At 38.4% G+C, this 72,089-nt stretch overlaps 1 long non-coding RNA gene across 1 annotated transcript; it reads left to right on the top strand.

Annotated features, from left to right (window-relative positions):
* The first annotated feature begins 22,574 nt into the window (after positions 1-22,574).
* LOC140513754 (uncharacterized) lies at positions 22,575-24,193 on the top strand. The gene is made up of 2 exons (XR_011970300.1): positions 22,575-22,721; positions 23,645-24,193. It is a non-coding gene; the product is annotated as an uncharacterized lncRNA (long non-coding RNA).
* Positions 24,194-72,089: the final 47,896 nt, after the last annotated feature.

The raw sequence follows: 72,089 nt of genomic DNA on the forward strand, positions 1-72,089 counted from the left end.
ATTAGAAAACCTATATTTGCATCCTTATGACTTTCTTTCTGTGGGATGCTGAACAAGTTATTTCACTTATGCTGCCTTAGTTTCTTCATTTACAAATAAGGAATCTGTTCTCTGGTGCCCCTTCTATTTCTTAGTCTATAGTACTCTTTAGATAGCTGGATAAGGAACTTGATCAGGGAGTTTGGACCTATTTTATATCACAGACTCCTTTAACAATCTGCAAAATCCTGTGGAATCCTCCTCAAAAAAAAACTTGTTGCCTATGTTAATAATTGAAAGAAATGCTAAATTTCAATAACAGTAAGTGAAAATAAAGATGTACTTTCCCATCTAAAGTTATGGTGCCTTTGAAATCTATCCACAAACTCCACGGAGGTCTGTGGATTCCAAGTTAAGGTTCCAAACTTACAAAAATAGAGTAGATTCTTTCTCATTCCCTCCCTATCCTTCTCTCCCTTCCTTCATCTTTCCTCCCTTCTTATCCCCTCATTTCCTATGGATTTAAGGGCAGAATTTTATAAGAAAAATCCACTGGTTGCAGTTTGGTGAGTGATTAAAACTTTACTTCTGTTCTGGCTTAGATCAGTTTCAAAGACAAGCTTGGAGGCAGGAAGTACCTGGTGTGATTTTAGCTACATTTTTCTTTCCCAACACGTTGCCTCATCATGTAGCTATTTAACGTTTTCAAGATGCGACCTCTGCTGAAACAATACTACAGGGCTAGAAAAAAATGTAGAGCTTCCAGGCTGCAAAGGAGGGTTGGAGGTGCCCTCTTTACAATGACCAAGATGGAAATTACCCCAAGAGCTAAAGAGGGAAGGAGTGAATAGCCACAGATGTAGCCTGGCCACTGCTACTGTAGGGGCTACAAGTCCATCTGCTGAAGGAAAGTTCTTGCCATCTATCTCCACGGCACTGTCAAGTGGTGCAGCAGCAGAAAATGATATGAATTTATCAGCAGAAATGCCAGAAGAAGAGGCATTGACATCCACTTTATGGCTGCCTCTAAGGTCCATAAGACTTTTCCATCTGACTTGCAGTTAAAAACTTTCCTATGTGTCATCTTCTGCATTAGAATGTGAGCTCTGAGCACAGAGACTGTCTTAATGTTCTATTTGTATCACTAGGGCTTAGCCCAGAGCTTTGAATATAGAAAATGCTTAATAGGCTATTCATTCATTCATTCATTCATTCATTCATTCATTCATTCAGCAACATTGCTTCCCCTTATACCTAAAATAATGTCTCTTCTTACCTCTGCCTCTAAGAATGTGGAGTTTCTTTTTAGGTTCAGTTCAGGTGTTACCTCTTACAAGAAACTTTAGACAATTCTTTCTGTTATTTCTGGTTCTTCCCCCCACCCTGAAATTGCTTAGTGAAGCACTGATTTTTAAATGCATTTCATACGGTGTGTATTTAATAGGTTTATGTGTGTACATGTATATTCCTCAGCTACAGGTATTCTTTTTTTTTCTTTGTATTCTGAGTGCTTGTCCCAGTTGGGTGGGGCACTTTGGTTGAGAGTGGGGGTGGGTCAGCATGGTACTACCTGTGATTTTATTGCTGTAGGGAACTTTTGGTAGACTTCTTCTGCCAGTGCAGGTCATCAACTGTTCCATGAGAGATGGCAGCTAGGCAGAGGGATACTGATAAATATTTAATGGCTACCTCTCCCACTCTCTCAGAAAATGTGCGTAGAAAACACCCTGACCCCCATCCTCATTCCAATTTTTATCTTCTCCAGGTAATATCCTACTCAAGAATGTATGGCTTGAATGTAGCTAAAACTAAACAACTGTGAAGTGTATTGGACATAAATAAAAAACTCTTGAGAAATTATTCTTCACAGTGATTTCTTCATTTTGGGGAGAATTTAAATAAGTATTCATCAGGAATAAAATGGTATTTAACGTATAGCATGGCAACATTCAAATAAAAATTTACAAGTAATTTGGTTAAGAGGATATCATTCATTTTCACCTAAGACATATCTGAACTAAGGTCAAATTCTGCCGCCACCATGCATGAATCAGCAAATAATTTAATGTCCCTAGTCCTCAGAGTCCTTCTCAGTAAAAACAGAGTGATTCCATAAAGCAGAGGTACATAAACTGATTTCAAGGGGGCCTATGAACTTGTATGGGGGGAAAAAATCTTTATATTAACTAACCTTTGAATGTTTGTGATTTTGGTTATTTTATAACTTTATTCATTTAAGAACATTATTATATATTTTCCCCATTTTAGAGATGAGGAAACAACAAGGAATGCAACTAAAGATCCAAGGGGTGCAAGGGAAGTAGCAAGAAATGCCCCCAAAACATGAGAGCGATGCAAAAGAAGCAAAAAGGCATGCAACACAGGATGCCATGGAGCTGCCAAGAAAGGTAAAAGAGATTGAGCAAAAAGTGGAAAACCTTCAATGAGACCCATGAGCAAAAAACAAAATGTAAATGGAGACATGATCAGAGACATTAAAGAAATGTATCAGAATTAGCACCAAGAGCTACTAGCAGAGAGAGAACACCTATGTGATTCAACTAAAGCTGATCCTGGGAAAGACAAGCTATGGAATCAGTGTATCAAAAAATGCAACAGGAAATGCAAGGGGTGAAGGAGATACATCGGAAGATTCCACAATATATACAAGAGATGAAAAAGCAACAAATGTAGAGTATTTAAAGAGTAATAGTAGTCACTGGGTTTTACAGTGAGAACCCCTGCTCTGAAGGCTTTGGGTGATACAGAACTAGAATCAAGATCCTTGCTGCTGTGACTAAAGGTTTGTCATTTCCTTTAAACCGCTGGGGCATATATCACTAGAAAGCTCATTTCCTAATTGCCCTCAGATACCAGCTCCACTGTCTTGCCTCTAACTAAAATCTCATCCTATTCAGATAAATGGATTCTTCTTGGCCAGTGTAGCTAAGGATGGAAATGTTCAGCTATCCTTCTCTCTCTCACCTATTCTTGTTCTAATCTATGTTTCTTCACTGAGTTGTGCTTGTTCAATGTAGTATCTAAACCATTCATACTGAGTTTGGAGCAGAAGTTTTCAGCCTGCTCCGAGCCACCTACCAGACACAAAGGGCTAGATAACAATGTTCACATTAGTAAAATGTTTTAGCTGATCGGGAGGGTGAGCTCTTCCCTATTCTCTTAGCCACTAAAGCCTATAGCTTTACACGTCCTCATGTGTTTCTTGTCAATCAGTTTCGTTGACATCACAGAATGTTTTGTAAAGGAAATGCTATATTTTGCCACCTGCCTGGCCCACCCACTGAGATGTCATCATTTTTATAATTTTACATATGACTATGCAATGAGGGGAAAAAAGGTTTATTGAGCATTTTTTTTTAAGTGACAAATATTTCCATTTGTGTGAGGCCTTTCTTCTTTCCTTCCTTACTTTCTTTTCTTCCTTTCTTTCTTTCTCTTCATTGACCTCTGGACTAAAAGTTATGAGCATTTGGGCTATTTGTTTTTGGCTTTTTTGCATGACTCTAAATTGCTTTCCAGAATTGTTGGACCAATTCACAATTCCATCAATGACACATTAGTGTGACTATCTTGTCATAATTCCTCCAACATTTACTATTACCACCTTTTGTGATCTTTGCCAATTTGTTGAGTTGAGGAGAAACCTCAGGGTTATTTAGATTCACAATTATCTTATTAAAGGTGACACAGAGCATTCTCTCATATGGTTGTTAATCCTGCTTCTGAGAACTGTTTTTCATGTTGTTTGAATAATTATTTTTGGGAGAGAGGCTTTTGGATATATATGTATTATGTATATGTATATACACATATATACACATATGTGTGTACATGTATGTGTACACATGTGTGTATGTATGTGTGTGTGCACGTATAAAACAACCTTGTCAGAGATATTCAAGGCAGAAATATTTTTCCTAGCCAGTGTCTTCACTTGTTATCCATGTCACATTAATTTGGTCAGGCAAAAAGCTTTCAAATTTCACATAATCAAAATTATCTCTGTTGTTTTGTCATCCCCCCTGTCCCATGCTTGGTTCAGCACCCACATATAGATGTGAAAGGCATCCAATCTGCCTCTTTTCTAATTTTATATGATATAATCTTTAATATTCAGGTCATGTGTCCAATTAAAATTTATTGTGACATATGGTGTAAACTATTAGTCTAACCTTAATTTCCCCCAGATTTGTTTCCAGTTTTCCCAGCAATTCTTGTCATGGAGGTATATACATAATTACAAATTTCTAGGTAATTTATTGCTCTGAATTTATCAAACACTGGGTTTATTGAGTTCAATTATTTATGCTTTTTCCTTGTCTAGTCTAGGATATGAGAACAACCTGGCCCTTATTCCATTGATTGCCAGGGTTTTCACCTTGTCTAGTCTCTCCCATTAATCTATTATTCTGTTGTTGTTTTTGTTGTTGTTTTACAAACAGGTGTTAATTACCATTTCATATTATAGCTTGGGACCAGAAAGTATAATTTTCCCTTTATTTCTCCCTTTTTCATTATTTTTCTCAATATTCTAGATCTCTTCTTCCTCTAAATGAATTTTGCTATTATTTGACCTAACTCTGTAGGGTAATCTTTTGGTAGTTCTCTTGATATAACAATAAGTCTTCAAATTAATTTCAGTAGCGATGTCATTTTATTATTCTGGCACAGCCTAGCCATGAACACTAAATATTTCTCTGGTTATCTTTATGTCTTTAAAGAATGTTTTCTTATTGTATCTGTATAGCTATTGAATGTGCTTTGTTGGATAAACTTGTAGACTTTTATGTAATTTGCAGTTATTTTAAATGTGGTTTCCTTCCAACTATTGCCTCTTGGATTTTTATTTTATTTTGATACATAGAAAAGCTACTGATTTGGGGGGGTTTATTTTGTAGCCTACAACTTTACTGAAGGTATTCTCTCAGTTAATTTCTTTGCATATCCCATAAGGTTTTCTAAGTAAAAAACCATCATGTCATCAATAAAACAAAAACACAACATAACAAAAAAGGTTCAGTTTTGCTTTCTCTTTGTCTATATGCTTCTTTTACTTGTTTTATTTTCTTGTTGATATTGTAATGCGGGTCTAGTGCTTCTGTTTTTATTTTCAGAATGACAATGTCTTTAAATTGTAATGACTTACAAAAGCCTCCATATGGACATGCTGTCTCAGATGGTCTAGACGTGCACCAATTTTGTCATGTAGTCTCATCATGATCATTGCTTCTTGCAGTTATTAATTCTATGATTTATTTTTTAACTCACTCGTTGTTTTAGGATTTCATTATTATCCTCATTTAGTCAGTGACTTTGTCATGCAGTCTCTATATTGAGTAATACTTTTATTGTTCTGTGACCTATAAAGAATGTTTTTAATATGTCTACTTTTTTTACATTTATTTGCAATTTCTCTATGCCCTAATATGTCATCTGTTTCTGTAAAGGCAATAACAGTGCTGGGAAATACTCATATTTTAATTGTCCCATTCAGAAGATGTCACAAATTCTTTAGTTCCCAGTTTTACAAACACTTGTTCACTTCTGTATGTTTTCCTTTTGTTTGTCTTCTAGTTAGCTTTTATCTCTAAATGAAGAAGTATCAAAGTATTCTATTATTAATATTTCATTACATATATGGTTTTGTAATCATTATTTTTAATAAACTCAGATACCGTGTCACCTTATTTATATGTCTTTAATATATATATATATTTGTTCAATGTTCAATTAAACATAATATAATATCTTTGTCTCAATTGGAAATGTGAATTTTTATTTCTGATTTTTCTGATATTAGATTGTCAACTACTCCCAGATTAAACCCATCATACACATACAATTATATATGTGTGTGTGTGTGTGTGTGTATTTACCTCTACTTCTCCCATCATAGGCCTATACCTATTCCTCTGCCCCACTACAGTGCCTTTAGCAGCATCTCCCACACATTAAGTTGAGGCTCCCTCTTTCAGTCCTTCGAATTCAACCTTTCCCTTCTGCTGCTTTGTCCCTTCTCCAGCAACATCTCCAACCTTTCTTACTGAGAGTCTGGAGGCTTTGACATCCCTTCAATGTTCATTGATGGAATTAAAAAGAGTCTGTCACTCATTACCTTTTATCTTCCACCTTCTCTCCCTCAGTTATGAATCCTCCAACTCCGCAATTCAGTCCCAAGCAATACATTGTCTTCCCTGTATGGAACTGATGTCCACTGTATGTCCGGACTCCTTCCTACCTCCCCTCCTTTCTGTAATCTTTACTTACATGTTTATCCCCTCATATGTCTCTCAATGACTTCTTTCTTTGGTTTGATTTTTACCCTATAAACCAATCTTTCTTCTCTCTTTTTTAAAATACCTCTAACCATTGTCATTTACTGTTATTCATTATTATTATTATTTAATTATTCTTTGCTTAGTAACTATACTTATTGACCTTTCTTACATTTCCATTTTGGGAGATGTTTGTAAGTCAAATAATCTGCTCACATCTGTTTTTAGTTTTTCAGGAGTGCCTGAAGAAAATAGTTCTTTAAAAATTGCAATGGAACAGATGGAGGCTAATGACTTTATAAGAAACCAAGAAATCACAAAACAAAAACAAAAGAATGAAAAAATGGAAGATAATGTGAAATATCTCATTGGAAAAACAACTGACCTGGAAAATAGATTCAGGAGAGACAATTTAAAAATTATGGGACTACCTGAAAGCCATGATCAAAAAAAGAGCCTAGACATCATCTTTCATGAAATTTTCAAGGAAAACTGCCCTGAAATTCTAGAACCAGAGGGCAAAATAAGTATTCAAGGAATCCACCAATCACCTCCTGAAAGAGATCCAAAAAGAGAAACTCCTAGGAACATTGTGGCCAAATTCCAGAGTTCCCTGGTCAAGAAGAAAATATTGCAAGCAGCTAGAAAGAAACAATTCAAGTATTGTGGAAATACAATCAGGATAACACAAGATCTAGCAGCTTCTACATTAAGGGATCGAAGGGCGTGGAATATGATATTCCAGAAGGCAAAGGAACTAGGACTGAAACCAAGAATCACCTACCCAGCAAAACTGAGTATAATACTTCAGGGGAAAAAATGGTCTTTCAATGAAATAGAGGACTTTCAAGCATTCTTGATGAAAAGACCAGATCTGAAAAGAAAATTTGACATTCAAACACAAGAATCAAGAGAAGCATGAAAAGGTAAACAGCAAAGAGAAATCATAAGGGACTTACTAAAGTTGAATTGTTTACATTCCTACATGGAAAGACAATATCTGTAACTCTTGAAACTTTTTTCAGTATCTGGGTAGTTGGTGGGATTACACACACACACACACAGAGAGAGAGAGAGACAGAGACAGAGACAGAGACAGAGACAGAGACAGAGACAGACAGAGACAGAGAGCACAGGGTGAGTTGAATAGCATGTGATCATATCTTTAAAAAATGAAATTAAGGGGTGAGAGAAATATATTGGGGAGAGAAAGGGAGAAAGGGAAAGGGGCAAATTATCTCTCATAAAAGAGGCAAGTAAAAGACTTTTCAGTAGAGGGAATAAAGGGGGAGGTGAGAGAAAAAACATGAAGCTTACTCTCATCACATTTGACTAAAGGAAGGAATAAAATGCACACTTATTTTGGTATGAAAACCTATCTTACAATACAAGAAAGTAGAGGAGAAGGGGAAAAGCAGGGTGGGGGAATGATGGAAGGGAGGGCAATGGGAGGAGGGAGCAATTAGAGTCAACACTCTTGGGGAGGGACAGTGTCAAAAGAGAGAATAGAAGAAAGGGGGGCAGGATAGGATGGAGGGAAATACAGTTAGTCTGACACAACACAACTCTTATTAAAGTGATTTGCAAAACTACACAGATATGGCCTGTATTGAATAGCTTGCTTTCCCAGTGGGGATGGGTGGGGAGGGAGGGAGGAAGAGAAGTTAGAACTCAAAGTTTTAGGAACAGCTGTTGAGTATTGTTCTTGTATACAACTGGGAAATAAGAAATACAGGTAATGGGGTATAGAAATTTATCTTGCCCTACAGGACAAAAGAGAAGATGGGGATAAGGGAAGGGAGGGATGTTAAAAGGGAGGGCAGATTGGTGATAGGGGTAATTAGAATGCTTGGCATTTTGGGGTAGGGGGAGGGGAGAAATGGGGAAAAAATTTGGAACTCAAAATTTTGTGGAAATGAATGTTTAAAACTTAAATAAATAATTTTTTTTAAAAAAAGATTAATTCCTCTGACTCAGAGAGAAATTTTGTGTTCTTTCAACATTACTTCTTTTTTCTTTCTCCTCTGTCAGATTTTCTGTCACTGCACTATTTTTATATTCTGCATTTGATATTCTTTCTTTGTTTTTTAAAAGAATTCTCTATTATTACTCAGTTTTTCTAATTACACTTTTTTTCATTGAGAGCTCTAAATTCTGACCTACATTTATCCCTTATCTTGTCATCACGTTCTCCTTGTTCCTTTCTCTCTTGGAGTTACACAGGATTCTGTATTTCAATAGGCAATGGTTCACTTTCCTCTTTTAATAATATTAGTCAAGAGGGCTTTGTAATCTCTGAAAATTTTAAATTTATTTCCTTCTAGTGTTAGGTTTCTCTCTAACTGTGCATTGGTTTGTTTGTTTTTATGTTTGGTTTTTTGTTTTGTTTTGGTTTAGATTTCTTCCTTCTATGGCTGCCAGAATTTATTATTTTTTTTCCTGTAGTCCTCTGTCTGTCACTTTCTGACACTTACTCCTTTGGGTTGACTCCCCAAGTGTTCAGCTGCAAAGCTACTTCAGCCTCTTCCCTATTGTGAGGCGAGTGTTTAAGATTCATGATGCTTCTTCTCCTGGCATGAACATTCTCTAAGAGAATAAAACTTGGCCCACCTGGGTTTTAGTCATCTTTTTCTTCAGGTCTGACATAGTCACATCCACTGTCCCCATGCCCCTTGTTTCAGGCCTTTGCTTTCCTCTCCTTCTATGGCTTTACCAAGTCAGTTTCTCAGAATAAGGGGGAGGTATGGAATGTGTTTTGGGCAGAGTGTCTACAGCCTGGGGAATCTAACCTAGAAGTGGCCTCAGGAAGAAAACACCATGCATCCCTCCCCCATCCTCATCAAAAGACTAGACAGAATTGGTATGTAATATTTTTTCTGTTGGAGAGGATAAGAAAGAGTGTAGAGTTTACTAGACAAATCTCATCAGAAGGAGGAGATCTCTAAGGACCTGCTTGTGGAATAGTTTTCCTATGGCTGCTAGGAATATCAAGGCTGATGGCAGAGAGAGGAATGAGTAATATTCTCCAATGTTTATTCAAGAGAATCTTACCTGGTCAGGATTTCCTCATTTTTCTCCTGTGGAGATAGAGGGCAACACCATCATCTTCACCTGGAGCATAGTTATTCCTCTTGGGGAAAAGGGAGGAGGTTGTGGAGGGATAGAGGGCAACACCATCATCCCAGTCCCTCAATATCTCTAACCAGGAGTCATCCTGGATTCCTCACTATCACACATCTCTTATATCCAAGCTACTGTCAAAGCCTGCTGATGTCCCTTTTCAACATCTCCTAATACATTTTCTGCTTTTCTCTGACACTACCACCATTATAGTGAAGGCCTTCATCATCTCACTCCTTGATTACTGCAACAGCCTGCAGGTGGGTCTGCCTGCCTCAAGTCTCTCCCCATTCTAATCCATCCTCCATTCAGCCACTAAAGTGATTTTCCTAAAACATACCACTGATCATGTCACCCCTATCCCTACCCTATTCAATAACCTCTAGTGGCACCCTATTGCCTTACAAGCAAATCCAAAATGCTCTGTCTAGCATACAGAACCCTTCAGAACCTTCTCCACTCCAACCTTTTTAGTCTTCTTGCACCTAAGTCCTTGAAGAATACTGTTTGACTCAGTGACACTAACCTCCTGGCTGTTCCATGAAAAAGGCCCTCCATCTCTCAAGACTGGGCATGTTCTCTTGCTATTACCCAGAACTGGAATATTCTCCCTCCTTTGCTCTGACTACTGGCCTTTCTGTCTTCCTTTAAGTTCCAAATAAAAGCCCACATTTTATAGGAAGCTTTCACCAATCCCTCTTGATTCCAGTGACTTCCCTGTGTTAATCATTTCATATTTATTATGTCTAGGTAAGCTAAATTTTGAATTAAGAGACCTGGATTTGGGTTTTTAATCCCATTACTAGTTATATAGACTTGGAACTTTTATGGTCCTCAGTTGTCCCAAATGTAAAAATGGATGAGTTGGATTAGAAGATCTTTAAATTTCTTTCCAGCTCTAATATTCTATGAATTACTTTGAATCCATAGTAGAAATACATGTTTGATTAACATTAGCATAAATTTCTGTATTAAATTCATTCTTGTAACTTAAAAAATAAAAATACTATTGGACTTCAGGTCATGGGACAAGATGGTGGACTAGATACTTTCTCCAGTTCCCACCAATTCAATTCAGTCTAATAAACATTTATTAAGCACTATATTGTCATGTACAGACAGAATATGAAAACATTTAGGCACCATTGCTATGGGCCCACTAAGCATGGATTCACACAGTTTCAGCTCTGAAAGAGAAATAGAGTCAAAGGACCCACCTTGGTTCATCACTTTTGAAAAGGCTCCTGTGTCCACAAATGGGAGTTGACATGGAGGCTGATTTTCCATAGAAGACAAGGTCATGACATCACTCTCAGAGAATTATTTTTTTCTATTTGCCTTTGTGTAATTGGGTGAACACCAGCATAGCCCCAAATCTCCTCTAATCCAGCTTTCGGCTTTGGGGAGTGAAAGGAAGGTTTGTCCGTTTCCAGCGAGGCTGTCAGGCATGGATGCTTAATCCCCACTGCTGAGGTTTTGTTTTTTTGGTTTGTTTTGTTTCCTGCACCTGTTAGGGAAAAATTTGAAAAAACCTCCGGAGAAAGAGGAAAGACCTTGAGATGAAAACAGAGTGAACACTAGATGGGATCAGTGCCCCAGGAGGCGTGTGTGTGTGTGTCTGTACGTGTGTGTGTGTGTGTGTGTGTGCGCGCTCCCACACACACATGTATGTGGGCACATCTTGTTCACAAGGCCTCTATTTTATCAGCAAACCCTAAGAGGCAGTGGTGTGTACTGGGAATGTGCTAGGATTGGAATCAGAGGACCTATATGACTATCGGGAAATCATTTCAACTCTGGGCTAAATCAATGATGCTTTCTGGATGTAAGCACTTCAACCATCATCTTTGGGGCATTTCTCAGGCATAATGCCGCTTATTTCACCAACCAGTCTCCTGCAGGCAGATGCTTTTGTGTACCAACTGGCAAGAATCAAATGTATGTCCATTCATTGTGAAAGAAAGCAGCAAACACCAAATACCAATGAAATAAAATTATCATTTGCATAACTCATTTATATGGTCTGCAAAGCATCATTCCTACATTGTCTCATTGGAAGGAAATAAGCATTTATTAAGTGCCTATTGTGTGTCAGTAACTGAGTGCTTACAAATATTATTCATTTGATCCTCACAACAACCCTGGGAGGAAGGTGCTACTATCATCCTTATTTTACTTCTTAGAAAACTGAGTCAGTCAGAAGTTCAATGACTTGCCCAGGATCACATGGCTGGTAAGTGTTTGAGGCAGGATTTGAATGCAGATCTTCTTGATTTCAGACTCAGTTTTCTATCCACTGTGTCCCCTACCTGTTTTGAGTTTCACAACAACCAGATAGCATTGATTCTACAGATATTGTCAAATTCCTTTTCCAGATAAGCATACTGCAACTCAGAGAAACTAAGGGATATAGACAGAGTCAATGATGTCAGGAATGGGACTCGATCACGGATCTTATTGTAATACAGACAGTGGTAATGTTTCTTGACTGAGAGATTCTGGCACAGCATATCTGCCCTGAACATGTCAATAAAAGGAAGTATTCCAACTCGGGGTCTGCTTATGTTAGTTTTATAGAGCCATGTCAGGTGTTTTGTTGTGGGTATTTACTGGTCATCCTTCTCCATTCTCATGCAAGAGACTTCAAGGAGGTCTTTGTCACACAGATTCTTAAATGGAAGCACAAAAGGATGCTTGATTGATCCAAAAGAGAATGAACAAATGAATGAAGAACTGAACAGCATTTATTAAGTACTTGCCATGTACCAAGGCCATGGGAGGTGTACAGAATCATCACACATCATCAAGTCTGACTCTGTCATTTTACAAATTGAAGGATTGAAGAAACAAACTCATGGACGTGAAGGGATTTGCCAACAGATTCAGAGACAGATTCAAGCCCATTTCCTCTCTGAGATCATCTTTGATTTATACGCTCTATTTTTAAAATGTCCCTAATTATATAGGCAAACCTTAGAGATGTTGCGGGTTTGGTTCCAGACCACCACAATAAAGCAAGTATAGCAATAGAGTCACACAATTTTTTTCAGTTTTCCAGTCCATATAAAAGTTACATTTGTACTGTACTGTAATCTACTAAGTTTATAGTAGAATTATGGCTTAAAATATACATACCTTAATAAAAAGATACTTTATTGCTAAAAAAAAAAAAGGCTAATCATCATCTGAGCCTTTAGCAAGTCATAATTTTTGTGCTACTGGAGGATTTTGCCTTGATGTTGAAGTCTGTTGACTGATCAGGATGGTGGTTGCTGAAGGCTAGGGTGGCTGTGGGAATTTGTTAAACTAAGACAACAGTGAAATTTGCAGGATTGATTGACTCTTCCTTTCACTTGAACACTCAGAGGTCATTGAGGGGTTATTAACTGGCTTAATTTCAATACTCTTGGGTCTCAGGGAACAGGGAGACTCTAGGAGAGGGAGAGAGATGAGGGAATAGCTGATAAGTGGAGCAGTCAAAACACACATGACATTCATCACTTAAGTTCTCTGTCCTATGTGGACATGGTTCATGATACCCCAAAACAATTACAAAAATAACTCAAAGATCACTGATCACAGATCACTGTAACAGATAGAATAACAATGGGGAAAGTTTGAAATATTGTGAGAATTATGAAAATGTGACACAGAGACATGATGTGAGTACATGTTGTTGGAATAAGTGGTGCTGCTAGACTTGTTTGATGCAGAGTTGCCCCAAATCTTCAATTTGTTAAAAAAAGAAAAGAAAAACAATATCTGCAAAGCATAAAAAATGGGATATGCCTGTATGACCATTCTCCACCCTACTAGAATGCAAACTTCTTGAAATTAGTGGCTGTGTTTTGTTAGAATTAAATCACTGGAAAATGAATCCCCTAACAACTCCATCTTTAGGGTAATCTCGCTCATTTTTATCCCTTTAGTAAATTTTGTTGTTGTTTTTCAGTCATTTTTTCAATCCTGTCCAACTCTTCATGACCCCATTTGAGGTTTTTTTGGTGGAGATACTGAGGTGATTTGTCATTTCCTTCTCCAGCTCATTTAGAGATGAGGAACCTGAAGCAAATAGGGTTAAATGACTTGCCAAGAGTCATACAGTTACTAAGTGTCTGAGGCCAGATTTGAACTCAGGTAGACAAGTCTTTCTGCTTCCAGGCCTTGCTATGCCATCTAGCTACCCCACCTTAGTAAATATGTTTCTAAAAAATAATCTTAATTAAGTAATTGATATCAACTAGTAGATAATGGATGACATCCATTGGTGGGAGTTCATGAATGATGAAAACCACTTGAAAACCACACCCAGACATTTAGGAAACACTGGGTGGAGAAGGAACAGAGAGATTCACTTTGCCAGAGTAAGAGTTTGAAATAATGGCTCCAGAACACATGCTGCAATTAGGAAGCTCCTACAGTGTGCGAGGAATTACAAAGACAACTCTTTTGAAGGGAGTGGTTAGTGACTATGGAGAAACAGAAGCAATCATTCCAAAGATCTTTCATCCCAGAAAGTCTTTTATGCTCCCTTCACATCCTGCTCACTCTCAAGTCTGCTCCATACACTTGCCTGCTGCCTAGCCCCACCCAAGCCCAACTCCATCCTAAGGAGTCCTCCATATCTAGTGAACTCCTGCAAGGTACAACCAGACCTTGAAGAGCCTCATACTCACTTCACTTCTTGTACACTCTCTGGTCTGTTTCCCTTCCACATCACCTCCCTGCACAGATACCCTTCACTTACATATATGCTTTCCAATTCCTCTTTATGTTTTGTCATTCCCATTAGAACTTAAGCTCCTTGCGAATAGGAACAATCTTGATTCCCAGATACTGAGCACAGTGCCTGGCTCATAGTAAATAATAAATGCTCAGTCTATCCATCTGTCTATCCATTTATCTATTATCCATCTACTTATCATCAGTCTATCCACGTGTGTGTCTCTCTCTTTCTTTGTCTCCATCTCCATCTCTTTCTGTCTCTGTCTCTGTCTCTCTTTCTGTCTCTCCTTGTCCTAAGAAGAGGAAGGGAACATAGTAAACAAGAAACGATTACGATCTTTAAAAAAACATCAACAACAATAAAACTTTTAAAAACAGGCAAAGGGACAAAATAGTTGTAGAACTTTAGTTGTGTTGTTATCTTAATTTGTCAGGTGTTTTTAGCAATCTGTCTTCCCTGGGGTCAGGTTCTGCCATGTTGTATTCATTAGAGCAGGATGATAAGATTTTATCTCACTACTGCCATGTGCCATGCTAAAAGACAAAAACAGAGCAGAAAAGATAGGTCGGAGGTCCCTTCTATCTCAAATAATTTAAGACTTGAAATGTTCTCCTGGAAACAAGGAAAATACGCAGGCCCGAACATTCTCAAGCAAAGATCTGAAGATAGAATTTATTTCCAAATATTGACTGGCAGGTAACTTTGATACATGCTGTAGGGAGTTACGTTATCTAATACATTAGAGTGAGAAATGATAAATGAACATGAGATCCATAAAGCATTGTCATTTACATTAAAGGTGGTCTGGTAATACACCACAGAATAAACCACAGGTCATGTAAAGTAGGATCAAAACTTTGCCAGATGGGATTAAAACCCATGTTTACCAAAGTGGATGTCACCAAAGAAATCTGTTTTCTTAATTCTCTGTACTCATAGTATATGACATCCAGAAATCTGAATTCTAATCCATAGTATGATGGCAAAGAGTTCAGTGATTCCACCCGTTGTTATGCATGGAAGAGTTATGGAGGGGAAGAGTTGGGGAGTGATTTTCCTTCACCTCGAAAATGTTGCCTTGTTTCACACAAGGACTAGTTCAGGGACAGGAGTGAAACGTTTCTTCACTGAGTCTTCAGTACACAGAACAAGGTAAGTGTATAAGAGTGCGAAAGGACATGATCCAAGAAAGTTAAATTAGGTCATGCTAGGAAGTTTTAAAAACCGCAAGTCTTCCCAGCAGAAATTTCAATCCAGCCAAGACAACACTTTAGCAGCTTGTTTAGCTAGACCCTTCTATGGAATATGTGCCTTGTCCCGCCTTTGGCTGACTCAGTAGGAATGCAAACATTATGAAGTACACCAAGAATTTTCATTTTGACCTTTGCCCACTTAGAAAAATATTCAAAGGTTAATTTTTAACCTTCTTATAAAACTATAAGAAAACACCTGTAGGAAATTGCCTATGCCAACTAGACAAGGTGACTTAACAGGGGCATCCTCAATGCTTAAATAAATATAAATGGAATATATATAAAAAAAATAAAGAACAATGAATGGAAATAGATAAATAAAAGAGTAAACAAAAATAATGGATCAAGCCACACACTGGAATTCCTGCCTTCCTGCGAGACTTTCATAGAAAGGGTGGGGGTGATGGGAAGACAAGAGCTCCTCAGTCTCGTGCCATTCTAGTTGTCTTTTTACACAGGATAGATGTTTTAGAGATTATTTAGTGTTAGACTCTAGCTATTATATATCTATATAGACAGAGAGAGAGATATAGATATATACGAGAGAGAGAGAGAGAGAGAGAGAGAGAGAGAGAGAGAGAGAGAGAGAGAGAGAGAGAGAGAGATGGTAGAAAGGGAGTAGAGAGCAGAGTGAGGAAGACCTGGATTTGAGTGTTGCCTCATGTATTTAGTAGCTCTGTGACCCTGGCTAGGTCACTTTATCTCTCTCAGTCTCAGTTTCCTCATCTGGAAAATGTGGAGACAATAATACCTCAGTATTCATCTCACATGGTTACTATGAGACTCAGATGAGACAATAGGAAGGGAAAGTATTTAGTAATAACAAAATCAGTTATTACTATTATTAACATTTATTAATAATGTTATTATATAATTATCATTGAAATAGTATTTTCCACTAAACTATATGCTTTTCAAGAACATGAATCATATGTTTCACTTTTTCCTCCCCTTTGAAGTATCTTGTACAACCTTGGGTGTTCAGGGAGGATGAGCACTTCTGGAATCAACCTTGCTGAGCCCTTCTCAGGGCTGCTCATCCACCTTTGGTGTCCACCTGTCACCAGCTCTCACCTGTGGCTACAAGAAGCTGTAGGTTGCACAGCAGCCACACCCTGGTAAACTGTCTCAGCAGACAGTCTCAAACCTATTGGTGAGTTAGTGGTGTATCCACACCAAGCGTGCAAACGCTCCCCTGGTGGAATGGATGGATGAGAATAATTTGTGCCAAAGGCCATGAAGATGGTTGAAGCAGGTGCTGTGGAGAGCTTAGAGCTTGGTCAGAAATAAAAGATACCAAGGTCATTCTCTGCATCCCAGACCATCACCAGTCATCATTTTATCTTGCGACTGGACCTCAATAATTCTGGAAGAGAGAGTGAGACAGACAACTTTGTGCAGCTCAACCTCACGCAAAACCAATTCACATGCAAGTCAAGATCCCATGATATCATTATTTCATGATGTCATTAGTCCTCTTCGAAAATGAAGGACGAGGAACAACAACATATTTCGATGAACTCTTTCAAAATAATTGTTTTTCTTGTAATCACACATACTTTTGTATTTAAAGACATCATTCTGAAAAAAACACATTCGTGACACAAAGAAGGTTAAGAACCCCGGATCTATATTAAAATATCAATGTTTCTGTTTGGCAGTTAAAGGCCTTCACCATTTGACTTCAGTCTACCTTTCCCAACTTAATTACACTTAACCCTCCGTTCCATAGAGCAGCAGAACTAGGCTTCTTCCTGCTTCTCATTTACAACATCCCAGTTCTTGTCCTAATACTTTTACAAGACTGGCCTCCACGTCTGTTGTCCTCACCTCCAACCTGAAGCACCTTTAGCCTTCATCAAAGTTCAGATCATCTACTACTTCCTACATGAAGCCTTATCTGATAGCCCCATCAACTGGTGCCTCCCTCTCTTAGCATAGGTTTGCTTTGTGCATAGTTTATATTTACTTATGAGTGTACACACACATATATGTATAGGTATATATGTGTGTGTGTATTTGTGTGTGTGTGTATATATATAATATATATATGTGTGTGTGTGTGTGTGTGTGTGTGTGTGTGCATGTGTGTCTGTTCTTTCCCAGATAGCTTCTTGAGAGTGGGGATAGTTTCATTTCTGTTTTTGTATCCATAATACTCAAGATAGTACCCTTTTCTTGTTCAGTCGTTTCAGTCATGTCTAACTCTTCATGACCCCATCTGAGATTTTCTTGGCAAAGATAAGAATGGTTTGCCATTTCCTTCTCCAGTCCATTTTGTTGATGAGGAAGTGGAGCAAACAGAGTTAAATCCCTATAAGTCTTTAAGAGTTACGTCCTCAGTCCCTAGCACACATAATCAATACTTACTGATTGATCTTATGAATCTATGAACTCATCTTCCTGCTTGAACTGTCCAAGTCTAGTGATAGAGGGAGCAGTAGGGTGCACTTAGAGAAACTGGGGAATGGAGCTAGGCATAAAAGTGAGGTGCACTCAGATTACATTTTAGTGAACACTAGAGTCTCTAAAGCATTGAAAATTGCATCATCCATTAAGCAATGGAGAGATTTGTGCTAGAAGGGTACAGATTGCAACAGATCACAGAAAGATAGTAATGCAAGGTGAGTAGAATAAAAGATATAGTCAGAAAAAAAGTGATATCAAAGAAAATGATGGGTGAGTCATGTGATAACAAGGGGCAAGAGCTGTATCATTGAAGTAAAAATCTAGATTGAGATCACAAATTCTTTGGAGTGCTTGAGACTCTGCAAGGATGGTTGGTTCAAGAGGAAAGGATTCTCTGAGGTTATTTTTGACTAAGGCCCATGAGGACTTGACCCTTCAAAGTTATGATAAAAAAGACAAAGTCCCCCTCACTCATATAGACCGAACTAGCAAGAGATGTTGGCAGAAGTCATGACTGATACTACTACTTTCCTTGAGTTTCAACCCTGGATGTATACCTCTGCTTGAATCCACTGTACCCATATACCACCAGTTCTACAAATGTGGACACATAAACACACACACACACACACACACACAGAGAGAGAGAGAGAGAGAGAGAGAGAGAGAGAGAGAGAGAGAGAGAGAGAGAGAGAGAGAGAGCAAATTTTAGAAATTTTAACCTGATTACAGATATGTATCTAAAGATGTAGTTGTGTGTCTTCAGCTAATCTGTAGTTATTTCATCAAAACTACATAAAAATATCAAAGAAAATTAACTACAAAGGCACCTAGGGTTAAATTTCATCAGTTGTTTTGAAGATTTTTTAAAAAGCTATGCCTGACTTAAAAAAAAGTAAACCAAGCAAAGAAACATTTTTACAACCAGTGCCAGTTAAAAATTAATTTCACTATGCAGTGCATCCATATCAAGTGAATAGTTATATCCTGTATCTGGACCCTCCTCCCCCAGTCTCTCCTCCCCTGCTCTTCTCTGTCTTTATGTGTCTTTCCACTGTTCCTCTTATACTGCTGTCATCATTGATTCTGCTGTTCTGGTTATGTTTACTCACTGAAAATTACTTCCTATAAATACTTTCCTATTTCTTCACATTCTTCTGACTTGTACTATTAATAGAATCCAGCCCTTTGTTCTGTTGTTGCTGTAGAGTTGTTTCAATTGTGTCTAAATTTTTGTGACCTGATTTGAGATTTTCTTGGCAGAGATGCTGAAGTGTTTTGCCATTTCCTTCTCCAGCTCATTTGATAGATTAGGAGATTGTGGCAAATAGGATAAAGTGACTTGCCCAGAGTCACACAACTAACAAATATCTCAAGCTATATTTGAGCTCATAAAGATGAATCTTTCTGATTCCACGTCCAGTTTTCTATCCACTACACCACCTAACTGGCCCTCTTCTTCTTATGATGTCCCCCAAACCAGACTTTCCCTTTTTTTCAACTTGCTACATAGATATTTTTGCACATATGGTTCCTTTTTTCCACTTTGTTTGATCTTGTTGGGCTATAGCCCTAATTGTAATATTATCAGTCTAAGCGAATGTATAGTTTAATAACTTTGGAGGGCATGATTTCAAATTGTTTCTAATCAAATTCCTCTGCCAATAGTAAACCAGTGTGTGCCTGCCTTCAAGCAGACTTCCAACAATTATAATCTTTTTTTGTTGTCTTAGCCAATCTGATAGATGAGGTCAAACCTCAAGGTTGTTTAAATTTGCATTTCTCTAAATCAGCAATTCTCAAACTTTTTTGGTTTGGGAATCCCATTAAACTCTTAAGAATCTTTGAGGACCCCATTGAACTCTTATTGATATGAGTTATATTTATCAATATTTACCTTACTGAAAATTAAAATAATTAATTTTAAAAATATATTTTATTCATTAAAAACAACAATAAATAATACTTCATAAAGTAAATATTAGTGATTTGGAACGTTTCATTTCATGTGGCTGTTGAACACTTTGATTTCTTCCTCTGAGAGCTGTTTATTTTTATCCCATGTTTTTGTTGTTATTTGCTCATGTCCAAATCTTTGTGAGCCCATTTGAAGTTTTCTTGGCAAAGATACTAGGGTGGTTTGCCATTTCTTTCTCCAGCTCTTTTTCCAGGTAAAGAAACTGAGAAAAACAGGGTCAAGCGAGTTGCCCAAGGTCACACATCTAATAAGTGTCTGAGGTCAGATTTGAACTCAGGGAGATGATAGATGATAGATAGATAGATGATAGATAGATACATAGATAGATCAACATGCATGTTATACGTATATGTGTAGCTATATTGTACCTTTATGTATATTTGTGTTAAATATCAGACCTCTATCAGAGACACTTGTTACAAAGATTTCCATTTGCTTGCATAAAAAAATTTAAATTTTATGGAATCAAAATTGTTCATTTTAATTTCTCTGATCTTCTGCATCCCTCGACTGTTCATCTATCCACCACTGTGTAAGGCATTTTTTTAATTGTTCCTCTAGTTTGTTTATGAGGTGATTTTGTATGTCTACCTCACGTGTCTGTTGGAAGTGGCTGTGGTATATGGGCCATATTATGGGCCAGGAGCTGTGCCACGTGGTGAATATACAAATATAAGTACATTAGCACTGACTGGTCTGAGATTCCCTCCAATATCTTTGCAATGAACACCCTATATATGGCATCACAAATGGGACGGAGTTATCACTCACACTGGATGAGAGTCAGGCTTTTACATCTCTCATCTAGGAATGTCAAACATCTCCACTTCTCCCTAAGTTTGCCTTCCTCCTACAACCTGCCCTCACACAGAGGTCTAAGTTCCAAGAGATCACACAGATGGTGCTAACAAGGAGATTTACATCCTCAGACCTGCACCACAAATTACTTTTTCTCCAAAAACTTTCCAAAATCCTGTCTGAAAGCTCCACTTCTTCATAGATATATTGTAGCAGTTGATGCTAAAACAAAGCATTTTCCTATCCATATTGGGTTTCAAAATGTTCACCCATAAAAGAAACAATATCTCACATTTTCGAAAATGGTTAGAAATCTCATCCTTTTCATCCAAGCATTTTTTCTGTCATTTTGATCATTAACTATACTTAGGGGGCCATAAAGTGGCAAGGTGACTCACACTAAAATATACCTTCTATAGTCAAGCAAGACACTCCCTGCGCTCGCATTTTCATGAAGAAAAACCACATATAACAGAGCTGGAAAGGAGTGTATGTGTGGGACAACATGGTTGGGAACTGGTGACGCAGACATGAGATGAAGGCTTGGTACCTAGAAAAATGAGGCAAAAACTCACCCTGGGTGGTCCCTAGGGTGGAATTCAAAGTTATGGTTGAAAAGAAGCGGGAATGAGGTCTGGAGTGAATCCATCTCAATAAGTTCTGAATCAATATAATTGCATTATCAATGAGCTCTATATGAGCTGTTTCTCAAATGCTTTGCATATGAACTGTGTAAAAGGAGCCAGCATAGTGGGGTGATGTAGTGGGCAGAGCACTGGGTCTGAAGTCAGGAAGACCTGAATTCAAATCTACCCTCAGACATTTACTAGCTGTGACCCTGGACAAGTCTGAAGAAGAAAGCATAGCTTTATGGAGAACAGTTTATGTCATACCAATGCCATTTCCTCTTTTGACAGAGTTGTCATTATTAAGGTATTATCCTGGAAGTTTGCGGTTAGAAGACTTAGGTCAAAAGGGTTTGACCTTTCTTTGCATTAGATACTCACCACAGATTAAGAAGTAAAAAAAGGCTTTCAGCTTAGTATAAATTGTTCTGTAATTTTAAGTCATGTCTGACTCTCCATGAGCCCATTTTGGGATTTTCTTGGCAAAGATGCTGTCCTTCTCTAGCTCATTTTACAGATGAGGAAACTGAGTCAAACAGAGTTAAGTGATTTGCCCAGAGTCACACAGCTTGTAATTGTCTTAGGCCACATACAAACTCATGAAAATTAGTCTTCCTTCTCCAAAGCCCAGTGCTCAGCCCACTGTGCCATCTAGCTGCCTCCTTATTATAAGTGCCAGGGGGCAAATCCCTTAATCTTTCCAAGCCTCAGTTTCTTCCTCTCTATAATGAGAATACTTGTAGTAAATATCTCACAGGGTGAAATGAGAAAATATTTACAAAGCACTGAGCAAACCTGAAAGGGTCATGCAAAATGAAAGCTACTATTACTACTATCGCTTCTACTGTCTTTATTAAAATTCCTGCTAGGCACCCATTCTATGAAGCACTTACTTGTTTGCTCACCTGCTACTTTTTCCCTCCAATTAATAAACTAAATTTCTATTTTGTGCAAAGTAATGTTCAAGGAAACATGGACATTACATAGAGAATAGTAGAATATCGAAAACACATGTTATTATAATGCAAAGCATTATATGATAAGTGCAGGAACAGATGGGCCATAGGGTGGAGGGAGGATGGATGAGTGAAGACTTTTTAGAGAGAGGTGGCATTTGAGTTGAGCTTTGATGGATAGAAATTCAGCTGGCTACTACTGAGTGATCAATACATTTCTTTAAAAGTTTAGGCTTCCTCTGTCCATGAGCTCATTGCATTACACATACACACACACGCGCACACACACACGCACACACACACACACACACACACACACACAGAGTCTGTGGCATGGATCCCACTGTCTGCACCACTTGAATATCCTCCTAAACCATCTTGTAGGAACAGTTAGTTCTCAGGATACTTTCAGCCAGCTGTGGCCAGCTGTCTTGAGTCTACAGATAGATGTCCCAGATGATTTGCCTCCATCAAAAATACTGGAAACAATAACTCCCACACTGCACTGGTGAGAAACCAGAGCTGCTAAAAAAAGAAGAAATCAGAACCCTGAAATTTGAGGAAGCTTCCACTGAACCAGGTACCTTATAACCAAGTTAGTCCTCTGAATCCCCAGATTCATGTTTTATTGTCTTGTTTTGTTGTTTTCAGTTTGGTTTCTTTCTGGGAAAAGTAACCCCCAAACTGTCATGCCTTGCCTTCTCATGTCTCCTAGAATGTTGTCACAGTTCTTGAATTTGGATCATACTTTGGATGTATCTGTAATGCTCTAGGGGAAAACATCATATGTTATGTAAGAAGAAAAGCTTTTGTAAACTGCTTAACAATTGAAAGTGAATTTTGTCATCTTGGATATGTCTATACAGAGTCAGGGAAAAACAACATTGGGATCATCTTGAGTTGTAAATTGCAGCATGTAAATTATATACTGTGGCTAATTATTTTTAAGTCAGCTCGTTGTCTGCAAATTTTGGTCTGGCAGAAATTTCTGGGAACTTTAACCCTTTCACTGATTCCCATGGGAATCTGTCAAAGGAAATAAGGATGATTTCCTTTAAAATAGTCATGTGAAAGTCAAAGAGAAACCCAGTTCTCTCACATAAACACTAAAATATATGAAAAGAGATACTGGAAAAACTAACGATATAACCCCCCCAAAAAAAACCCAGAAAAATAAACACATTCTTCCAGTCCAGAAATGCACTAAAAGATGTACAGGAACCTAAGGAATTGGGAAGAGATATGTCACTAGAGACTCCATCAAAGTGCAAGTATATGAGGGAACAGTAGAAAAGAGAAAGGGATTGAGTTGTGGAAAGCCTCCTGAACTTTCCTCAGGGAAAGGAAAAGAGCCAATGCAAACTGATACAGACTCTAAGTCAGACAATGCTCTCTGCATACGGGTGTTACAAAACAGAACCATCTCTAATCTTTGAGGGTCTGGAGCCAGATCCTGGCCCTGGCCTGCCAGGATAAAATTGAAACGTAGTTCTTTCTCCATAGTGCACAGGAAGTCATGGACCAGCTGCGCTCTCAAGGACTAGGAGTCACAGCAAAAGAAGGGGACAACTCAGGACCTGGGTGCCAACAGGAGGAGGATTCTACGCGAGGACTGAGAACAACTTTTATCTCCAACATCCCATTAGAATATGCCAGAGCAACTAAATTCCAATTAGTGATCATATAAATGAAAAGGAGACACCAACGAAGGTTCCAAACCGCAGAAGACCATCAGGAGACAGAAACAGAAGCCAGGAATTGATGCAGAAGGCAGGTTCCAATACCAGTCACTCCCCATACCCTACAATGCAACAACACTGACCTTCTTGCAATCCCGCTAAAACTCTGTCTTCTCTCTGAAAGTATCTCCAGTTGACCCCATAGATATCTTGTGGGAACAGAATTAGTTTTATGTTGTCTCCTTCATGAGAATGGGAGCTCTCTGATGGCAAACATTGTTTTGGTCTTTCTTTATAACCCCAGAACTTAGCACACTGTAAGTACTTACACACATTTAATAATAAGCATTTAATAAATGCATGTTGATTTGAATAGATTTATTAGGTTTCTGATTCACTAAAGCTTCAAACAAGCAAAAATATAATAAGCCCCCTCACCCCAAAAATGCTGAGATGAAGATATCAAGCATGACACATGAAGCATCAGCTTCTATTATATTCTTCGCTATTGCCCACACCTTAGCTCTAGATCCCCCAGATTTCATTATCCTTTGAGTCACAGGGTTGGTGGGAATATTACCTCCACCAGAGCCTTTTCTCCCACTCACCCTCAACCTGGCTATTGCCTAATCTCTTTAGTTTGTGGGAAATCATGCGCTTGTATTCATCATGTTTATACATTGTACATAAAGAGTTTGTATGGTATAAATAAAGAGCACTGAACTGCAAGTCGGAAGACAGCTTCAACCAATGATGACTTTGGGTATGTCACTTCACCTAATTGGGTTGATCTCTTCATCTGTAAAATGTGCGGTTGAATTTAATTATCTTAAAATGAGGCAACATAGAAAGTGGTTACTTATCAGATCAGGATCTAGGGAGGAGAGATGATGACGCCAGGATGATGAGGATATATTGCCTTAGCCTTGGTCCTTATCATACACAGTATTCAAAAGCATCCTGGCTCCAAATCTACTGTCTTACATGGAGACTACTACTCTGCCCTACATCATCAAACCATTGGAGAAAGAAGCGCAATATCACCTTTGGGACTTTACTTCCAATTCGTAGACTCATTCTAGGGTTGGGTAGCTGCTACTTTCAAGCTTTTGGGGTTGTCTAGGGGGTCTGGGCTCTGATAACTTTCATTCATAAGCCTCCTCTAGTGTGTCTCTCATTAATGACTGGCCACTGTACAATTCACTCAATGATATTTACCAAGAGAGCAAAATAAGGATAGTAGCTGTAAAACAGGAGCAGTTGGTGGCACCACAGGCTGGCCCTGGAGTCAGGAAAACCAATCTTCCTGAGTTCAAACCTGGCCACAGACACTTACTAGCTATGTGACCCTGGGGAAGTCACTTAGCCCCATTTACCTCAGTTTCCTCATCTGTAAAAGGAGCTGGAAATGATGAACTACTGCAGCACCTTTGCCAAGAAAACACCAAATGGAGTCAAGAGGAATGAGTACCACTGAAAATGAATGCACAACAAAATCTGTAAAGCAGGTGCATTTCCCCACAATTATACACAGCATGTATGAGAATAGTGGGAGCAAACTTCCAGAGCAATGTTAATGGGGCACATGTGCAGAGGACTTGTGTGACCAAGGTAACTCATGCTTCCCGTTCTGGAGGACCTCAAAGTTCTCTCTCTTTTTGAGTTATCTTGCCTGCCACACAACTCTCAATGTCTAGCGTTAGCTGGAGACTCTCTTGAGTCTGTCAATGACTCTCTTTTGATCTTTCAAAGGTCCTCCTTCTGCTCAAAACTGTTTCTAGACTTGAGTGATCTATTCATGGTGTCCATATCTGTCTGGAGAGTTTGTATCTCTGCTCATCTTCTGGCTGCAGCCTGGACTCTCCTGAACTGATAAACTTTCAAACAGCTGGATTAGAATGTCTCTTTCTGGGAGAGCTGCTCTCTTTCTAGACGCTATGTTATGGCCAGTAATGGGTAAAAAGAGAAGATATTCCTCAACTGCAAGAGATGAGAAGCTAGGCTCATCTACAACTGATTTTTTTCCTAGACTTTGTCATCTGTCATATTCTATGACTTTATCATCTGGAATGGTGAGATGGAGGAACCTCCTCCCATAAAAATATTAAAATCCTAATCAAGTTTACTATAAGTAAAGGGAGCATGTGTCACATGACTTGATCTAGTTAGGCCATCGTTTTTGCATATGAATTCTCCAGGTTAGTATTAACTGCTTTTATTATCATGTGCTGGAGGGTTTTTTATCCATTTAAATTGGTGTTTCTATGGAGAATCTGAGGTCAGTTCAGAAATATTTCATTATTGAGTGACTTATTGCTACATTAAGATAATTGAAGAACCAGAGTAAGCAAACATTTTCTCTTTTTTATTATGCATTTGCAGGAAATTGTAATTCTTACTTCTCTTGACCTGATGATTCACTTGTGTCATCAATAAAATTTGTTATAAAAATAACTTCAGCAATGCAAAGTGTATTTCTTTGTCCTATTTTCTTATGTAGGACTTTCATGACTAGGACTGAGTTGATGATATGTGGCATGGTAAGAAGGCAAATACATTTAGAATATCCTCTTTGCTAATATTCAGAATGGAATAAAAGAGCATAGCCCTTTGCTTCATGGAAAAGTGATGAATCAAAGCCCAAATGCTCAGAATACATACAGGAGCAGCACTCAGAGTCAGAACAACAAGTTCTGAAGGTCTGGGGAAAATAAAGAGAAGTACCATGAGCAAGGACTAAGTTGGCTTAGAAGGTGGGTTATGTTGATGTAGCCAAAGGAAATAATTATGCTTAACAAAACAAAATTTGATACCAAATTGGTCAGGAAAAATGGTTTTGTTGTTCTAAAATCTGGTCTGCTTTAAACTGGACTGACCAAATAAAAGACAGTATGTACTTAGCACACCATTTTCATTGACTGTTGTTACAGTCTGACACATGGAATCAAAGGTGTAAAGAAACTTTCTTTTGTCTTTAAGACTCTTGTCTACAGTCTCTCATTTATTTATAGACATCTAGCCTTTCCACTGAAAGCAAAATGGGACCATAAAATGTATTACTGTATATGTATCACTACTAAATCAAGTTTGATCAATTTATGACAGAATAGAATTACAAAATAATATGTACATGTACATGCATATACACAATATATAATGCACATGTGCATACATGTATGTGTGTATATATACATACATATATGCATGTATGTAGCACCACTTTATTCAGATGACTTAGACAACAAAGGTTGTAAATCTTCACCAAACCTGCCATTGAGGTTTATCCTGGAGTCGCAAGTCTCCAAAATAGCACCCAGCACATCGACCCTATTCTGAGCTCAGATTCTGAGAACTAATTCCATTTTTGGTTCTAGTTGAAAGGGTTCTTCCCAGAAAGGGAGGAAGAAGTAAAATAAGATACTGAAAATAGAGAGATGAATCAGGTATGGAATGGATGGTTTTATTCCCATGCAGAGAAAGGAATGCCAAACAATAAAGAAATAGAAGAAGTCAGGTGCCCTTCAAGATCTCGCAATGACACGTGTCCACAAAGAAGAAACAGACTAGGCATGGTCACAGGCTAACCCTGGTCATGAGTTCACAGCATGTGATTCACCTGACCCTGCCAATCTCATAGTCATGCTTTTACTTCCAAGCTGGAAGGAAAAAAAGTCCTAATGAACAAGAATTAATTCTTTGGTATATCAGCAGAGTTCTTATTCAGAATCTAAATAAGAGTTACTATGGTGAAGAGGAGTAAAAAGATATCTACAATAACTCCAAGGTGAGGTTTTTAGAGAGATATAGATATTACATATATATATATATATATATACATATACATATACTTTTCATATCGTATTGTATGGTACATATATATATATGCATGTACACACACCTATAATTTCATCTGTTTCAAGAACTTCTCTTCTTATGAGATCAGCAAGTTATCTACAATTTAAAATCTTAGATAGTTGCCTCAGGCCCTCAGAGGCTATATGGCTTGCCTATGATCACATGGTTAGAATACTTCAGCGGCAGAACTTAAACTCAGGCCCTCCTGACTCTAAAGTCAGTTGGCCAACCTATGGACCAACACCCTTATGTTCTGGGATTAACTAGACCAGACCCAATCTTGGAGATAAACACCAAAATTCTCATCTCTTTTGACTTTTTATTCCCTTTCCCAGGATTTATTCTGAAAAAAAAAATCTGAGCTCATGCCTTGATTTCTCCATAAGTAAAGTACTCAATGGATATGTTAGACTCAGGACAACCTTTATTACACTCCACAAAAAATGAAAACACTATGTAAGAGAATTCATAATAGAAATCTACAAAACACATGAGGACTTAGATTAGCCCACAATCCATGAAATGTTTTTTCTTCTTTTTCTTCTGTGAGTCCCACTATCCATCTAGTCCCAAAGTCCACCAGTCTCATAGCATTACCCTATGGTTTGTTATCTCTCAGAACAAAGAAGCTAGATAGGCAAGCAATGGCTGAGGATTTTTCTGAGTCTCCTTTCTTCTTAGATATGCACATAGGCTTCTCATGTCAAGGTACTACTCTGGGGAGTTAGGATCCATAGGAACACAGAATCAATGAATTCAGAATTGGAAGGAAATCCACAGCCTTTCAGTTCAATCTATTCCCCACAGAAGAACATACTAGAAAAGTGGTCTACCCACCTCAGCTTGAAGATTTCCAGTGAAAGAGTAATAAACTACCTCTCAAAACAACTCACTCCATTTTGGGACAGCCCTAATACTTAATAAGTTTTGTTTGCATCAAAGACTAATTATTTTTGACTTGTGCTTGGTTTCCCTCACTGGAGTCAGATAAGATAACCTTAATTCCTCTACCAAATGATAATCCTTCAAATATGTGAACAAAGAAGTGGTGTTGCAGCACCACTCTGTGTTTTGGACTCTCACAGATGGGAAATAAATTGGGTTGCTAGCCAGATAGTCCCCCTTCCCATCAGGCCCAAACTAGACAAAAAACATGGGGTAATCACAGAGCACCAAATCCAGATCACTGGTTCCACATATTATGATTTTTAATTCCTTGTTGCCCCTCTGTCTTTGAGGGTCACATGCGCAACTGATCATGAAACTCTTTTCTTGGATCTTGACAATTATCTCTTTATAGCTACTGTCTCTTAAGCTGAAAGGTCATGTCACTGCCTTTCCACAGCTAGAGTCAAGAATAATATCTCAAAAATATTGCCATATACTGCCACTTTTCCAGTTGCTTTTCCCTCTTGGAAGGAGAGGCTGACATCTCCCAAGTCATTGGGCCTTTGATTCCTCTCTCCATGCTCCAAGCATATATGCTTGAGAATGTATGCTTCTCATATGCCATGTACCAAAAAGCAAATATTAATGTCTGTGGATATGGTTGGGGAGGGGTGAATAACTCCATCCTGATACTTCTCACTCCAACCAGCTCCACTCTTATCTGTGCTGCAATCTCAGGGTGTCTCCAGAAGAAAAAGAGTAAGAGACAGTCAGACAAAAAATAGAGAGAACAGGTCTGTCAACACTCTTTCATAGGACAACAAAAGGGATAACTTCTTCCCAAGACTTCTTCCCACAAGAATTTGAGTCAATATCAATAAAACTCAGCCCCCAGGTAGCACTAAGAGGCAAACCCATACACTTTATAGAAAAACAATCCTCAGATAAAAGCTTGCTACCCTATAGCTCATCAGGGATATTAGAGAACTCCTTTGACTAATCCCCCTAAGAAGATGTCTTGAGAATAAATCTATAATTTCTTTCAAAATTGTGTCATCGCCAGCATGAGTCTCCACAATTTATAGGTGATCTAATCTAGGTACTCTTCCTGTCCTTGGCTTTAATTTTGGTTTGGTGTTTGTGTATGTGTCTGTGCATTTCCACTTTCTCATGGAAACTCTCAGTGAGGGTTGTTAACATTCAAATGCATTGTCTCCATTACTATTCATGTAGAGAACACTACTGCTTGTTTCTTTTTATACAGTAATCCTGACAGAACTTTTACATTATGCATCTGTTTGCTGCCCTTATTGCAATTTCATATTTCAATGCTCTTGGGATGATCTTGCTTAATTGGGTCTCATGCCAAGTCAAATGAGTAAACTTGTTTTTTTTCCTCTATTGCTTCCCACTGTTTTATAAGGAAATATTGCTCATAATCTTTCACCATCATCCTCCATAAGATTTTGCAAATGAGTTTACATTATAGAGCAGTGTTGCCCTTGGCCATGATGTCTCTCCACTTGGCAAGAAGATCAAGTGTTGGCTTGCTAAGGATGTTTCTCTTGGTCTCCTAATTGTGGCAACAGATTTACATCAGTTAAACTTCCTGAGGAAATGGTGATAATCTGTTTTTATTTCTCTTCTTTTATCCATTTTTCATTTTTTGGCATCAGCAACTTGTTTAAATAGGTCAGATCAGATCTTTCAAGTGGTTCATCTTATCTTTTCACTTCTATTTTTTCTTCAGATTTAGAATTAATGTTCGTTATATCTCTACTAAGTTCATGGTTTGATTGCACAGTTGTTGAGTTGTTTTCAGTCATTTCCAGCTCTTCTTGACTCCATTTAAGGTTTTCTTCACAAAGATATTAGATTGGTTTGTCATTTCCTTCTCCTGCTCATTTTACAGATTAGGAATTGAGGCAAACAAAGTTAAGTGTCTTGCTCAGGTTCACACAAACAGTAAGTGAACGAGGCCAAATTTGAATTCAGGAAGAGTTTTCCTCACTTCCAGCCCAGCACCCTATCCACTGTGCCACCAAACTGCCCCATCTAATTGCATTTTAAAAAAGGAAAGAAGGGAGGGAGGGAGGGAGAGAGAGAAAGAGAGAGAGAAAGAAAGAAAGAAAGAAAGAAAGAAAGAAAGAAAGAAAGAAAGAAAGAAAGAAAGAAAGAAAGAAAGAAAAAGAAAGAAAGAAATCCGACTTTTGTAAGGAGTCATTTTCTGTCTTTTAAGACAGAATCAAGGAGGCGGAGCCAAGATGGCGGAGTAGAAAGATGCATATACACATAGCTCTGAACCCACAACCCATAGAACATCGGTAAAAAGGAACTCACAGCGAATTCTGGAGTAGTAGAGGCCACAGCACAGGGGAGAAAAGGAGATTTCTGTTCCAGAGGGACCTGCAAACCTCCAGCAAAAGTCCGTCGTGCTGCGGACACGGAGCCCAGCCCAGCCCTGCCACAGCCGCAGCATGGAGAGGAGCAGATCTGAGCGGGCTTCAGGGACGGGATCTCCAGCGGCCGTGCGGGTCCCTCCACCCACAAGTGACGGGGGTCAGTGAGAGGGTCTTCTTGGCAGGTCGAGAGGGGAGTGGGGTGTCCCCATAACTCAGGCCCCCTCGGGAGGCAGTAGCTGACGCAGTGGCAGACCAGGGCTCCCCGAGCAGACAGGAGCCTGGATCCATTGTTGAAGGTCTCTGCATAAACCCCCTGAAGGAACTGAGCCCAAGAGGCAGCCCTGCCCTGACCTGAGCACCTGAACTTAATCTCACACTGAACAGCAGCCCTGCCCCTGCCCAAAGCACTGAGGCTGGGAAGCAGCATTTGAATCTCAGACCCCAAGCTCTGGCTGGGAGGATCAGGAGGGGAGGTGGGTGTGAGGAGAATATTCAGAGGTCAAGTCACTGGCTGGGAAAATGCCCAGAAAAGGGAAAAGAAATAAGACTATAGAAGGTTACCTTCTTGGTGAACAGGCATCTCCTCCCTTCCCTTCTGATGAGGAAGAACAATGCTTACCATCAGGCAAAGACATAGAAGTCAAGGCCTCTGTATCCCAAACATCCAGACTAAATATTCTGTGGGTTCAGGCCATGGAAGAGCTCAAAAAGGATTTTGAAAATCAACTTAGAGAGGTGGAGGAAAAGCTGGGAAGAGAAATGAGAGATATGCAGTCAAAGCATGAACAGCAGGTCAGCACTCTGCTAAAGGAGACCCAAAAAAATGCTGAAGAAAATAACACCTTTAAAAACAGGCTAACTCAATTGGCAAAAGAGGTTCAAAAAGCCAATGAGGAGAAGAATGCTTTCAAAAGCAGAATTAGCCAAATGGAAAAGGAGATTCAAAAGCTCACTGAAGAAAATAGTTCTTTCAAAATTAGAATGGAACAGATGGAGGCTAATGACTTTATGAGAAACCAAGAAATCATAAAACAAAACCAAAAGAATGAAAAAATGGAAGATAATGTGAAATATCTCACTGGAAAAACAACTGACCTGGAAAATAGATCCAGGAGAGACAATTTAAAAATTATGGGACTACCTGAAAGCCATGATCAAAAAAAGAGCCTAGACATCATCTTTCATGAAATTATCAAGGAAAACTGCCCGGAGATTCTAGAACCAGAGGGCAAAATAAATATTCAAGGAATACACAGAACACTGCCTGAAAGAGATCCAAAAAGAGAAACTCCTAGGAACATTGTGGCCAAATTCCAGAGTTCCCAGGTCAAGGAGAAAATATTGCAAGCAGCTAGAAAGAAACAATTCAAGTACTGTGGAAATACAATCAGTATAACACAAGATCTAGCAGCTTCTACATTAAGGGATCAAAGGGCATGGAATAGGATATTCCAGAAGTCAAAGGAACTAGGACTAAAACCAAGAATCACCTACCCAACAAAACTGAGTATAGTACTTCAGGGGAAAAAATGGTCTTTCAATGAAATAGAGGACTTTCAAGCATTCTTGATGAAAAGACCAGAGCTGAAAAGAAAATTTGACTTTCAAACACAAGAATGAAGAGAAGCATGAAAAGGTGAACGGCAAAAAGAAGTCATAAAGGACTTACTAAAGTTGAACTGTTTACATTCCTACATGGAAAGACAATATTTGTAACTCTTGAAACTTTTCGGTATCTTGGTACTGGGTGGGATTACACACGCACACATGCACACACACACACACACACACACACACACACACACACACATAGAGACAGAGTGCACAGAGTGAATTGAAGAGGATGGGATCATATCTTAAAAAAATGAAATCAAGCAGTGAGAGAGAAATATATTGGGAGGAGAAAGGGAGAAATGGAATGGGGCAAATTATCTCTCATAAAAGAGGCAAGCAAAAGACTTATTAGTGGAGGGATAAAGAGGGGAGGGGAGAGAAAAACATGAAGTTTACTCTCATCACATCCCACTAAGGGAAGGAATAAAATGCATGCTCATTTTGGTATGAAAACCTATCTTACAATACAGGAAAGTGGGGGATAAGGGGATAAGCAGGGTGGGGGGGATGATGGAAGGGAGGGCATGGGGAGGAGGGAGCAATTTGAGGTCGACACTCATGGGGAGGGACAGGATCAAAAGAGAATAGAAGTAATGGGGGACAGGATAGGATGGAGGGAAATACAGTCAGTCTTATACAACACAACTATTATGGAAGTCATTTGCAAAACTATACAGATTTGGCCTATATTGAATTGTTTGCCTTCCAAAGGGAAGGGGTGGGGAGGGAGGGAGGTAAAGATGTTGGAACTCAAAGTGTTAGGGACAACTGTCGAGTAATGTTCTTGCCACTAGGAAATAAGAAATACAGGTAAAGGGGTATAGAAAGTTACCTGGCCCTACAGGACAAAAGAGAAGATGGAGACAAGGGCAGAGAAGGATGATAGAAGAGAGAGCAGATTGGTGATAGAGGCAATTAGAATGCTCAGTGTTTGGGGGGGAGGGGACAAAAGGGGAGAAAATTTGGAACCCAAAATTTTGTTAAAATGAATGTCAAATAAATAAATTTTATAAAAAGACAGAATCAAATGCATTTTTGTAATGTAATTCATTGTTTACTCTGTCCATTTCTTATGACTCAATTTTTTAAAGTATGTACGATGTAGTCTAATTTCATATTATATTCATGATATGGTTTCTGTATATTCTATAAGATTTTGGTCCCTTTTAGTATCTTACTCCTGAGTCATATATTCAACATATTTTTTCATTATTCTTTCCTATACCCACTTTTGCATTAAAATCAATTATTAGAGAATATTTTGACATTAAAGAATATGCATATATTCGGAATCACTTGGTATCTTTTTAAAAAGCAGACCACATGTTTAAGCATAGAGAAATTGTAAATGATTGTAAAATTTCAAAATGTTAAATACATCCTTTTTAGCTAATAATGCAATGGAAATAATAATTATTATAGGGAATACATGTAGAGGGTAAGCCCCCCATGATTATTTAGGGTCTAGATACTTAATAATGACAAAATTATTGCACAGTTAGTGTTAGAGAACAAATACTAGAAACAATAATTATACCAAGGAATAACAATGACAAGGTGATATAATTTCTAAGATGCAGCTAAAGCAATACTTAGAGGGAAAATATATCTCTGAAAGCATCAAAAAAGAATTAAAGGAAGGTCAATAAAAACTACACCTTGTAAAAACAAATAAAAATAAAATCAAAATTAGCATAGGAGAAAATTAGAAAATCAGAGGAAAAATAAAATAAAAATTAAAAGACCATAAAAATAACAAACAAAACTCAAAGCTAGATCTTTGCAATTGATGAATCTTTTACCAACTTGATCAAAAAGAAGAGGAAGTAAAGTCAAATAACAAAAATAAATAAGGGGAAATTACAACAGAACAAATAGACATAATTGCTGAATCCTATTTAATACAATCATATGCTAGCAAAACTAAGACTGAAATCTGTAATGTGTCTCAACATGATCTCTTAATTGTCAAATCCAAAGACCCTTTCTCAATTCTTATCTTTCTTGACCTCTCTGCAGCCTGTCATTATCAATTATCTTCTCTTTGGTAGTCTCTTTTCTCTAGGTTTTGGGGACTCTACTCTCTCTTGTTTCTTCTCTTATCTATCTGACCACTCACTCCTTCTCAGTCTCCTTTGCTGGATCTTCAATAGTCATGCTTGCCACTCTGGGTGTCAATAAGCCAATGAACATTTAGAAAGTTCCTACCATGTATCAGGCACAGGGCTAAGCAATGGAGATAAGCGGAAAGGCAAAAGACAATCCCTTCCCTCAGGGAGCTCAGAATCTCATGACTGTGTCTCAGCTTTCCCATCATCTCCAAGATGAGGAATTTCAATCTGCTTATCCTATCTACCTGTCCTCTCTGCTGAATTCCATATTCTTACCATATACTTACCATATAACTTCCTATTAGATACCTCAAACTGGGCATCTTAAACTCAACATATCAAAAGCTGAATTAATTTTCTTCCCTTTTGCCCCCTCCAACTTACCTATGACTGTTGGGGGTAACATCATCCTTTCAATTAGGCAGGCTCACTACATAGATGTCATCTTAAACTCTTCAATCTCATTCCCTCTTATGCAATCAGTGCTAAAATCCTGTTGATTTAACTTTTGCAAAATCTCTTGAGTATGACCTCCTCTTCTCTGACACTACCATCACTCTGGGGTAGGCCCTTATCACCTCACACTTGGATCACTCCAAAAACTTGCTGGTTGGTCAACCTGCCATGAGTCTCTCCCTACTCCATTCAGTCTGTCCTCTATCCAGCTGCAAAATTATTCTTCCTAAAGTGCAAGTCTGATGATGTCATCCCTCTGTTCAATAAATTTCAGTACATACCTATCACCTCCAAGAGGAAATATAAAATCCTCTACTTGGTATTCAAAGCTATTCATAATCTATGCTACTCCCCACATTTCCAATTTTTTCTTCCACTTTCTTCCCTACCATGCACTATTCTTCAATCCAGTGATACCAGCCTCTTGGCTGTTCCAGGAAAAAGATACTTCATCTCTCAGCTCTGGGCATTTTCACACCCCATACCTGCTGTACTATCTCTTCTCTCCGCCTCCTGGATTCCCTGAAATCCTTCAAGTTCCAGGTGAAATCTCACCCTGTACAGGAAGCCTTTTCTTATCATTCTTAATTCTACTTCCTTCCCTCTGATGATTGTTTCCTATTTCTCATATATACTTCTTTATACTTAGTTGTTTTCATGTTCTCATCCATAAGAGAAGGTGCTTAATAAATGTTCATTGACTCACTGTAACATGGCTGCTCTGGAACTCTGTGTCAGAGCCAGAGACATCATCTTTCTCCTTGATGTTCCACAGTACTCTGGCAAGTTTGGGGTGATTTTCTCTATTTATATGAGCACAAGCTCCCATAGGTACATTTTCCATATTTTTAGGGGCCTGTAACAAGCAACGCAATTTCACTTAACTATCTAATATTAATAAGCTAAAAAAAAACTCCAAAAATACATTAATGTAAAAAGTTTATTTTAAAATGCTAAAAAAAATCTAAAACCATTATGTGCAATAATTTTCCAATAACTAAATAAACAAGGATTCAATATCATCCCATAATTATAGAAATTAAAGTAGGCATTGGTAAAGTAGGCAAAATTATCTCTATTTCCAAATAACTTGATATTTGAAAAAAAATCACAATAAGCACAAAAACTAATTGGAACTAATGGAGACAATGATAATAAAACCAATAAAGTAGCAATATAAAACGCAAGTCAATAAAAATCATAAGCATTAGCAATAATAAAATCTAAGAGAAATAACTGAAAGGAAACTGCCATTTAAAATAATGACAGAAAACTTTTATTATTGGGGGGACAATCTTCCATGATATACTCTATTGATACAGATACATTTATAAAATACCATCTATGGAAACAAAGACAAATGATTGGAGGAATATTCATTGCTCACACTCAAGTAAAAATAAATAAAAATAAGAATTACGATGCTACCCAAAGCAATATGTAGATTTCATGCTATGTCTATAAATCTACCAAAGAACTATTTCTTAAAGCTAAACCAAATAATAACAAAATCATTTGGTGAAGGTCCCAGGGTGGGCAACCTGTAGACTCAAGGCCACATGTGGTCCTCCAGATCCACAAGTGTGGCCCTTTGACTGAATCCAAACTTCACAAAACAAAACAGGACATTTGTTCTGTGAAGTTTGGATACACAAACACCAATGTGTGTGTGTGTGTCTGTCTGTCTGTCTGTCCATTTCTTCTTTATTTGATCTCTTTCTGTCATAGACCTAATAGTAATACTGCTAGGTCAAAGTGTATATATAATTCAGGGCAGCAAGGTGGCACCAAGGATAGCGCAACAGGCTGAGAGTCAGGAAGATCTGAATTCAAATTTGGCCTCAGACACTAACTATGCTACCCTGGGCAAGCCACTTAAACCTGTTTCCTTATATGAAAAAGGAGCTAGAGAAGGAAATTACAAACTACTCCAGTATTTTTGCCAAGAAAATCCCAAATGAGGGCACAAAGAGTGGGACATGACTGAAACGACTAAACAACAACAACCGCTTGGTTGGTTTTTTTTTTTTTTTAATATATTCTGCCAAATTGCTTTGCAGAATGCCTGGAGCAATTCATAGCTCCACCAAAAGTTCATTAATGTGCCTGTTTGCCCTCAGCCCCTCCAACATTTGGCACTTTTCTTTTTTTTCTTCATCCATCTGATGGGTTTGAGATGGATGAAAACTCAGTGTTGCTTTAATTTGCATTTCTCTGGTGATTTGGAGTATTTTCTCATATCGTTGTTGATAGGTTAGATGCCTTTTGTTAAAAATTGCTTATTTTGTCACTTTATTCATTTTTAATGAGTTCTTTTTATAAGTTTAGATACGAGACTTTTCATAAGTTTAGATACGAAATTTATTTATCAGATAAATTTCTGCAAAGCTTTTTTTTCCATTTACCTATTTTCCTTCAAATTTTAAATGCATTTGTTTCGGTTTTGCAAGACACATTAATTTTGTATACAATCTAAATTCTAAATCTAAAGTCTAAAATCCATTTTGGATTTTGCAATCTAAAATCCATTTATTTTTGTGATACTCTCTACCCCTTGTTTGATCATAAACTTTTCCCTAGTCTATATACCAGAAAAGTGATTTCTTCCTTGTTCCTTTAAAGCATCTTCTATAACTGTATTGTATCTATTTGGAGTTTATCTTAGTAATCAGTGTAAGATATTGGTCTATACCTAATATTTGCAGACAAATTTTCGGTTTGGTCAGCATGTTTTGTCAAAAGTGAGTTCTTACTAGGATCTTTGGGTTTATTGAAAATTTATGGTTGTGTGCTCATTTGCTGGAATTTGACTATAATATTCCTGGGAGTTTTCATTTTGAGATTTTTTTAAGGAGGTCATTGGTGGACTCTCAATTTCTCTTTTACCCTCGGATTCTAAGACATTGAAGCAGTTTTCCTTGATAATCTCTTAAAATATTATTTCTTAGATCATCTTTTGAACATAGCTTTTCCTTGATCCAATAATTCTTAAATTATCTCTCCTCAATCTATTTTTCAGGTCTGTTGTTTTTCCAATAAGATTTCACTTTTTTCTATATTTTTCAATGTTTTAACTTTGTTTTATGGCGTTTTGATGTCTCATGGAGTCACTAGCTTCTGCTTGCCCAAATCTAATTTTTAAGGAGTTATTTTGTTTCTTTCTGAGTTTTTGTACCTCTTTTTTGTTCGACCAATTCTGCTTTCAAAGGAGTTCTTTTCATCAAAGAATATATATATATATATATATATATATATATATATATATGTATATATATGTATATATATATATATGTATATATATATATATATATATATATATATATATATACATGTTCCATTTGGTTCATTCTGTTTTTTGATCTGTTCTTTTAAGTGACTTTTAAATACATCTTTTTTTTCATTTGGCCAATTCTGTTTTTTAAGTAGTTCTCTCCAGTGGATCTTTGTGCTGCTTTTACAATTGTCCTATTATGTTTTTTAAGGTGTTATTTTTTTCGGTATTTTTTGTGTCTCCTTTACCAAACTATTGACTATTTTTTCATGACTTTTTCGCATCACTCTCATTTATTTTTCTAACACTTCTCATTTGATTTTTAAAATTTTTTTTGGAGCTCCTCTTTGACTGTTCTGGAGCCTGAGACCCATTCACCTTTTTCTTTGAGGCTTTCCATGTAGCTGCTTCAATTTTGTTGTCTTCTGAGTTTGTGTTTTGATCTTCTCTGTCACCATAGTAACTTTCTATGGCCAAGCTTTTTGGGGAAGGGGGGTTGTTCCTTTTTCCAGTCTATTTCTTAGCTTATAATGCTATGCTAAAGTTGGGCTCTGTTCTGTGAAGGAGGAACTGTCCCAAGCTTTAGGTTTTAGTGCTATTATTTTCAAAGCTAGTCCTGGAGGTGTGTAAGTTTTCATTTCTTCCAGTGTGGCATGATCTGAGGAGAGGTGTGTTCCTACTCTCCTGGACAATGATTTCTGTTGTGAGCAACCACAAGCACTCTTTTCTACCCTGGAATTGTGGCCAGGATCCCTCCTCTCCTACAGTCCTTGCACTAGTGTGTTAGTGTTCCTCTTCATTCTAGGACTGTTACCAGGAACTGGAAATGGTACCTGCAACTGCACCTAGAGCCAGCAAAGGGGCCTCTGTAATCTTCTTCTGACCAGTTGTCCACCCTACACTTTACCATCTCCAGAAGTCACTGCAGCTACTGCGACAGTCACCACCAATGCATTCCACTCTCACCTGGTGAGAGAGACCTTTCCTGCCAACCTTCTATATTGTCTTGGGCTGGTTATTGCTTCCTCGCATGCTTTTGTTGGTTTTGTCACTCCAGAATCCATTTAGAGGCATTATTTAAGTCATTTTGGAGGTGAATTTGGGAGAGTTCCATCTTGGCTCCCAATGGTCCACTTTTAAGAGGCTTTAAATGAGATACGACCCTGACAAAGTCTTCCCTAAACCCACTGCTTTCACTTTCACCATTCACACAATTTGCCCCCACAATCTGGAAATGAAATTACACTAATCTGATGAAAATGTCTTCCTCATGGTGATCTAATAGGTATTAAATTTTACAATTTTTTTTAACCTTTGACTTCTCGGTAATTTTTGATTCTATTGATCACTCCCTCTTCCTAGACATTAGCATCTTCTTTGCACTTCCATAAAGTTATGTTCAATTGTTTCTCCTCTAACTTGTCTTACTGCTCTTTATCAGTTTCCTTTATTAGATCATGACTATTCTTGTACCTCTTTAGTGAGAGTTAAGCCCATGGTTCTCTCCCTGAGACTCTCTGCTATTCTCTTCCTACATTTCTTTTCGAAATATCATCTGGTCCCATGAGTTCAAGAATCATCTCTACACTGATTCATTTCTAATCTATATACCCAGTCATAATCTCTTCTCTGAGCTCCAATCATTTAGCATTAACTGCCTCTGAGTATCTCCTAGATCTCCCGTAGCATCTGAGGCTCCATATTTCAAAGCAGAACCTATTACCTTCCTCCCTTAATTTTGCCTCCTCCAAGCCTCCATATTTCAGTTGAGATCATATTCCTCCAGTGGTTCAGGTTCATGACTTCAAAGTCACCCTTTACTTTTCCCATCATCTCACACTTCCATATTCAATCAGTTGTTGTTTGGTGAGTTTCACCTCAACAACACCTCTGATATATCTCCCCTATTTCATATTAACTCAGAAAAAAACCTACCATTTTCCTAGACTATTATATTAGCCTCCTAATGGGCTATCCATTTTTCAACACTTTCTTCATTCTTATGGAGAGAGAAGAGACAATATCCATCATGCACTCCCACCTTAATGACCACCTCCCCTCAGACAATGATGGAGGCAGCCCAGAATACTGAATGCAAGAGCCTTGAAGATAACTATGTCCCCCAAGTCACCATTTCTATTTCCAGTCCAGTCCCCACTGCAGTCATTGAGGGGAGAAACCATCATGAAGAAGGAACCCAACTTCTTCATCAGTACCAGAAATAACTGCTAACCGATTGCCGCAAATAGGCACAGGGACTTTGGGAGTAGCAGCACCTCCCCAGCAAACCACTCTCACGAAATAGCAACCAACTACCACTCACTGGACAAGCAAATCAGCCTAGCTGGACCAGCAAGACACTCTGAGTGAGAGTTAGGAGGAAGCATGTGCCAGGCAAATCACATCACCACCACCTCCACTGTGACAACCGTCTCCCTTCAGATCCTGCTGGAGACAACCCAGAACCCCACAAGAGCCTTGGTAACAGCCATGCTTCCAGTCCAGTGCCTGAAACCATCATCCTGGAAAGCAGCCCCTATGAAGATACAGCCCAGCAAGTGCTCCTGCAGGTTCAGTGGCCACCTCTACTGAAGACCCAGAAAAGGAAGACCTTCCCACCAGTATCTTTGGCTCTGTCAAGTAGTTCAACATAAGAGAATCAGAAGAAATTGTGGTAAAGAAGAAGCCACTGCACCCTAAGAGCTATGGGACATTTCCAACTAACTTGGAGTGGAAACTTTCCCTATGGGTTGTCCACCCCCATTAGAATGTGAACACTTGAGTGCTAGAAGTGTCTGACTTTTCTGTTTATATCTCTGGTGCTTTATACATAGTATGCATTTAAATGATTTATTCATTCATTAATTTGTCCATCTAACAATAAGGCTGTCAAAATCTCACAAACGAAAACACTCTTAAGCCTCAAAACCTTCAATAGTTCTTTATTGACAACAGGATAGAATGCAAACTCTGGAGAGATTTGCCATTTCCTTCTCCAGCTCATTTTACAGATGAGGAAACTGAGGCAAACAGGGGCAAGTGACTTGCCCAGGGTCACACAGTTGATAAGTGTCTGAGGCCAGATTTGAACTCAGGAAGATGAGTCTCCCTAGCTTCAGTCCTGGCACTCTCACCACTGCACCTATCTCCTAGCTGCCTCTAACATTTACTAAGCGCCTAGGATGTGCCAGATATTATGACAAGGAAATGAACAGTAAGTGTTTACCTTCTGGTTCACAGTTGCCAACCATAAATCAAGCTGCACCAAAGACCACCTAGAATCAGAGAATACAGAAATATCTAGCCCAGGTCCCTCAACTTAAAACTGAGGAAGCTGGGACCCAAAAAGAGGAAATGATTTGCCCTAGGGTCACCCAACTTGGAATCATCCAAATAAGAATTTCAGCCCAGGCCTCTGGCTCTCAATCCAACACCCGGTTTTTCATAGGATCTTAAATTTTGAGCTGGCAGAGACTTACACACCACCTGGTCTAATCTCCTAATGTTATAGATTATGAATTGAAGCCAGAAGCGATTTGTCCCCAGTCATGGTACAGAGTCATTATTAAATCCTAGGTACTTTGCCTCCAAATCCAGCAAAACTTCCACTGTCTCATGCTTATTCCTGACTCCAGGGGCCATGATTTAGAGGGAGACACTTCTTTCCTTCTCCTCATCCATCTCTAAGGTCAAGGACCCCAAAGGCAGGCTGCCATTATACAAGACAAGAGCATCCAATTTGCCCCATCACTCTCCTTCTCCCACATCTGTTTGCTGTTGTTATTTTTAAAGTGTAGGCAGTCATGGCTTAGGTAAATATCTCTAATATTGAGTAGGAGAAACACACACATAAATATGGAGCAGATGTACCATCCACTTTTGGAAGAATCGATCGGAGAAGCAGACTTGTCATCACGGCCCTCTCAATCACCTTTATCCTTCCTCCCATGTGGCACACACCTGGCCCAGGCTAGCAGGGGCCCTACCACTCACTTGATGCCTTCCCATTTTTCAAAGTTGCCTTTAAATGTTGGGAATTTTTTTCAAGTTTTCTTCACAACATTGACAAGCCTTGTTTGTTTGCCCATGGGAAAGTGACAACAACTCTTTTTTTTCTAAGCCTCTGATCTTCTACTATTACCCTGTGAGCAATAAAAAATAAAGTCACATCAGGATAGTTAAAGGAACCAGATGTTTACTAAGAAAAAAGTGCTTTCCATGATTACAATAATCGCACTTCAACGTATGCCAAGGATTTTCTATATAGTGTCTCATTTGATTTTTTTTTTGAGAGAGCTGCTTCTGTTCACTTGAGGAAACTGAGGCTCAGAGGCATGAAATAACCTGCCCAGAGTCCTATAGTTATTGAGTATCTGAGGAGGCATTCAAACCCATGTCTTCCTGACTCCATGCCTAATAGGACTCATTTCACCATGCTGACTTCTCCCCAATAGATAATGGAACAAGATAGATGTACAACTTACAGAAGCAAATAAATATAATAACCTGGCATTTGACAAGTGTAAAGGCAAGATTTGGGGATAAAAATTCATTACCTGGTAAAAATTAATTGAGAAAACTATAGAATAGTATAGCAGAAACTGGACACAGACCAACCACTTACCAAGGTAAGATGAAAATTGGATATATGACTTAGATAAAAAGTAAGTTATTACAAGAAAATTAGAATGATATGGAACATGTTACATTGGTTGTTGTCCTTCGTCTTCGAAGAGGAACAAAATGATATCACCATTGTAAAGTGAAATTTCAGTGTGTCCAACTGTGGATGATCAGACCAATATGAGCTTGGAATGCTCTACCACAGGTTGGGCACAGATAGTTCGTGTGAATATTTGGGGTGAATATCCCATATTTGGGCATTCTGCATTTACTTTGTGCTGTCTCAATTCTGCTTTGCTCAAAGAGCACAGCACCTTTTCTTATGTGGGCATGCTATACTGAGCAGTCCTGTGCCAGTGTCTCCCATGTTGCACAGTTCAATCCAAAGTTCTTGAGAGAGACCCTGAGAGTGTCCTTGAATCATTTCCTCTGTCCATTATGTGATCGCCTGCCCCATGACAGTTCTCCATAAAATAGTCTTTTTGGCAAGCATGCATTTTGTATTCAAACAACGTGGCCAGCCCATCACAGTTGTGCTCTCTGAGCGATAGTTTGAATGCTTGGCTGTTCAGCATGAGCAAGGACTTCAGGAGTTCACGGATGCCTCCATTGTCCATCTCCATAAGGGTAAAGGGAATAGGTTGTCCTGCGACAATCACGAGGTGGGAGGCAGGGTTCTCTCTCTCTTAGTCATTGCTGGCAAAATTCTTGCTAGAGCCCTCCTTAATAGGCTGATCCTTCACCTGGAAGATGGTCATCTACCTGAGAGCCAGTGTGGCTTCAGAAAGGGCTGAGGAACAGTCGATATGGTGTTTGCTGCCTGACAATTCCAGGAGAAATTCCAGAAGCAGAACAGAGGTCTATACACAACGTTTGTAGATCTGACCAACATCTTTGACACTGTTAGTCGAGAGGGCTTATGGGAAATTATGTCAAAATTCCATTGCCCAGAGAAGTTCATCAGCATTGTATGTCAGTTTCATGATGGCATATTTGCCTGGGTTCTGAATAATGAACAAAGCTCTCATGCCTTCCCAGTCACATGTTACGTATCAGATATATGAATAAGCAAACAATTTATGAATAAACAAGAGATGAGAGAGCAAAGTTAACATAACATGGATAATTTTAATTACATTAAATTAAAAAGGTTTTGTACAAATAAAACAAATTTATCCAAGAAGGGAAAAAGTATTTCCAACGAGGAAAGCAGAAAATGGTAGAGGGGATTTTTCTAGACAGTTTCTCAAATAAGGATCTCATATCCAAAATAGATAAGGAATTTTGTCAAATCTATAAAAACATGAGTCATTCCCCAGGTGATAAATGGTCAAAGGATATGAACAAGAAGTTTTAGGTAAATAAATCAAAATCATTGAGAGTCATATAAAAATGCTCTAAATCATTATTATTAGAGAAATGCAAATTAAAACATCCTTGAGATATCATTTTACATCTATCCATTTGGACAAAATGATTGAAGTGAAAAATGAGAAATGCTGAAGGGGATGTGGAAATAGTGGGACACTAGTTCATTGTTGGTGGAATTGTGAACTGATCTAGTCATTCTGAAGAGCAATCTGGAGTTATGCCCAAAATGTTATTCTACTACCTGTATTTTTTGATTTAGAAATAAGCCTATTCATTGAATGAGTGTATCTCACTCAAAGTGAGAATGCTGTTAGACGTTAGCGTGAAAGAGCCAGGGTCTCACACTGATTGCATCCTGGGTCATCTCCAGCTGTCCTGATGAATATCAGGCCACTGGATCCAGATGGCTCAGGAGAAGAAAGTGAGGTTGGTGACCTTGCACAGCCCTCCCATACTCAAATCAAAGTTAACTGCAAGTCATGTCATCATCTTGATGTGATGGTCCTCTTGAAGAACAAAGGACAAACACAACAGCAAATATTACTAGTCTATTACAAAGATGATTAGAAAAAATGGAAAAGAACCTACATGTTCTTAAATATTTGTAGTAGCTCTCTTTGTTGGGGGAAAAAATTGGAAATTGCAGAGATGGCTGTCAACTGGGGAATGGCTGAACAAGTTGTGGTATGTAATCCTGATGGAATACTATTGTGCTATAAAAAATTGATGAGCTCCATGATCTTAGAAAAGCATGGATTAAATTGCACAGAATAACAACAAACAAAATTAATAGAACCAAAAGAATGTTGTATGCATTAATAGCAATATTATTTTAAGAACATTTTTGATCAACTAAGTCATTTTGATTATAAATACCCAAATTAATTACAAAGGACATGTGAAGGTGCTATCTGCATCCAAAGAAAGAACTGACACATAGAAGTTTGCATAGAATAATTTTACATATATATCTGAGTGTATACATATATGTATGTATATATATATATATACATATATATGTACATATAGAGTTATGTCTTTTAGGGAGAGAGGAGGGAAGAAAAAAAGGAAAAATAAACTTAAGTGATAATTTTATTATATATAGCAATTTGTACATAATATGTTTGCAGTTTCATATGCTATCATCTTTTTTATTATACTATGTGATGGAAATGCTTGTCTTACTCCATAAATTAAAAATTAAATAAATAAAATTTAAAAAAAAAAAGTTACAGCAATAGCCCAGACCAGAAGTAATAAGAAGCAAAATTTGTGGCAGTGGTTATGTGTGTAGAGAGGTGAAAACATACATGATTCATGAGAAATGTTGTGGAGAAAAATAATTACAAGATTTGATAAATAATTGGATACATGGGGTGAGCAAACAAGAGAGAAGGGTTGAAGGTGATATCCAAGTTTAGAAAGCTAGGTGCCTAAAGGATAGTGGGGCTCTGGACAATAACAGCGAAAAGGGGAGGTTTATAGAGAAGATATAATGAGTTCTGTTTTGGATATGTTGTCTTTGAGATGCCTATGGGACATCATTTTAGAAATGATCTATAAGCAGTTGGTGGTGAGGGAGTGATGATGAAGAGAAAGACCGAAGCTGGATAGAATGATCTCAGAATCATTAACACAGAGATGATCATTGAACCAACTGGAGATGTCTCCAGAGAATGTAAAGAAAATGTAAAGAATGTGAAGAAAAGAGGGCAATGTGGAAATGTGTTTACCAAGATTATACACATATAACCTATATCAGATTGGAGTAGGAAGAGGAGAAAAATTTGGAACTCTAAATTTTACAAAAATAAATATTGAAAACTATCTTTACATGTAATTGAGGGGAAATAATATACCATTAAGTAAAAAGAAAATAAAAGAGAACAGGGCTCAGGACAGAGCCCTGGGGAGCTCCCAAAGTTTGAGGCATGATGGGGAGATGAGTCAACAAAGGAGACAAAGAAGGAAGAGTCACCTCACAGATCAGTCAGCCTGGTATAATGGAAGGAACTCTTATTTTGAAGTCAGAGAGCTTGAATGGAAATCCTGACCCTACTACTGACTACTTGGGTGACCTTGAGCAAGTGACTCCCACATGCTAAGTCTCAGTTTCTCCTCTGTAAAGTAGAGGCTGATTTGAATGCTAAGATCCCTTCCAGCTTGGGATCCTGTGATATGTTGGGATAAGTGACACAAATAGACATATTTCAAAGTAGAAGGGACTTCAGAGGTAAATAAGGCAATGTTCTTATCTACTAGAGAAGTAAGTGACTTGTCCAAGGTCACACAGGTGGTAGAGCTGTGCTGGTCACAAGGTATGAATTCAGAGGCTGACTACCACAATTTAAGATTTTTTTAATGTTCTGAATTTTCCCATTTTGCCACAACTCTGTGAGGTTGGTCCCCACCATTTTTCTGATATTTTTGATCAAAAAACTGAGACCTAGAGAATCAAAGTCATGTGTCCAACGTCACCAGGGTCATTAAAGGTAGAACTGTGACTCACTTTGTGAGGTGAAGGGGGTAGGAAGAGAAAGGAGGATGAAAATGATGATTCCATGAATCTTCATTGGTCATTCATACCGATAAAAACAAAATTCCTCTCCTTTACTGAATCCCAGGAAGCTTTTTTTTTACTTCTTCTCTTCCACACATTTGCCTCACCTGGTCCTATGTTACCTGAAACTACGGTTTTTCTTTCTCCTTGAATTAGCATTCCATGATGCCCAAGGGAACCCAAGGTGCCTTCCCACTAGTAATTCAGCCATGAGAACAGGATGATCCTAAGAAATGCAAGGGGGTAGCAAACATTCTATTAAATAATGGAGCAGCTGTTTCCTCAAATCCCTCAAAATGTCACTGTGGGAATAGCTAATAAAGGAGGGGGGGAATAGTTAAAAAAAAAAAAAAAGACTAGGATAACCCAGAGAACGTTCCAGTAATGGCTTTTAGGCTTTTGAGTCATTTCACTGAAAACTCCTCAAGGGCAGGTTGTTTTTAAGGATGTAAGGGAGCTGAAAAAAATTATATTTGGGCCATTCTGACCATGCTAAAAATGCATGGTCAAAATTTCACACGAAACAGGTTTTCTCCAATTAAGAACTTTCTTTAAAAGTCAGTAAAATGTAATTTCCTCCCAAAAGATGAGAAATAAAGGTGTGGCCAGTAGGCTCTAGACCCCCTTCTCAGGGTCAACTACATCTGCGTTTCAAGGCTCCCAGGTACCCTGAGGAATATGAGGGTTCTCTCTTCCCTACTGCCACTAATTTGAACCCCTCCCAGCTGTGTTGTTCCCCACTGTAAGGTCACTGTGAGCACCTAACAACTTAACATCCATTTAACCTCTTAATACCAATCATATTTTACAAAAGGCTATTTACTTTGAAGCTATACACCTATTGGTTTTTCATATTTAAATGTTTCCTTTGGCAAGAACAAATGCACAAACGTTTCCCTCCAAACAAAGCCACGACACACTTCATCTCAGTTCTTATATAACATTGTTTCCGCCAAGTTCCCATCCAGATGCTGCCTGACTGTTTAAGCCTTCTTATCTCAGTTTCTGCTGGCCTAGGTCCTGACGGTCACTCCTTGCCCCTTGAGGCAAAGATACTGGGCTAACCATGAACTCTGGACTGAATTCTATCTGATTCCTGGATTACTATGGTATTTTCTCCTGACCTTTTGAAACTCAAAAGATTGGAGGCTCTATTCCTTTACCTAGAATGGAAAACAATAAACTCTAAGGTCTAGGACTGAGGTTCTTGTACTGGGACACAGGACCTCTGAAGTAAAAGCCCAAGGCCTCCAGCCTTCCATCATTGTCTCACCAGTAACTTCAATTGAAGGAGTCACACTATCAGAGAGAAACTGGTACAAGACTGACGTATCAATGAGACAGGAGTCAATGAGACTCCTTTTCACTATATGCTTAGCTGACCAGAAATAGGTACAGAAGGATCTTCCATGCTGTAGAGGCCCCAAGGTAATTTGCCTTCTGAATCATCATGACTCTCCTGAAAGGATGTCCCCCAGGATCTCCACATGGAGAGACAATATTGGAAGTACTCTGTCCATGTTCCAGACTGCTATAACAAAAGAAAGACTGCTTATTTATGAAATGGGGTTAAGAATCCCAACTGCCAGGAAGGAGGGAAGGAAGGAAGGAAGGAAGGAAGGAAGGAAGGAAGGAAGGAAGGAAGGAAGGAAGGAAGGAAGGAAGGAAGGAAGTAAAGAAACATTTCTTAAGTATCTACTGTGTGCCAAGCACTTTGCAAATATCATCTTACATGATCCTTACAATAACCCTTCGAGGCAGGTGCTGGTATGTCCCCAGTTTACAGGTGAAACAAGAGAATTCAAGTGACTTGCCCAGGGTCAAAGAGATGTTAAATGTATGAGGCAGAATTTGAATTCAGGTCTTCTGGACTCCAGACCCAGCCCTCTGTCAACTGTGCCACCTGGCTACTGTGAGGTCAGAGGTCATCTAGTCCAAACACTCATTTGGCAGATGAAGAAATGGAGATTCAAAAGATTTGGTGACTTGGTTAAAGTCACATGGAAGATCTAAACAGAGAATTTGAATAGAATTCTTTCAAATCCAGTGAGAAAGAGAGAGAGAGACAGAAATGGGGAGAGAGAGAGACAGAGAGAGAAAGGAGGGAGAGAGAAACAGAGAGAGACAGACGGAGAGACAGAGAGAGACAGAAATGGGGAGAGGGAGAGAGAGAAAGAGAAAGGGGGAGAGAGACAGAGAGAGTAAGGAGGGAGAGAGAGAGGAGGGAGAGAGATAGGAGGAGAGAGACAGAGCGAGAGACAGATGGAGAGACAGAGAGACAGAAAGTGAGAGAGAGAGACAGAGAGATAAGAAAGGAAGGAAGAAACAAAGAAAGGAAAGGAAAGGAAAAGAAAGAGAAGGGAAGGGAAGGGAGGGGAGGGAGGGGAGGGAGGAGAGGGGAGGGAAGGGAAGGGAAGGGAAGGGAAGGGAAGGGAAGGGAAGGGAAGGGAAGGGAAGGGAAGGGAAGGAAAGGAAAGGAAAGGAAAGGAAAGGAAAGGAAAGGAAAGGAAAGGAAAGGAAAGGAAAGGAAAGGAAAGGAAAGGAAAGGAAAGGAAAGGAAAGGAAAGGAAAGGAAAGGAAAGGAAAGGAAAGGAAAGGAAAGGAAAGGAAAGGAAAGGAAAGGAAAGGAAAGGAAAGGAAAGGAAAGGAAAGGAATTAGAAATTTGTTTGGTCAAGAACAACAGTCTGGCAATCAATTATTCAGCAAAAATGAAGATAGTTTCTACCCTCATGGAGTTTACATTCTACTGGGAGAGATTACATATACATATATGCACACATATACACTGTACATATTTGCATACATATATATTAAAAATAAATATAAGCTACTTAGGGAGAGAGGTGCTAACACGAAGGGCTCGGGAAATAACTTCTTCAGAAAGGAGTTCTTTAAGTTTTACAAGGTTCTTCCTAACAATACAAAGAGGAGAGTAATGTAACCATTATTATACCCCCTTTGTAGATGAGAAAACTGAGAATGTTTCAAAGTCAAGATTCACACCCAGCTCTCATCCGACTCCAAAATCAGGGCTCTTTCCACTAAACCCCTTTGCTTCTCAACCCGTATGACATATAACAAGAAGGGAAGGAAGGGGAATCCAGGATGTATCATGAAACCTTTTTAACTTGTCACAATAAGCTTCCTACTGCGTGTTCTGTAAGACAGAGCTAAGAACAATTTCCCTGCCACTTTTGAGCCCTTCTTTTGGAAAGTGCTTTCTCTCTCTCTCTCTCTCTCTCTCTCTCTCTCTCTCTCTCTCTCTCTCTCTCTCTCTCTCTCTCTCTCTCTCTCTCTCTCTCTCTCCCCTACTTCTAGCAAAGATGGGTAAAGGGAAGGCAGAGAGGAGCCAGAGTTGGCAATTTGCAGCAAAACTCATGGCAGTAAAACTATGCCTGCCAAGGGGAGCCTGGGTGTGACATCCATAGATCTCTAAAATGCTAGCTATCTCATCTGGCCTTCTATTAAGGATTACCTCAGAAAATCCTGAATGGAAGTAGTAGTAACTGCCCAGAGGAAAATATTGTTTTAAACATGGTCCTTCTCTGAAGACAAGGGGATCTTTTATAAGCGTCCTGCAGCTACAGTCTAGGGCCTTTGCTAATCCTTCATACTGAATATGAGGAGTCGCTTAGATCATGTAGATCCAAGGTGAGTATAAAATATCCATTCAGTAATCCCATAAGGTGTCTTCGCCTTAGAAGATGAGCACAGCAATAATTATAAAGGGGCAGCTGGGTGGCACAGGGGTAGAGCACACAGCCTAGAGTCAGGAAGACTCATGTTCTTGAGTTCAAATCCAGTCTCAGACACTTATTAGTCATGTGACCCTGCGCAAATCACTTAACCCTTTCTTCCTCAATTTCCTCATCTTTAAATGAGCTGGAGAAGGAAATGACAAGTCATTCCAGTATCTTTGCCATGAAAATTCCAAATGTGCAAAGTGAAGTGAGTAGAACCAGGAGAACATTACGCAGTAACATCGATATTGTGTAATGATCAACTATGGACAACTTAGCTATTCCCAACAATACAAAGACCCAAAATAATTCCCACAGTCTCATGATGAAAAATGCTATCCATCTCCAGAAAACGTACTGATGAAGTCTGGATGCAGATCGCAACATACTATTTTCACTTTATTTTTCACACGATTTTTTTTCCTTTGGTTCTGTTTCTTCTTTCACAACATGACTAACACAGAAAAGTTTTGTACGATTTTACATATATAAACTATATCAAATTGTTTGCCTTCTTAGGGAGGGAGAAAATCATTTGAAACTCAAAATTTTTTAATGAATATTAAAATTTGTCTTTATGTGTAATTTGAAAAAGTAAAACACTATTAAAATTGTTTTTACATGAAAATGGAAAAAAGACAAAGTATTACAAAAAGAAGAAAAACCCAAATTGGGTCATAAAATGTCAGACGCAATTGAATTTATTATTTTTTTATAGTACTTTAGGGCCTATGAAGCACTCTGTATAGCTGTGCAAATTTAGGCAAGTCATTTTAAACTCTTAGTCTCACGGAGTTGTAATACATGTGAATATTTGTAATCATACATTATAAAATGCACTATATTTTGTTATATGTTGCTTGTATATTATGGTAGGTGGCTAAGTGATACAGTGTGAATAACAAGGTAAATTCGAGCTTCAAATGTAGAAATTTGTCTTAACTCTGCAGCTTTTAGAGAGTCAGGCAGAGCCCTCAGGACGGTACCTCGAAAGAGACAGAAGGCCAGTAGTGACAACAAATCTGAAGAGACCTGGTGAAGGCATTCAGTGATTACCTGCCCCATTTTCTGTTGCTTCTCAGGCACCTCTTGATTCTGTTACCAGTGGAGTCTTTGTCATGTGGAACCTGTAGTGTAGACATAGAATGGGACCAGGTCCTGACAGTGTGCTCCTTTACCACAGAAACTACTTGACCCTGTCATATTTTCCCCAAGTCTTCCTTCCAAAACCTGAAGTAGGGTTGGCCTCTTCCTTCTCTCTCACATTTGGAAATCAGAAGCAGCTCAAATAACTCAAGGCAAAGCCTGATGAGTCCCAAAGGGGACTGGTGAAGGTTGGAACTCTCTTGCTTCCCACCAACACCATCTCACCTTTCAATTTCAAGTAGGCGAGGTTTTTCTCTCCACCAATCAGAAGAAAGTTCCATGCCAATGGGCATTGGGACAGAGATTACATCTGAGGTGCCAACATCCTTCTATCTACAGTGGATCATCCTTGACTTTTCTTTCTCCTTCACTCTGTCCAAACAATAGCTAAATTTTGTCAATTCTGCTTCCGCATGTCTCTTGCTTGGAAGTGGAGATGAGGAAGGAACAATCATTTATTAAACATCTACTATGTGACAGGCACTGTACTAAAGGCTTTACGAATCTTCTCAGAAGAACATTATGTAGTAAGTACCCATTTTATGGGTTGGAGAAACTGAGACAGAATAAAGCTAAGTGACTTGCCCAGAGTCACAAAGCTGGTAACTGCACAGGATTTGAAATCAGGTCTTCCTGACTCCAGGTCTAGTGCTCTATCCACTGAGCTACCTGACTGCTTCCAACAGAGTCTCCTATTTAGTCTTCCCACTTTTATTTTATTTTATTTTTCCCTACAACCATGCTCCAAAAAGCTGTCAAAGTAATATTCCCAAGTTACAGTTGTCCCTTTCTTGTGCTAAAAGGTCTAGTGGCCATTATTGCTTCTAGGATTAAATTTACATTCCTCTGGCATTGAAAATTCTTCAAATTCTAGCCTGATCCTATCTTTTTCAACCTACAGACACACTACTAGCCAGACATATTTGTCTTTTTGCTGTTTCTTATACACGACAATTCATGGTTCTTCACCAGATCTTTTCATAGATTCTCCCCCATACCTAGGAAACCTTCCCTCATTTCCTCTGCCTCTTGTAATAACTTTTTGCTATTCAGTCATTTTTTAGTCATGGACAGCCTTCATGGCCCCACGGGGGATTTTCATGGCAATACCTATGTTCCACCAAAGTTCAACACAAGTGTAACCTCCTATAGGGTGCCTTTCCCAACCCCAGCTACTAGGTCCCCACCCTCCAAAATCATCTCATATTTACTCTGTACATGTGTTGTGTTTACTTAAATGTGTACATGTTATTGCCTCCAATGGAATATAAATGCACTGAAGGTTGAGGCTGCTTTGTTTTTAATTTCATATTCTTATTACCTAGTACTTTGCCCAACCCATAGTAGGTGTTTTATCAATGTTTGTGAATGGATAGATAGGTGGATGGATTAATTAACAAGAAATCTGGGCAGACACTGTAATTTGATAAATTCTTGAGACCAGCCTAAGATCTTTAAGCTTTGATTTTTTCACATCTCTTTAGGCTAATCTATGTGCGAAACACTCAGGAAAACAAGCATGGCAGGTCTACTTGAGGCCTTTTGAGGAAGCTCTTTGGAAGGCCCCACTTTGTTGTTTTCCTAGGTAGGATGTTTAACTCCTGATCCATGTTACCAGAATTCCTTTCTTACCACACCCAAGGTCATTTTAATGAAAATTCCAAAGCTGAAGCCAAGTGGATAGAGTTGCTCTTAATCCTTCAGCACAGAGTCATTCGATCCTTGGGCCCACTGGGGTGATTATGATGTGTCTGCAGAGCACAGCAAAGCAGACGGAAATAGAGAAATAGCCCCCACCACAGGAGGCTGGTTCCCTTTCCCCAGCCTTTCCTGCGAGAGATTTCTTGCTGTTTTTCAAAGCCTAATCAATGTATGTGGCTCTCATCCTGCTCCCCACACCCCACCCCTGTGCCAATCAATAAAAGGATAATGTGGTATTTTTAACTTGCCCTTTTCATTTCAGAACTATTGCATAATTTAACTCTGATGATAATTATCATTTTAAAGAGGAAGTTTAATCAGAATGAGACTGGCTCCCCTCACTCCAATTTTTGCATTCTCAAAATAGATTAAGGCATTTGATCATGCCATATTCTGGCTTCCCATCTGTGGCTTAGCATTTCATTAAAATGATGACGAAGAAAAAAAATAGATCATGAATGAAAATGAAATGCCCAAAAGGCTTTTATTTTGGGGCCAGACAACGTGGAGCTGGTTGGGCTCAAGAAAAATTAGTTCCCCAAATCCCAGAATGTATGAGTTGCAAAAAAAAAAAAACAAAAACTCAACCACCATCCATTCCAACCCATACATGGAAGGAATCCCCATTAGAATACATCAACAAATGGTGTGTTATCTCATTTCTCTCTGGAATCCATCTGAACCCTGAATTGCTCAAATTCTATGATATCATCTTGTTTGACATGGAGATTGAGCACTGGTCTCTGTGGTTTCAACCTCAGTGACCAGACTGAGAGGCCATGCTTAACTTTCCATTGTAAAGAGCTCTGGAACTAGTAGAAATTCACCGGTTGCTTTCCTTGAAGAATCAGCCTTGTCCAACAAAGTCATCGGCTTAACTCTCCTCTTGCAACAGAGTACTCCACTAAAGACTGATTCTGGAGTCAGAAGTATCTGCATTCAAATCTCACTTCCTAAAAGATCTGTGTGACCTACAATTCTATGATATTCTAATGCCTCCCCATGTCTCCTGCTTCTAATAGGAAGAAAAAGGGGGAAATTATAGGATCAAAGATCTCAAGCTAGAAGGGATCATAGATACCAACTAGTCCCAACCTTTCATTTTATAGATTACAAAAAAAAACACCTAAGGCCTGAAAAGCTGTGACTTGTCCAAGGTCACATGGATAGAGCCAGTTAAGAATATCCAAAGGTAAGATTCAACTGCAAGAGTCTCCTGACTCCAGAGTCAGTCGTTCCACTACATCACATTACCCCTCAATAAAAATGTCAGAAGGGAACAGGAAGATTTTATTCACATTCACAAATTCACATTTCACAAATGACTTTCTACTGCCAACCATAGCTTCCCAGTTAAACAATCAACTGAAGGGTGCAGAGAACACAAGAATCGATTCATTCTCAATAAGCAAAAGACAACCATAAAAGCTCTCTTCCAGCATGCACATGGTAAAATCCAAGGAGTTTTGTTTGTAAATGTATCAGCAGTTCTCTGAGCATCAATATCAATCGAGACACAAAGATAGCAAATGTATATTTTCCAAAGGTCACCCAACCAATCGTCCTATATGCAGAGTCAAAATGGAATTCCTTATTCAGAATGGATTCCTTACAGATGGTGAAGATTTCTGGATGCTTCTATTTTCATGTAACATTGGACTGATTGTGTCAAACTTTGGAATATTACAAAACCTCCTAAATGAGATCTGCAATTGTTCAGAAGTCTATACATATGGAAAAGGGAGAAGGAAAAAAGCAGGAGCAGGAGAAAGAGTAGGAGGACAAGAAAGAAAAGGAGAAGGAGGAAGAGAAGACATTTCTGCTTTAGACTAAGCATTCCTAATTCTTTCAACCAATCTGCATATGACATTTAGCCACGTTGGTTGCCCCTCTCTAGACATTCTCCAGCTTGCTTTTCTTAAACTGTGTCACTTAGAATTGGTGACACGGAACTGAATATAATACTTCAGGGTTAAGTCCGATGAAGGTAGTACGTACTATGGGACTGTGAACGTTCTGTTCCTGGAAGCTATGCCTCTCCATGTGACCCAAAATTGCATTTTCTTTGGGGACTGCAATTTCACAGTACTCACTCATACTGAACTTTCAGTCCACTAAAAACCCCAGATCCTTTCGAAGTCACTGCTGTCTAACCATGCCCCTTTTATTTTGTATTTATGAAAGTTGATGTTTGTCCTCAGGTGTTAAGGCTCTGAATTTATTTCTACTGAGTTTATCTTATTAGATTCAGGTCAATGTTCTAGGTTCCTATCAATTCTTCTTTTCATTATTTCCTTTGGGACAAGTACTCTCCATCTCTCCAAAGTTGTGAAGGTATCTCACAGAATAACAAAACCACAGAACTTTTTCCTTACTCCAACATACCTAATAAGTGGTTACCCAGCCTCTGCTTACAGGCATTTAAGGAGGAAAAACCCATCGACCATAGTGGCAGCATATTCCACATCTGGATGACTCTAAGTGTTTCCTCATGGGAAGCCTAAATTGGCTTCTTTACAGTTTCTACCAGTTGATTCTAGTTCTTTCTGAGCAGTAATGGAAAAAAATTTAATGTCTCCTCCAAAGGACAATCCTTCTAATACCTTATTTAATAATAATGTTGATCAAAATATCTAGCACTTACATTTTCCTCCAAGGTTTGCAAAATACTTAACAAATCTTATCTCACTTGATTCTCAGAACAGCCCTAGGAGATAAGCACCACTATTGCTCTCCTTTTACAGATGAGAAACAGAGGCAGAATTTACTTTTCCAGAGTCACATAGCTAAATACATGTCTGAAGCCACATTTAAACACAACACTTCCTGATTTCAAGTTCAAAACTCTATACACTGAGCCATCTAGCTGCTTCTAATAATAACTAGCATTTATATAACGCTTTAAGATTTACAGATAGTTTACAAATATTGTCATTTTATCTTCACAAAAACCCTGTGAGGTAGGGACTATTTTTATATTCATTTTATGCATGAAGAAACTGAAGCAGAAAATAGTGTGGTGTATAGAATCCTGAATCTGGAGCCAAGAAGACCTTATTTCAAATTTATCCTCAGACACTTCTTAGCTGTGTGACCTAAGGCAAGTCACTTAGTCTCTATCTGCCTCAGATTCCTTAGTTATAAAATGGGGATAATAATAATAGTACCTACTTACAGGGTAGTCGTGAAGATAAATGATTTGATATCTGTAAGGTGCTTAGCATAGTATTTGGCACACAGTAGGCATTTAATAAATGTTCCCTTCCTTTCTCATTTTAAATGAGCTTCTCATGGTCACACAGTTAGTAAATGTCTGAGGAAAGATTGACGATGGCTATCCTATCTTGTCAGAGTCTTTCTTTTTCTAGGCAAACATTCCAAGTTCCTGTAAATGCATCTTCCCTTCTCATCTAATTTGTTTTGATACAATCCTTTTATCTAGATCAATTACCATTTGGAGCTTATTGTGGTCATGCTTTCTGCCATGCTAATTCCCGGTTTTTTCAGTGAGTTTTATGAAATACTGATTCTTTACCTCGGTAGCTGATGTCCAAGAATTACAGAACCTGCTGTGACTGTGTTCAATTTCTTCTCTTTCTTGTGTACCTAATTTGTACCACTAATCAGCACTTTAAACTTTTAAAATAGTGCCAAATCAGTTTGATGATTGCTGATTTGTAGTATAGCTTGAGATTGGATGCTATTCAGCCCCTTTCCTTCCCACTTTTTTCTTTATTTCTCTTGAGATTCTTGACACTTTGTAATTGAAGAATAACTTTGTCATTACTTTGTATAGCTCTATTATGCAGGACTTCTTGTAGTCTGGGGCAGCTAGTTGGCACAGTGGGTAGAGTACTAGCCCTGTACTCAGGAAGGTTCATTTTTATGAGTCTGAACATGGCCTCGGACACTTACTAGCTGTGTGACCCTGGATAAGTAACTTAACCCAGTTTGTTTCCATTTCAATTTAAAATGAGCTGGAGAGGAAAATGGCAAACCACTCTAGCATCTTTGCCAAGAAAACCCCAAATGGCGTCATAAAGAGTAGGATACGACTGAAACGATTAATGATGTAGACCTTCCATAGTCTGTAATGGCCTGAAGTCTGGCCATTCGTTCTGGTAACATTCTCTACGTATTTGTATCTTGCTTTACTTCTGGGGAAAGCATCTGGTATAATTCTTGCATGTGCTTTGGTAAGTGGACTACACATTCTGTAGTTAATTTGAATATAATTTATTTTTCTATCTTTTCCTCCTGCGCAGGCTGGTGACTGTGGGTTTATTTCACATCACAGTAGTTTGCTGAAGTTATTAATTATTTTAATTTTTTCCTACTTGACTTTCAAGGGTTCTCTAAGCAAATAATCATACTACCACCAAAAAATGATAATTTTGTTTCATTTTTGCCTATCCTAATTTTCTCATTTCTTTTTCTAACCATTCCTGCTGGTTAAATTTTTAGAACCATGAGAAATAATAATGGTGACATTGGGAATTCTTGCTTTTCTCCAGGTCTTACTGGAAGAGTCTCTAACTTTCCTCCATTACAACTAATACTAGCTGTTTATTTTAGATACACACATTTTACTATATAAAAGAAAGGTCTACTTCTTTATTATTTAGTGTTTTAATACAAATTTATATTCAATTTTGTCAAAAACTTTTAGTCTATCTTCTGATGCAATCATGATTTTCAATGTTTGTTATTAAAATAAGTGATCTATTATTTTTACGCTTTTCCCAATGACACTGCATTCCTTTTATAAATGCAACTTGATCGTAATGAGTAACTTTTTAAATATACTGTGCTGCTCTTTTTATAACAGTATAGTAAATTATTTTCATAAACATTCTCTAAAGATATTGGTCTATATTTGCTTTTTCTAATTTGTCACTCCATAGTTTGGGCAATTGGACTACATTTGTCTCATAAAAGGAATTTGGTAGAATGTTATTTTTTGCAAACAATTTATGTAATTTTAGAATTATTCATTCTTTGAATGTCTGACAGAATTCACTTGTGACAAAGCCAAAACACTATGTTTATGATTTTTGGTTTAATTCCTTTTCTGAGATTAGATTATTAAAGTCTAAAATTGTTATTCTATTAGTATGGCCATTTTATATTTTGCAATTATTCTAAAATTTCATTTATGTTAAACATTTCTCGCCATATATTTGGGCAAAATCATTTCTAAAAATTTTCCTCATCATCTGTCATCAATTCTCCATAAATTTTTAATGTAGAGATTTGAGTTTCCTTCATTTTTAAATCAAATTAGCAAAAGCCTTCTCTATTTTGTTTCTGTTTTTTTTTAAACATCTCCAAGTCTATCTGAACAATTTTCCTTGGTGATTTCCTGAAATGTAGTATTATTTGATTATAATTTTCAGATATTCTGATAATTCTTAAGTTATCATTTTGTGCAGTACTGGCACCTATGGAAGTGCTTACTGGCTTTCCATTTGGTCTTATTGATCACTGTTCTATCTAGTGCCCTTTTAGATATTTACTGGTTGTTGTCTATTTGTTTACATGTTCATATTTTTTTGTTTTGTTTTTGTGGGGCAGTCATGCTACTCTAAGACTTCTCAACCAGAAGTAAAATCACATTTTTCAAAGGACTTTAGTTTCCCTCTTAAAATTCAAAATGGACAAAATACTAGAATCCCAGAGTCTCACCATTCCAAGGAACTTCAGAGACAGTTTAGTGAAACTTATGCTTGGAAAATGATTGCTTCTACCCAGATAACCAGAGAGTGATTGTTCACTCTTCACCATCTTCATTTAGCTTTGATTATAATTAACAAAATAATTACTGAAAGGAATTTCAGACAGAAACTAATCTCAGTAATATCCTTCCATGAATAAACAACTTTCTATAAGAAAACAAAAATGCCAGACCAAAAAAAGGAATATATTCTGCAACACATTGATAACTCGAAAAATATGGTGGCCGAAAATTACCAAAGATCCTTGATGGCAGGGACTATTTTTGCTTTATCTCTATATTTCTGGTACATAGCATGTATAACGTGGTTCACAGATACTTTTTAAAAGACTTTCAATCATTTTTCAGTCATATCTGACTCTTTTTGAGCCTATTTGGGGTTTTCTTAGCAAAGACACTGGAGTGGATTGTCATTTCCTTATTCAGCTCATTTCATAAATGGAGGAACTGAGGCACACAGGGTTAAGTAACTTACCCAGGGTCATATAATTAGTAATTGTCTAAGGCCAGATTTGAATTCAGAACAATTAGTCTTCCTAACTCCAGCCAGCACTCTACCCACTGTGCCATCTAACTGCCCCCTTTTAAATGACTACAACTCATCAATTCTATTATGACTACTGCCTGTGTAATTTGAAGAGATAAAAAGGTGAAGTTAAGATTTCTCTCTATTTCGAAGATTCTAGGTACTGAGGTTAGGGTCAAAAGAACTTAGCTTCACTATGACTACATGATTCTAGGGAAGGGTTTAAATATTAGTTCCTCATCTATAAAACGGGAATAACAACAAAGCACCATATAAATACAATATTGTTATAACTAAGTAACCACCTTTTCACTCGAACGTCTGGGAAAGAAGAATATAGCACTGTGATTTTCCTCTATAGCTTCTTCCAAAATTCCAATTCTTTTATTCTATACCCCAGAAAACACTGAGCAAGATTGTAGATTTGGGGGAGGGTCTTGGAGAGCATCTAGTTTAGGGGTGGGAAACCTGGACCTTGAGGTCACAAGTGCAGCCCTTTGACTGAAGTCAGTCACATTTGAGGCCCCAGAGGGCCACATGGACTCTTGAGGCCTCAGGTTTCCCACCCATCGTCTAGTCCAATGTCTTCATTTTAAAGATGAGGATATGGAAGCCTGAAGAAGAGAAAGGACTTCCCCAAGATCACATGGGAAATAAGTGATAAGAGTCAAGATTTGAATTGTGGTCTTCTGATCCCAAAGGCAGTGTCCTTTCCACTCCTGTTCTCTGTTAGAGGAAGTGCATCAGTTGAGGGAAACCCAGTGCAAAGCCCTAAAAACATGGTCCTGGAAGAAAGCACATCTTTACCGCACACATCTGTGAGTTAAATATCTCCTGATTCCGCTCTCTTCTTAAAGTCATTGTTTAGTCTCTCAGCCCCAGAGGAAGGACAATGAAGGCAACTGCCACATCACATACATTCCAGATGTTTTTGGAACACACAGTTCCCTCCCCACTCATCACTCTGTGACAACCACCATTCATGGCTTTCCTTCTGCTAGTCAAAGCTACATATTTCATATCTATTTAAAAAAATAAAAAAGAATGGAACAGGAAGGAGGGGAGAAGAAAATTAAACAAAGTCTTATATGGCATGTTTTTGTCAAGGGACGTAAAATATGCATTTATTGAGACAGATGTGAATTAATTTTCTTTAGAACAGTGCAACCCTCCTTCAAACCCCCAAAGTCACATAAGGCATTACCATGGGTGGTAGAGGCTGGCTTTCTGGGAGAAAACATCACAGGTAATTGATTACTAATTTGTTTTCTCCTCAGAGGTCCCTGTTATTTGTATCCTGTTTTTTTTCCTCTAAGCTCCCCTTCTACAGGGCCTCTGTTGTATTAGGGAATTCCTGGATATTGGTCTCATATTTGAACAAAGTCACATTTCCAAGGACTCTCTAGCCTCCAGAGTTAGCTCAGATTGGTATCATCACTATCCTTTTATTCATTTTTTTAATTTATCCTTTTATTAAGGAGATTGTTCTGTGAAGTGTAGATTCAGTCAAAGGGCCACACTTGAGGATCTAGAGAGTCACATGTGACCTTGAGGCCACAGGTTCCCCAACTCCTGGTAATGGATCATGCCCATGTGTTCTTAAAGAGACTCACAGTTTCTTTGACTCAAGTGACCTGGGTTAAAATCTCAACTCTATTAGAAGCTATTTGTTGCCTTACTGAAGGATGAAAAATCATAGCCCCATGACTACTGCTGACCTGGTCTCAACCTGGGAGAGAATTTTACCTCCCTGTTTTAGAAAGCAGCTTGAGATCCTTCAAAACCCTGGGATTTTCCAGGTACAATCCAGCCTGGTTAATGCTAGGTCCATTTAATTGCTAGGTGCAGAAATCTTTGTTTTTTTTAAATAATGCTGCCAATTGTACACATCTCTGGCTGTAGTCAAGCACATGAAAGACCAACCAAGAAGCTGCTAAAACTAATGGAAAACTCAGTTTATCATTAAAATATAAACTCCTTGAGTGAAAATAATGTTTTGCTTTTCTTTGTATCTCCACCATATATAACTGTACTTCTAAGACTCTGGAAGACAGAGTTAGGCTGTTGACTATACAGCTCTGCATCACTTAAATCCAATTCACACACATCATTCTCATGATGTCATTGGTCCTATTCAAGAATAAAAGACAAACATCAGCAATGCCTGGGACAGAGTAGAGGGCTCCATGAATGCCTATTGACTTGATCACTTTTTCTCCAGGATCTGTCCCAGATATATGTACTAACTATACAGCTAACCCGATGGTTCACTCATGTAGTTATACGAGTGTGATTGTCTGGCAATAAGCATTACTCATCCATTGGCTTTTCTTTGGGTTTTCTTAAACTAATCCCATCTGAGTAATCACAAACATTAAGGAGATTCGTGCATTAAGCTCTTTGTTACCTGTCAACCGATGTAGAAGATAGTACCTCCTCTGCACTAGACGTGAATCAACAAAAATTTGTCAAGCACTTACTGTGTATCAGAAAGAGCATGGCACAGTGGACAGAGAGCTGGTCTCTGGGCCAGGAAGACTTGGGTTCAAGGTGTACTTCTGACTCATACCAATGGTTTTTCTCAATCCCTACAGTTCTGCCCACAGCTTAGTCTGACTTTTTAGTCTTTCTTTTCACATCTTTGCTGATTCTTTCTGGCTTAATCTTTGAATTCCCTCTTTTTCTTAGTCTCTCTCTCTCACAGATCATATGAGTCTCTTTAAGGGATGGGCATCCTGGGAATGGTGGGATTTTCCTTTAGTATTTGCTATTGGGAAGGCTGAGGCTAGTGGATTGTTTGATTTCTGAAATTCTCTGCTATAGTAGGCTGGAGTCAACACTATGTCTGGTACCAATATGGAGAGCCCCTGGGGAGATTCATCAGGCTATGTAAGGAGAGACTAACTGTTCCTGGTCGAAAAACAGAGTTGAACAAACTGTCCATAAGGATCCACAGAGGAGCGAGACACATGAGAGTTTACAGCATTTTTAGCTGGAAGTGAAAAGAAAGAAAAAAAAAGAAAGAAGGAGAGGAGAGAGAGAGAAGGAGGGAGGGAGGGAGGGATTGAGGGAGGGTGGGAGGGAGGAAGGAAGGAAGGAAGGAAGGAAGGAAGGAAGGAAGGAAGGAAGGAAGGAAGGAAGGAAGGAAGGAAGGAAATCTGAATAGTAGCTTTTTGAATTAGAAATCCCAAGAGGCCAGTCAGTTCACAAGCATATTGCAACTCTAAGGTGGCAACCCAGATTCTTGGAGGAATGATTATGTTCTCAACAGAAATGGAAAGTTGGGCATGCCATCTCCATGACAGAAACATCACCTTTGGGTCCAAATATATCTCTGCTTTAATATCCCTTCAGAGGCACTTAATAAATATTTCCAAATTGACTGACTACTATCTCTAGTTAATTGATAGTGGCTTGCTAAATTAATCAATCCATCAGCACAGTTTTTAGGCACCTGCTAAGTGGCAAGGGCTCCTAAGGACACATAGACAGGAGCAACATTGCCCCTGCCATCAAGGAGATTAGGTTCTACCTGATCGGAACTAGGCTAGCTTTATGGTTGTCTCTGTCAAGGAACATAGGGCTGCTCAGCTAGCCAGGGAGAGCATTCGATTTCATATTTCAAGTTCTTCCTCAGACATGTACTAGCTCCATGACACTGGGCAAGTCACAACCTCTGTTTGCCTCAGTTTCTTCATCTGCAAAATGGGAATAATAATAGCACCTATTTCCCAAGGTTGTTGTGAGAATAAAATGAGATAATAGTGGTAAAGCATTTTGCAAACTTTGAAGTATTGTATGAATGCTGCCTAGAATTATCAATATCTTAGCAAAAGTATGTGACAAGCCTTGCGATTGGAGTCTGAATTTCACTCTACTATAATCAACACATATTTTAAGAACAAAATGCAAAAAACATTGTGTTTTCTATACCTTTCAGACAATGATGTCACTATAAAGATGGAGTCTGAAAAGAGAGCAAGTAAGTGCAATCCTTTTTCATATTTTCAACAAAGATGCACATGTACACCACTCTCATTGCCATGAGACTCATTGGATATGAGATTTAAAACTGGAAAGAACCTTTAAGGCCATATCGTCATATGAAAACGAGGAAATTGAAATCCAGAGAGTTTGAATAACTTTCCTAGTATTAAGTGATAGACCCATGATTCAAGTCCAGATTCCCTGATTACAAATTCAACTCTCCATTTTGATGCTTAAAATCATTAATGATGCTCCTTCAATTACCATTTTCCTATTACCATCATTCATTATTTTTCTCAACCATTCAGTAGTTTCACCTCTTTGATAAAAAAGAAAATCATGACACATTGATGAATACCCAATGGTGTAAAAAAACAATGGCATCACTTCTATACTAAGCAGTGGGATATTCAGAGGTAGTAAGGAAGTACTCAATTGACAATTACTAGATTATGTGTAGTAAGATAGCCCAATTCTTAAAACAAATGTCCAAGTCAATATCTATTTATCTACCTATCTATCTGTCCATCTATCCATCCATCCATCCACCTCTCCTTTCTATCTATCCATCTATTTATGTATCCATCTATCTATCATTGATCCATCATGTAGCTATCCATCATCTATCTATCCATCTATCTACCTGTCTGTCTGTCCATCTGCCTCTGTTTGCCTATATACTTATTCAAATATCTCAGCTCTTCTCACCCACAACTTAACTCCAGTCTTCTTCTCAACCACCTCCCCATTCTGGAGATGCTTCCACTCTAAACTCCCCCGAAATATATCCTGTATATATCTTGTTTGCATGTAGTTGTTTGCATGTTGTCTCCCCTCCATTAGAATGTGAGCCCCTTAAAAGCAGAGACTATCTTTGCCTTTCTTTGTATACTAATACTTAGCATGGGGCCTGAAATATAGAGTTATAGAAAGTGCTTAATAAATACTTATTGATTGACTGACTGTTGATGCCCAGTCCCCTATTCAGGTAGTGCCCTAGCCATGCTTCTTTTCACTCCCAAAATGTTTTCTTCTCCTCTATAGAAGAGCTCCCTCATCTTCTCCCATTAAAATGTAAGTCTCTTGAAGGCAGATACTTACTCTTATTTGTATCCACAACACTTATCACAATGCCTGGTCCATAGTAAGCCTTTAATAAATTCTAAATTTAATAAATTCTAAATGACATGAAAGGATGAAGATGAGAAAATAAAAAGTATGAATATAACAATTCCAACAGAAATGGTTTAAACAAGCCATCAATGAGAGAGGGGGGAAGAGAGTGACAGACAGAGAGAGACAAAGAGAGGGAGAGAGAGAGAGAGAGAGAGAGAGAGAGAGAGAGAGAGAGAGAGAGCAGAACTTTAACTCTCTGATCATTTGTTAGAGAAGTTTCAACAATCTCAAACAGTTGCCCCAGAAAGGGGCTCAGTCACCATGTTGACCAACATCCATTTAATCAAGAAAAAGTGGGTCAACATCAGTTCAAATTAAAACCCCACTTAGGAATCTTTGTTGCAAGGATGACTATAAACAGTCATTTCACAAAACAGCACCAAACGACTGAGTTTTAGCACAGTATCTGGCACATAGTGGACACTTAATAAATGCTTACTGATGCACTGATTGTTTGAAAATGAGCCTGTGGTGAGTTTGACCAATTAACCAGATGAGCAAAAGAAGCTTCCCCAAAATACTCAAAGAATTATAGCTAGCATTTAGATGGGGGGCAGTTAGGTGGCACAGTGGATAGAGTGGTAGGCCTGGAGTCAGGAAGACTCATCTTCCTGAGTTCAAATCTGGCCTTGGACACTTAGTAGCTGTATGACCCTGGCCAAGTCAGTTAAGCCTCTTTGCCTCAGTTTCTTCATCTGTAAAATGAGGTAGAGAAGGAAATAGCAAACCACCCCAGTATTTTTGCCAAGAAAACCTCAGAGAGTGTCCCAAATAGTTAGACATGACCGAAACAACTGGACAACAACATTTAAATAGGTTTTTAAGGTTTACAAAACATTTTATGTAAATGATCTCATTCAATCCTCACAACAAGCCTGCGATATAGAAAGACCATCCATTATCAAGATCTGGTGGCATTTTCCAAGAAACTTATTTGCATCAGGCTTCTAGTGATACCACTACTGGACCCAATCCTTCTGTACCCAGTGGACTATGTGAAGAAATGGAAATGGATGACCTTTGCAAAGATGACATTAGGAAGACCAGCTGAATTTTGCCAAGTAGATTCAGAAGACATTCAAGTGGGTGGCAACCTATTCTTAAATCCAGGAACTCAGGGATTGATCTTTAAGACATTTCTGAGAGGAAGATCACTTCTTAGAAAATCATGAAAATTACATTTTTACAAACACACACACAAAGTGGTCAAAATATCTGCAACTATTGACCCATTTTTTCTATTTTTTCACATTTACAAAATCTTAATGAGAATGATCATTCAATGTAGACTATGCCTTCAATGAAAACATGAAGCGAAAAGAGGCAACATTTCACAGAATTTCTATAACAGATCACGTATATGGAGTTGCACAACCAAATGAGAATTATAGAAGATATGAAAACTCATTAATTCCATTGCTTATTGGTTTTTAAAGCATTTAATTCCTTAGAATCATCATAGTGATAGTTGACATTCACAGAACTCTCCTCATACATGATCTCACTTGCTCCTCACAACTTTGTCAAGTACAACAGGCCTTATTCTATAGATGAGGAAACTAAGGCACTGGAGAATATTTTTTATTTGCTCATGGCCATATAACTAGTAAAGATTGGATTGGAGTCTAGCTCTATTTGGTTCTATATCACAGTGCCCCTCCATTGAGCAAGTCACTTAAGCATCCTGATCTCTAGTTTTCTGTTCTGCTAATGGAAATAATTATATTTATACTATGTTACACAAGGTTGTCCTAAGTAAAATGCTTTATACACTGTAAAGGTATTGGGAAAAAAGAAGAATTAGTATTACTACAATGGTGCCCTTGAGATATGAAAAGAGTGAAAGAAAGGCTTCCAGTGTGTTAAATGAATCCTCTACCAAACGTTCATAGAAAGACATGAGAATCCCCCAAAATGAAAATGCCTGGAGACATTAAAACCTACAGAGTAAGAGATAAGCCCACAGTCTGTCAAACCATAAAGTTGGGGAATTATTATGAAGTGTGAACAACATCTGAAGAACATTGTGCTTGGATCTGTTTGAACAGTCAAAGGAAGTGGTTCTTCAGTGTTTATGAGAACCTTGTGAATTCTAGCATGAAGGCATATTCAATTCAAAGAACAAATGATCAAAAGTTGGAAGAGATCCTGATGTTGTCTGAGTATGTCTGACTCTTTGTGTGCCCGTTTGAGGTTTTCTTGGCAAAGATGCTGGAGCAGTTTAGCCATGTCCTTCTCTAGCTCATTTTACAGATGAGGAAAATGAGGCAAACAGTACCCCTGTGACTTGATCAGGATCACACAACTAGTAAGTGTCTGAGGACAGATTTGAACTTAGGAAGATGAGTCTTCTCAATTCCAAGCCCAGTGCTCCATCCATTGTGCCACCTAGCTGTCCACTAGAAGAAATCCCAGAGATCATTTAATAAATTGTTGTTCATCTTTCATTCTTGAAGAGGACCAATGACATCAGGAGGGTAATGCATTGACTTGTAAGTGAATTGGATTTAACCCTTTCCTTTGGCAGATGAAACTACTGAAATACGAAGAAGTTAAGGGATTTACCTTAGGTAAGCCTGGTACAGTGCAAGATACTGGCTACAAAGGCAGAATGAAGTTGTACTTATTGCACCAGGAATCATTGGGGTGGAGTGGAAGGAACTGATGGTCAATTCTTCTATGTAACTAGAATTAACAGTGAAACTATTTCCTTATTAAAGTATCTAACAGTGGTATAAATATACACAATCCTGGGAAGCAAGCCAAGTACATATAACAAGGAAATAAATGGATCGGATTTTATTAGTTGCCCATAGAAAGGCATTAAGTGTGTGTCCACTTGGACAAGAAAGAGAGGCAAGCAGCATACTAGGCAGCGGTGGTTGTTGTTATTAATAATAATAAATTATGATTAAATTTTATATTAAATTTCTATGGGCAATTATTAATAATGATTTTACTATAGCAACTAGCATTTATATAGTGTTTTTAGGTTTGCAAAGCATCTCACAAATACTATCTCATTTTATCCTCATAACAACTCTGGAAAGTAATTGTGATTACTATTCCCATTTTATGGATGATAAAACTGAGGCAGAGGTTAAGGGATCTGTCCAGGGTCACAGAATTATGATATTCTTCCTTCATTACCTGAACAAAGATTCCAAATTAGCTCCAGACAATTCAGGGCATTTACCCTGAAGTAAACCCTTCCCCATTGTCTCCCCAAAATGCCCTAGATCCTCCATCCAGATTTTAAGAGACCATACTGTTAGGGAGAACTGTATTCACACAGTCCACTTCTCCTTCCCCATATCTATGTAAGAGAGAGAGCTGCTGATGGCCAATGGGAACACTCAGTGGAAAATCATGTAATGGTGGGAGATTTGAAAAGAATCACTAACACAAGGGCCCACCTTCCATTTCTGAGATTTGCGAAAGGGAGTAAGAAGAGGACAGAAACTAGCCTCCAATGACTGATATTTTCTGCTGCTTTCTCTCAGCTGCATACAGTGGTGTGCTGGCAAATATTTAACAAATGGGAATTAATATATTCATGACACTTTTATTTAATCAGCACTATTGACATTTTCCCCACCACTTTATTAGGTCTAGATAATTAAGAAAACAATAAATCAGGTCCTGATTTGTAGCATTTGTGGATTTCTGAAATATAAATGTTCACATTGAAAATTTCACAATTTAATAAATGTCTGTTCCTGTCCCTCGTGGTTCCAAATCCAATGTTCTTTTCATCATGTCATGTAAGTCAAGAATTCGATTACTTAGATAAAACATTCTCTGAAAATACAGGATGTGATAGGACTGGTATTTTCTTGAAGTAGCCTCCCTGAAGGCCCCAGATCTCGATTTTTCTTGACACAGCTCCCTCCCCCCACAGCACCTGATTGGCTGCAGTTTTCCTGATATGTTTTCCTGGTCTGGGACCATGAAAGGTCCCAGCCTGTGCATTTGGACCCCTCTTAGGCATGATGGGTGTCAGAGGCATAGGAGTCACCATACCCTAGTGTCCTATTAACTGAATATGTTTCCAAGTAGAGACAAGGAAAGGCATGTCCAGAGAAACTAAGAGTCATTATATCAAAGACTAAAGATTTCCATGTTTGAAGCCTCTACATTACAAGCAGTACATTAACTTGGGAAAACAGTGTGATATATTGGAAAGAGAGATGGATCTGGAATCATGGAACTTGGACTTAAATCCTGGACCTGCCACTGATGACCTTTGTGACCTGGGACAAATCACTTGACCACTCCAGGTCCCAATTTCTTCTTCAGCTGTAAAATGAATGTGTTGAACTAAAGACATCTAAGGTTCCTCTCAGCTTCAAGTCTATGAATCTCTTAGTTGCCAGTTATTTTTTTTCCCTTAACTTAAAATGCCCTGTAGAATGGGTGCACCATCGATCACTTCCTGGACAAGCAGCCTAATTTTAATCTCCACTGGATTAGCTTTGTCAGCAGCCTGCCAGATTTAAGAAACTAAAGGGAGATAATCCATGGAATGTAGCAGAGCGTGAAGCCATGCTTAAAAATTGTCTGGGGGCTGGGGAGGGGTTAAGGAGAAGATTGATTAGGGAGAGGAAATGAAAAAAAATCTAAAGATTGAGAAGAAATCAACTCTAACACAAAAATTTTACAAAAAGACAAAGCCAGGCTGGAGGATGTCCGTGAGCCATCTGCACAGCTAAAGGCTTCTTCAGTTAAAAAAAAAGACTGAACTGTTTCTCAATCGTTGGTTTCTATTCACAGGGTCACTGTATAGAGCACAATCCAAAATGGCACTTGGGAATTCTTGGCCAATCTTGTGGTCTGGTTTTGAGGTTGTATTTTTTCCCTTTTCTTTTTTAGTCCAGAGGATGTAAGTATTTATCAGCCCTGTAGCCCTGCCAGCATTTGTTAGAATGAGCCAAAGGGCCCTGGCACAGAATCACAGGGACTTGCGTTTCTAATAAATGCAACAGGCCTCCTCGTTGCAGAGTAATTCTGACTGAAATTCAAACACCAAACAACAAACACTCTTCTGAACTTCTCTGTTCCCCATTAGTTTGATGTGTTTATTAGACAGGGCTGCATTCTTTCAAGTTTATTAACAACAGATTAAAAAAACTGCCAACACATTCAGGGTTCTCTTTCTACCACTGAACAACTTGGTTAGCATCCACTCATGTTTTGTGGGGTCTGATGGGAAACCCAAATGAAATCTTTAAAATTTAATTTAATCGCGTGAAATTACAAATGCAGGGTGACATACGAACAGTTAAAGCTAGCATCTAGCACCTGCCCATTATTTGACATAGGAATCTGCATTTACATTTTGCTTCCTAATGTTTGGTATTTACTCATACCATTCTTATTTCAAAAAATAATCTATCTCTTAGCAGGGATATGCAATTGAACCTGAGCAAGTCACTTAATATCTCTAGATCTCAGTTTGCTCATTTGTAAAACGAAGATATTGGAGTAGATGACATCTGTCAGGCCTTAGAATTCTAAATTTCGTGTCAGGATTCATGATATGAGTTACAAGGACTCTAAAGCAATATTAAGACTTATAACCCATTAAGATGGTGGCTTTATTTAATGAGAATATCACTCTTGTTAGAATGCTTATAATGTCTCACAATTTTCTATACCAAAGCATGGGGGACAGGTTGACTTTGAAATGGCTACTCAGGAAACAGTAAAACAGCAATACTGTAGAATATTTTGTGCAGCTTAATTTAGCAACTCTTTATTAAAAATGACTACATTGTGTAGAAGGCACTGTGCTAGATTCTAGGGAATTGGAGGAGGCAGGAAAGAAGAGTGGATGACTCTCTTGAGTCAAAGAGTTGTGTCTATCAGAAGCAGGCCTTCCTGACCCCGAAGCTGGCTCACCTTGTTGGACTACTTATAGGACAATAAGAATATAAAGACAAAAAATATATAAAGCCCCTGTCCTCAAGAAGTATCCATTTTGCTGGGGTATGTAACACATATACCCATAAGTAAGATACGAAATAATATAATATGATTTCTAGAAGAAGAGTTCATTCACAGCTAAGATGATTAGGAAAGGCACTCGGAAGGGATAGCCCCTTAGTTGTTCTTTAAAGGATTCTCACTAGTAGAGGATGAGAAAGGGTCAGGGCAGGTGTCATTTGTGCAAAGGAACAAGGACTTTCAGTAAGAAACTGGGTCAACATGAAATGCTCTGCATTCCAACCTATGGATATCCCAGTGGCCACTCCCTTGGATTTAACAACGGGGAATCCAGTGATTGATCAAATACACCGAGGTGGGGGGGAATAATGATTCAATCCCTCTTTTATCTATTTCCCTGATGATGAGTTCCAGAGTTTATCCCAGGAGTATGCTTTATTCCATGGCAGAGGGCACAGGGGTCCCATAAAATTTCTAGGCAAGTCTGATGTAGTTCTGTCTTCACACCAACATCTTCCTGGACTTGGGTACTTCCATTTTCTCACAAGGTGAAGACAAAGTCATCCTTGGTATTCCACTTTTACAGTCTTTGAATGAACAGGATAAAGGAGAAACAGCCACCATGGATGCCCCTTCAAATGCTCTGAATTTCAGAGGTAGTTGTGGGGGTTGAAGAGAACCTGAACATTCCAGTCCACCCCTGACACAAACTGGCTGTGATTGGGTTGTACTGGTAAATGTTTAATCTTTCCAGGGGGGAAAATGTACATATGACACATTTTTAAGTTAAACCTGCATTAGTTACAATATCGTCTCCATCACGTTCTTGACTCTAGACAACAAGCAGAACAATAAATCATTCCCTGCTTTGTACCTTTTGCTCATTTCCAAGGTACAAATGCTCACAACAAAAATTTAACCAACAGCTCTCTCTAGCCAATCTGGGTGGGGATCAGCTCCATATATGATCTTAGGCAACTCACCAACCTCTCAGTTCTCTTAGGCAACTCTGAAATGACAAATGTCAGGGAATACTAAACTGCTTGGGAAAAGGAGTTCCCTCATGTTGGAGTTCCCTAAACCAGGGAAATCACAAATCCTATCTCTGGCCCTGTCTACCACAGGTTATATCAAGTTGAACTAGGTTTTACATTTTTCTGA

The sequence above is a fragment of the Notamacropus eugenii genome, chromosome 7, assembly GCF_028372415.1.
Source record: "Notamacropus eugenii isolate mMacEug1 chromosome 7, mMacEug1.pri_v2, whole genome shotgun sequence".
Taxonomy (NCBI): Eukaryota; Metazoa; Chordata; class Mammalia; order Diprotodontia; family Macropodidae; genus Notamacropus; species Notamacropus eugenii.